The sequence below is a fragment of the Cydia splendana genome, chromosome 5, assembly GCF_910591565.1.
Source record: "Cydia splendana chromosome 5, ilCydSple1.2, whole genome shotgun sequence".
NCBI classification, from domain to species: Eukaryota; Metazoa; Arthropoda; class Insecta; order Lepidoptera; family Tortricidae; genus Cydia; species Cydia splendana.
The window spans coordinates 11,617,239-11,689,327 of NC_085964.1; the positions used below are offsets into that span (position 1 = coordinate 11,617,239).

Genomic DNA, 72,089 nt, shown 5'->3' on the forward strand with positions numbered 1-72,089 from the left:
TAAAGATGACAAAGCAAGGCAAACGGATCCTGAAGCAGTCTCCAAAGGATTGCTGGCATCTTCTATCTCATCTTCATCCTCAATAGTAAAAGCACTCCTACTAGGTTCCTCCTCTGTCTCCTCTGTATCATTAATGTCCATCATCAAGTCTTGAATTCCCGTGAATGGTTTAAGTTTTCGGGTATCTTCCACTACAGGTATTTTTTTGACTACATTTTTAGGGGTCATCCTTCTTCTCTTGTTGTGTGCAGAGTCTTTATCAAAATGACTAACACCATTGTTGTGTTTATTGAAGGATTTTCTTTTGCCGCCAATGCCTACAACATTAATAAACACATCATTTTAAGGATTGAAGCATATTAAAATACTGAATGCTGAACATAGTCAACTTAAAAGTAACATACCTGAATCTGTATTAGGGTTTTTCTCATGCCTTTTATTTTTCAAGCCCATTTTTTCTCCTCTATCTATTTTTTCTTTTATTGCTGCAGCTGCCTTTTCTACATTTTCTTTTGTCGGGTATTTCTTCTTTCTTTCTTCCCTCCATTTTCTAATTTCTTCAGGATCTTGGAGTTTTGCTATTTTCTTATACAGACCAGATGCATGTTGCATCTGAATATGTTTTGTTATTACTTTAGGATGTGCAATAAATTGACAGCCGTCTATGTTGCATTTCTGGAAAGAAGTGCCTATTATTTAATATTAGAATACTTTTCACATACATTTCCCTCAATTTCTGTACATCCAGACCATGTATAGAAATTGAAGGAAAATATTGCAAAAACCTGAAGAAATAATGTGCAAAGTATTGAATCAATAGAATAATTGGGTTTTTAGTATTTGTAGTAGTGGCATTTGTACAGTCAAGTGTCAAAATATAGGTGCATATAACCTACTCAAAAATATGTCTCATAGACCTCTTAATTCACTGACATAGGAGCTATGGGACATATTTTTAAGTATGATGTGTGCACCCATATTTTGTTATCCCTATAAACTTATTATTTGTTTGCTTAAATCGTAAAGCCAGTGATAAATAGATTTGTGTTACCTGATGTTGTTGTTTGTGTTTTTCAAGAATATCTGGTGTGCGAAAGCCTCTATCACATGTTTCACACCAAAATTCATTTGTATACTCCTGCGGTGGTTGCTGTCTCCAATGAAGTCTTTGCGCCCTAAACCCTGGTGGCGGCCCTCGCGGAACAAAGTTTGGTCGCCGTTGGAAATGGTTTGGTGGAGGAAAACGTTGATTGTTATAGTACGCGTTAAGAAATGGTGCTTCCATTGTTATTAATTACTTATGATTCCTTGTATTTAGTATTAATTTACACTTATAGTCATTGACATTCACATTTTATTAATCAAATAAATGTTCAAAAGTAACTTATAAGTAACAAAAGTAACTATCTAAATTAAATTAAATACATATTGAATAAGGTTAGGAGTTGCTTGAAGCCTCGTTGGCGGAGTATATTATTATCAATTATTATACCATGCGTTGAAGTTGAAGCAAAGCAATGCTGTTTTTGTTGACAAGTGACAGTGACACTGGTCGTGTTCCAAAACTAATATATATAAATAAAACTATTAGGCCAAGCGCGCACCACGACTTTTTGTCGCGCGATAATTTAGTCGCAGAAATGTAACGTATGTGTTTATATGGCAGTGCGCGCATATGCGACAAAAAAATAGCAGCGATTTTAAAATTGTGATTTGTCCACGGACGTAGAGAGTAAACTGGATAGTGTACACTGGCTAAAAAGTGTGTCCACATGAGAGGTCAAACCTGAGCCCTCCATCTCTTTCTAATTAGGGTGACCATAAGTCATATGAATGTGGGATATTAGCATAAGATGGAATGTATAGTTTGGCCAGGATCTTTACTCATTCGTGCATAATCAGAGAGAATCATACTGTATTTTCCCTATGCTAGTATAATTGCCCCAGAAAAGAGATGGATATAGTTTTTTTCTATTCTGTAAAACGCTTCACACAACCTTACTTAATTTAGTCGTTATAAAGCTTTTAGTCGTTATAAAAGCTGTTACAGATGGGATGGGCGTATTGGATCGCGATCAATGCGATCATGGTTGATTGTGAGGAAGGTTGTCCGCCGTACGTCCCTCGTACGTATTGGGTGAAAACCAGCGTAGTGTCTTACAGACACTGCTTATGCTGAGCGGCATCCTATTTGGTGTATGTTTACTGAATTGTTAACTTTATGTTGTACTTACCTTAATGTAGGTATGTTTTTGTACGCCAAATAAATATTTTCTATTTCTATTTATTTCTATCAAAGACAGCTATAAGAGAGAGCGAGACAGATATCCAGGGTCGGGTAAAACGTTGTAGTTGTACTTGGTAATTCGCAAATCGTATCGATTAAAAACGCTGCCTTCGGTCGTGTTTTAATTTATCACCACTCGTTGCGAATTTAATTCCTACTTTCAACACTTGCAACGCAAATAAATTTATATTATTACTATGCCCACTGGTTATCGATACTAGTCATTTTGTCAAGCCCTAGCGTAGCGTAACAATTTATGTTTTTACACGAAATTATCTTGATTATTGACTAAAATGATAAAATATTAGCACACGACGAAATAAAAACTTACATTGTAAACCGGCATTCTAGCATTCTACACTATTTATGCTCTTCATAATTCATAATTTAACAAAATACCTATCACTATCAATATCATACTCATGGTGTGTTCATATACGTGATGACTTCCCTTTTGCATACTTTAGCTATTCTTTAAGCGTATAAGCGTCATCGTAGATCTGTAATTGGAACAACATTTTCAAATTTGCCGCTTTTATATACTGACGGAAATGTCGGCCCAACCTATATAGAATCGATTACATATATATAAATAGTTAGAATTAACGTTCCAGTAATTAAATATTATGTATAAATATGAGTCTGTAATGTCCGAGGACTTCGGATTTAATTTTTGGCAATTATGTAGCTCTCATTACGTGAACCGAATAATTAAACATGCCGAAATAAGTATATCTTTATTTATTTATTAGTATACTATTTAGGTAAAGTTATTTTTACATTAAGTAGGAAATAACAATTTTGTAAGACCGATCCAAATCGTACCGACATCATGGTGACCCTAAGGCCAAGCGCGCACCACGACTTTTTGTCGCGCGATAATTTAGTCGCAGAAATGTAACGTATGTGTTTATATGGCAGTGCGCGCATATGCGACAAAAAAATCGCAGCGATTTTAAAATTGTGATTTGTCACATTTTTCCGCGACTGCTCGCGACGCGATTGTCGCAAAGTGAATTGCGGCATACGGAGTTGTATGGCCCCGCGCGCACTGCGATAATAAAATCGCACCCGGACCTCAGTCGGCATATCGCTCTCCAAGCGTCAACATGTCAACCTGCTGCTGAAGACGCTAGATGTTGACCATTTAATTATGGAAATAGAAGGAGATCACCTTTGTGGTGTAAATACTCAAAGTCATACAGCGATCACATATTAAAGACAACGTTTCATGACAAACGACTGGTACGAAATCCATGTTGAGAATGAACAAACCGCGACTTTTTCATCGCAGTGCGCGCAGTGAATTTTCTGCGATATATTACAGCGCGATTCTAAAATCGTGTCGCAAAAACTAAAATCGTGGTGCGCGCTTAGGCTAATCGTCATCAAGTTGGGGATACCAATTAATATTCAAAGTTACTACAATTTCTACCATATTCAATTTACTGTTTTTTTTTGTTGCGCACATGCTTGGCTTAATCAGTTAATAATATTAACATCATAATAATTCATAAATTACTTAAAAGATATCAGAACTGTAATTGGAATATAGCACTAAAATAGTATAAGAAGGTAATGAATTTCAGTAGTATATTGATATAATTTCTACCACAATGGTATCTTTTTAACATTGGCAACATGTGCGAGTGAGACACAGGGCTCGGGTTTTTCTATCTCATGTGGACCGTTTTCTCTAGTCTGGTACGAACAACATTCTGTCTCGGTGATACGGTTCAAATTAGTATGGCAAAAAAACTGACAACTCGCTCCAGTTTAAACAATATAACTTCATGGATTTGTCACATTTTTCCGCGACTGCTCGCGACGCGATTGTCGCAAAGTGAATTGCAGCATACGGAGCTGTATGACCCCGCGCGCACTGCGATAATAAAATCGCACCCCGGACCTCAGTCGGCATTTCGCTCTCCGAGCGTCAACATGTCGGAATGAGAAAATGAGACGCTAGATGTTGACCATTTAATTATGGAAATAGACGGGGATCACCTTTGTGTTATAAATGCTCAAAGTCATACAGCGATCGCATATTAAAGACACGTTTCATGACAAACGACTGGGCTATAACAAGCATTTTTCTCTGTCACTCTTATTACGCCTTCATTGGAGTAAAAGAGAAAGATCCCCGCAATTTGCGAATTTCGGTTTTCGCGGTAGCCCCTCTGGTACGAAATCCATGTTGAGTATGAACAAATCGTCGACTTTTTCATCGCAGTGCGCGCAGTGAATTTTCTGCGATATATTACAGCGCGATTTTAAAATCGTGTCGCTAAAATTAAAATCGTGGTGCACGCTTGGCCTTAGCTGTATTAATTTAAAACTATTGACCACAGATGATACATGAAGTTATATTGTTTAAACTGGAGCGAGTTGTCAGTTTTTTTGCCATACTAATTTGAACCTTATCACCGAGACAGAATGTTGTTCGTACCAGACTAGAGAAAACGGTCCACATGAGATAGAAAAACCTGAGCCCTGTGTCTCACTCGCACATGTTGCCAATGTTAAAAAGATACCATTGTGATAGAAATTATATCAATATACTATGTACTGAAATTCATTACCTTCTTATACTATTTTAGTGCTATATTCTAATTACAGTTCTGATATCTTTTAAGTAATTTGTTAATTATTATGATGTTAATATTATTAACTGATTAAGCCAAGCATGTGCGCAACAAAAAAAAACAGAAAATTGAATATGGTAGAAATTGTAGTAACTTTGAATATTAATTGGTATCCCCAACTTGATGACGATTAGGGTCACCATGATGTCGGTACGATTTGGATCGGTCTTACAAAATTGTTATTTCCTACTTAATGTAAAAATAACTTTACCTAAATAGTATACTAATAAATAAATAAAGATATAGATTATTTCGGCATGTTTAATTATTCGGTTCACGTAATGAGAGCTACATAATGGGGTTGGCAACTGTCAAAGGTTTGCATGGATGGCGCCATCATAGCTTGCCCCTTTTTCTATGAGATTTGGCTTAAAGGGCTGGCATCCAGGGTATTAAAAAAACAAAAATTTGACACAATTCTAGGGATTGACAGGGCAAGCTATGATGGCGCCATCTGCTAAAAACTTCCACCGGCCAACCCCATTGCCAAAAATTAAATCCGAAGTCCTTAAATTGGACATTACAGACTCATATTTTTATACATAGTATTTAATTACTGGAACGTTAATTCTAACTATTTATATATATATAATCGATTCTATATAGGTTGGGCCGACATTTCCGTCAGTATACAAAAGCGGCAAATTTGAAAATGTTGTTTCAATTACAGATCTACGACGACGCTTACGCTTAAAGAATAGCTAAAGTATGCAAAAGGGAAGTCATCACGTATATGAACACACCATGAGTATGATATTGATAGTGATAGGTATTTTGTTAAATTATGAATTATGAAGAGCATAAATAGTGTAGAATGCCGGTTTACACAGTTAAATGTAAGTTTTTATTTCGTCATGTGCTAATATTTTATCATTTTAGTCAATAATCAAGATAATTTCGTGTAAAAACATAAATTGTTACGCTACGCTAGGGCTTGACAAAATGACTAGTATCGATAACCAGTGGGCATAGTAATAATATAAATTTATTTGCGTTGCAAGTGTTGAAAGTAGGAATTAAATTCGCAACGAGTGGTGATAAATTAAAACACGACCGAAGGCAGCGTTTTTAATCGATACGATTTGCGAATTACCAAGTACAACTACAACGTTTTACCCGACCCTGGATATTTGTCTCGCTCTCTCTTATAGCTGTCTTTGATAGAAATAGAAAATATTTATTTGGCGTACCAAAACATACCTACATTACGGTAAGTACACCATAAAGTTAACAATACAGTAAACATACACCAAATAGGATGCCGCTCAGCATAAGCAGTGTCTGTAAGACACTACGCTGGTTTTCACCCAATACGTACGATGGACATACGGCGGACCACCTTCCTCACAATAAACCATGATCGCATTGATCGCGATCCAATACGCCCATCCCATCTGTAACAGCTTTTATAACGACTAAATTAAGTAAGGTTGTGTGAAGCGTTTTACAGAAGAGAAAAAAACTATATCCATCTCTTTTCTGGGGCAATTATACTAGCAGAGGGTAAATACAGTATGATTCTCTCTGATTATGCACGAATGAGTAAAGATCCTGGCCAAACTATACATTCCATCTTATGCTAATATCCCACATTCATATGACTTATGGTCACCCTAATTAGAAAGAGATGGAGGGCTCAGGTTTGACCTCTCATGTGGACACACTTTTTGGCCAGTGTACACTATCCAGTTTACTCTCTACGTCCGTGAGATGATATAAATAAACTGACATCACCTACCTTTTAAATTTTTATCAAAACTACGCTACACCTTTAAATATATACTTGGTCAAGCAGATCTTGTCAGTAGAAAAAGGCGGCAAATTTGAAAAATGTAGGCGCGAAGGGATCTCGTCCCATAGAAAATTTGAATTTCGCGCCTTTTTTTACTGTCAAGATTTGCTTGACCAGCATGTACCATTTTATTATTCAATATTTATCATTTGTTTTAGAACGAGTACCAAACCTGACCAGTGTTGCCAGAGGGCCTAGCGCGAAAAACGAAAATCTATATTTCTTCACAAGACAAAATTTAGTAACTTTAACTTTGATTTCGTTTATATGTTTTCCCCATCGCAAGCCTCGGTCAAGCCACAGGCCCAAGTATTTAACGGTATCTACAACTTCTAGTACTTGGTTGTTAATTTTAATAGAGATGTTATCTTTTTTAAACCCCCTTTTAAACAGACAAACTTTACTTTTACTCTGGGAGATCTCTAAACCTATGTCTAAAAAAAATGCCTGCTGGATTTTTAATTCTCCCTCAGCAGGGCTTTTACAATGGCAATATAGAACGTAATCATCAGCATATTGTGAAATGAATATCTCCTTCAGATGGGGAGTGCACCAAGTTCATTTAAGACGACTGTATATTGCAATGATAAGAAGTAGGCTTGATTATGCAAGCTTTCTATGTGGCAATAGCGCTACAACTAATTTAGCTAGATTAGACACATTGCAAAACACTTGCTTGCGAATAATAGGAGGGTTTATAAAAAGTACGCCTATCCATGTAATGGAATCAGAACTGACCTTACCTCCGCTATCAATTCGGAGACAGTATCTTGCAGGTAAAATGTTGTTAAAATCTAAATCTTTGAGTACAGATGCCCTACCTGGAATTCTGGCGGATTTGAAAAACTCTTTTGATAACCTTTACTGGCGTAACAAAACCAAACCGTTACTTGGACTTGTATTTAACGAGTTTAAGGACACTCCGGTATACTGTAGTAACCAGTTAGAAATGTTTTCACTCGATACCTGGGTTACTAATATAGATTTAAGTAATTGTCTAGTATTAAATGTTGATAAAATTGATAAAGCTAAACGTAAGTACGACGGTTCTCAGTTACGAAGTATATGCAATTCAATGCTTACAGACACCTATCATGACTATTCTAAGATATTTACAGACGGATCTAAAACAGATATTGGTAGTGGAGCAGCATTCTTTGATTGGCAATCTGGAGAAGTAATTAAACTACACATTATGGATAATATTTCTATAATGGCTATTGAAATGAATGCAATCGCAGAGTCACTTTCTTATATTGACAGCATCAATAGTCATAATAAGTTTGTAATTCTAAGTGATTCAAAATGCACACTTCTGATATAAATTACATATTTATTAGATTAATTAATGTTTATTTTATATACGTTGACAATTAAAGTGAATTAAGAGACATGACATGACATATTAGGACCGTCGATAATGTTCTCTATGATAAAAGATATGCGGTATGAAAAGAGGTTGTAACATTCGTCCGCGTTTAAAGATTTACACGTCCATCTCATCAATTAGCCGACGAGGTGGTTTAATGGCACGCTTGCTCCGACGCGGTGCCATCGGTGTACCTGCTGTGGCCTTGCTAGCCTCATTCTGTGGTGAGCCAGCTGGAGTAACTTCTGGAACCTCATTCTGAGGTGAGCCAGCTGGAGTAACTTCTGGGTCAAGTTCCACTCCAGCTCTTGATCGTGGACAAGGCATTGTGGATCTATTGGTTTCCAGTACTGGCGTCGACGATGCAACTGGGACCATAGACAATTGAGAAGTTTGCTGTGCTGGGCTTTCTTCTAGATCAGGCAGACGTGATCGTATATGGTCTGCGTGATACCTCCTCTCCACCCCAACTGGAGTGTTAACAACATAGGAGTATCGATGCGTGCGTCGAGATACTGTGGCAGGCTCCCACCGCGGCTGCTCCCTGCTTCGCACATACACAGCATCACCTGGTCTATAGTTCGGAGTCTGGCCGTCGGAGTTAACATTTGCTTGTATCTGTTTGTATTGTAATGAACGTCTAGCACTTGGTCGGACATTGTCAAGCACACAATGTAGTTGTCTTCCAAACATTAGCTGGCCCGGGGATTTGCCAGTGATGCTATGGGGTGTGATGCGATAAGCGAAAAGGAAATGTTCTAAACGTTTTTTGAGGCATTCTGTGCTTGATGACATTCTGGTCTTGAAAGTCCTCACAAGCCTTTCGGCCAATCCATTCGTCCGCGGATGATAAGGTGACGATTTGATATGTTTTATTCCTTTTTCTTTGCAGTAGTCCTGGAATTCCTTAGATATAAATTGGGGGCCATTGTCAGACACTAAAAATTGGGGTAGGCCAAAGGTAGTAAAAATGGTGTCTAGTTCATCACAGAGTTTGGTTGTCGTAATTTTGGTCATCGGCTTGATCTCGATCCATTTGGAAAAAGCATCTGATAGAACTAACCAATATGTGCCCTCGAATGGTCCGGCAAAGTCAACGTGAATCCTTTCCCAGGCTTGATCTGGCATCGACCATGAGAAGATTGGTAGATCTGAAGTATTAGGTCTATTCTCTTGGCATTTGTGGCAAGCCTTCACATGCGTATACGTGTCTATATCTTCCTCTATAGTTGGCCACCAAACGTAAAAACGTGCCAGTGCTCTCATTGCTGATATGCCTGGGTGTCCACGATGCAGATATTTTAGGGTCGCTTTCCTTAGAGTATCAGGAACAATAATACGGCCCTGCCACATGACTATTTTATCTTCTAGTGACAACTCACCGCGCTTTCGAGCGTACGGTTTCACATCGTTTGAGTATTGATGCTCACGCCAACCAGTTTTTATTAGATGATATATTTGTTTCAGCGTGGTATCTTTGCGTGTTTCTTCTCGTATAACGCTTTCAGATAGTGCGAGATCACCAATGCTGTCAGTCTGTAGTCGCGCTACAATTCTGTGAACCTTAAGCTCAGACTTGGATGGCAGTTCTTCTGGGTTGGGCATTCTTGATAAATAGTCTGCGATCAGGTTGTTACAACCTTTTGTATACTTAATGTCGTAATCATAGCTTCCAATTATTAAAGCCCATCGTACTAGGCGATTATTAGCGAGTTTTGGTAAGTTTCGCTGTGATCCCAAAATGTGTATCAGGGGCTTATGATCCGTGACTAATGTAAATTTTGTACCGCGAAGGTATTGGTCAAACTTTCTAATTCCAAAAAATATTGCGAGAGCTTCGCGGTCTATGACAGAATACTTTGACTCTGCGGGTCGGAGTTTTCGTGATGCGAAGGCGATTGGTTGTTCAATATTATTCCTCATGTGAAAAAGTACTGCTCCGACGCCCTTTTCTGAGGCATCACAGGCTAGATAGAGTGGGCATTTGTCATTGAAAGCTACAAGTGGTTTAGAATGTACAATCATTAACTTAGCACGTTCAAAAGCCTCAGCTTCCTTGTCGGTCCATTGCCATTTCACCCTGTTTCCAGTTAGTGCGTGAAGATCAGCACAAACGCTGTGCAAGTGTGGTATAAACCGCTCGTAGAAGTTGACCAACCCAAGGAATGCTCGTAGCTCCTTGGCGTTAGTTGGTGGGGATGCTTTGGTGATAGCTTCTATCTTTGATTTTGTAGGGCGTACCCCATTTTTGTCAATTGTGTGTCCAAGATATTCGACTTCTGGTTGTAAAAAGGTGCACTTCTTTAAATTGACTTTCAATCCGGCTTGCTCCAGTCTTTCAAATACGGTACGTAATGTTTCAAGGTGGTCTTTGTCATTTTTCCCTGTAACCGCAATGTCATCAAAATAGACTGCTACATTTGGCAATCCCTCTAGAAGCTTGTCAAGGTAATGTTGGAATATTGACGGGGCCGTCGAAATGCCAAACGGCATTCTATTGTAGACGTAGTATCCTTTGTGTGTCGATATTGTCAGGAATTGTTTAGATTCAGGTTCAATTTCAAATTGTAGGTACGCATCTTTTAGGTCAATTTTCGAGAATTTCTCACCGTCCGCTAGACTCTGGCGTAGTTGGTCAAATAAAGGAACAGGGTGTGCGTGTGTTATTAGAACAGGGTTAAGTGTGCTGCGGAAGTCACCACAGATTCTGATCTGGCCATTGGTTTTCACCACGTTGACTGTCGGTGTTGCCCATTGAACCGGTGTTATATTTGGATCTACTTTGGTTATAATTCCTTCTTCTACCAAACGATCTAGTTCAACTTCAATGTTTTTCTTCATTGAGAATTTAATTGATCTGGCTGGGATGTGTTTTGGTTGAGCATGGGGCTTGATATGTATGTTTACTCGATAATCTTTTACTTTTCCAAGTTTGCCGTCGAAGAGAGTTGTATGCTTATCCAAGAGTTGTTTTAGTGTAATGGATTCGTGTCGAGTTTTCTTGATCGAATAGACTGGCTTTGGGAAATCCATCTGGAACATTTCGCTCCACTGTAGGCCGAACAACATAGGATCAGCTGACTTCATTACAACAACAGGAAGTAGTTTTTCCTCATCTTGAATGCGTACGGTAACGTTTGTTAGACCTTTTGGTTTGAGTCTTGTATTCCCATATGCGCGCAAGCTGGGAGCCTTCATGAGGGAAGGAGCTCCGATACGCGCCCACAATTGTGTACTAATAATTGAATAGAGTGAACCGGGGTCCCAGTCCATCGTGCACGGAATGTCGTTAATGAAAACATCAATTTTTTTGCTGTCCTTGCTTTTAGTTTTGCTTATTTGACAGACAACGTCCGTTTCATCTCCGCTGTCGTCTGAGTAGGAAGATTGAGACGAATGGCTGCTGCTCCTGTCATGCTTAAGTTTGTGCAGCTTGTTTCCTTTAGTAAATGTTGTTTGTTTATAGTTCCGATTAGGTAAGCATGCTTTGCCTGATTTGATGCAGCAATCCTCAAAGTGGCCTGGTGTATTACACTGTTTGCATGTATGTGCTTTGGCAGCACACTGGTTTAATGGATGTCTTTCGGGCTCACCGCATCTCAAGCATTGATGGGTCCGTAATTTGCGCGGTGACGTGTTCTGGTAAGATTTGGGGTTTCTTTTAATCTTATTGACTTTGACGTGTGTGTCTGTATCGCCTTCTGCTCGTTCCCGCGATTGAGCAACGCTAAAAATCTGAGAGAAGGTCACTTCTTTCGTCGTACCATCTTGAATTTCTTGTAGATCCGGCCATTTTTGTTTCAGGTCGATCTGTAATTGTTCGTGGTTAAGCCCCGTTGCAAATCGGTCACGTAACTGTCGTTCTAATAAGTTATCGCTATAGCCACAATCTTTACTTATTTCTTTCAGTCTGTTAGCGTAATGTTCCATAGATTCGTTGTCTTTTCGTATGCAGTTCCAAAAGTCCGTTAATGCTCTATATCGTGTGCGTTTAATTCTAAATAGGTCGAGCAGTTTATTTCGAATATCCGCGTATGCACTGTTTTCAAAGTGCGGTGTAAGGGCAACCTTAATTTCGTGAAAGGTCTCCGGTGAGAGGCAGGTAAATAGCAGTTCCTTCTGTATGATACGTGCATCCTCGCCCCAAAGTTTGCATTTGGTTTCGAAATAGTCGATAAAATTTTCAACTGCGGTGTCATCCGGGTTGAATTTGTCGCTCTTAAAGCCGTTGTAAACATTGTTTCTGTTACCGTTAGTGTTCGAAGAGCTGGGCGACTCCGTGCCGTGTGTCGTTGTTGGTGTGGGAGTCGCGGCAGCTGCGTTTTGCTGTTGCGTTAACAGCAATTGTAATATGTCCGCGATTTGTTGTTGTTGTGTAGCTTGCAATGCAATTAGTTTGTCGAATTGTTCGGTGTTCATTTTGTGACGATATTTTTTTATTCTCGTCGCCACTGATATAAATTACATATTTATTAGATTAATTAATGTTTATTTTATATACGTTGACAATTAAAGTGAATTAAGAGACATGACATGACATATTAGGACCGTCGATAATGTTCTCTATGATAAAAGATATGCGGTATGAAAAGAGGTTGTAACAACTTCAACATTTGAACCGTTGTACAGTCAACTGCAATATTATGTTACACAGCGAAAGCCGCAAAAATATCTGACACGATCTTATTTGTAGAGCCATATGAGCGTGTCACATATTTTTGTGGCCTTCGAAGAGTAACATATTTTTGCAGGTGACTGTACTTAGGGGCATTCCAGTGGCTTACACAATAATCCGTCTAGTACTTAAACTCTGCGCTGCCAAAAAAAAAGTTATTTTACAGTGGATTCCATCCCACTGTGGTGTAGTGGGGAACGAGGTGGTGGATCGATTAGCTAGGGAAGCATCCGAAATGGGTGCTAAATACCATAATGTCCCTTGGTTCTCTGACGTTCTGTACAAGGTCAAAAATATGTGCTTTGACATGTGGACTGAATATTTTGATGAAAGATCTCGCTCTAAGGGTATATGGTATAAAACGATCCAACCCACGCTTCCTCGTGCTCCATGGTTCTCTTTCTGTAGGATGAACAGGCAGGATTTAAGGCTTTAGATTGCGATCTGGTCACATTCCTTTAAATAGCTATGCGTATATGATAAGTTGCCTCGCCCAAATGTAATTTATGCGGAGTAGTTGAAGACGTGTTTCATATTTCAATGGAATGTCGCCGAGGTGCTGCACAGCGTCGTTTGCTTAAAACCCCCTCCACACTCGTGCACGAATCGCGGCGCGAAGCCGCGAACGCGAGTGTGGCGTCGATTTTCGCAGACAGCGAAATCGACTCCACACTCGCGTTCGCGGCTTCGCCCGCGATTCACGCGCATAGTCTGGAGGGGGCTTAATGTCAGGTCCTATGATCTCGGCAGAGTCAATAGTATCCTGGCATGTCCAGCCTCTGAAGAGGCTGGGTTTCTTTATAATATGGTTAAAGATATCATACAAATTAGAAGTAGTGAAAGTTAGAATGTTATAGATTAATTAGAGAGCCACTATGAGGGTGGCATTTGTAAAAACCCTCTATAAAAATAAAGAATAAAAAATAAAAAAAGACAAAATTTAGCAAGCATGAGGATAATGACCATGACTACTGAGTTTTTAACTCCATACCACACTTTTGCTTGTTTAGACTCAGAAATTAGCTATGCGATGAGGTTTCATGACTACATTTTTTTAATTTGCCGCGTTTTTCTACTGACTGAAATGGCTTGACAAGCTATAGTAGTTTTGTCGATTTTTGGATATCGAACCTAGCAACATTACATTAAGTTTGACAGGAAGGGACGAGCACGTAGTGATTATATGCTCTTTGGGGACGAGGGTCAAGTCAAGCTTCGAAGCGAAGCGATATTTTTGAGAAAACGAGAAAAATTGTTTGTTTCTTAAATAATTTGAACACAAAAACGTTAAACATGGCTGGCCCGATGGAAAGAATTACGGTTCTCGACGATATTGAAAAAGAAATTATTACATGTTTACAGTGTGCAGGTAATACTTGTTGCTATATTATAAACTAGCAAATCATTAAGATTATCAAGTGAAAATACTAATATATACTGTATTTTTCTTAATTTTACAGCACAAGCTCTTCTCGAACTAGGCAAAGAGAAATCTAGCCAAAAGCAGGCAGAGTCCAACACATCTCAATTTCTGAGGACCCTAAGCCAGGTTGAGAGCAAGTTGAGTGATCAGATCAACTATTTGACGCAAGTGTCCACCGGTCAGCCGCACGAGGGCTCGGGCTACGCGTCACAGAAAGTACTACAGATGGCGTGGCACCGCCTGGAGCATGTGCGCTCCTGGGTCAATGAACTGGACCGCCTGAAGGCTTCACATTTAGCGGCTAGCACTAGGAGTGTAACTAGCAACGTCCCTAATGGAAATATGACTAACTCTGGAACAAGCACATGATTACAGTGTTACAACATTTTTCAGTAAATCATCCATCTGTACCTAGAATCCTGGAGAATAATACATGATACAATGGATTGATACATTGTCAGTGAAAGGACTATGTAGCATAAAATATAGTAAATTGAACATTGACTTGTGTAAACACTAATCATATTTATAGTAGTATAGCAACAGAGGTTGGAAAGCATACTGTGGTATTTAACATGTTCAGTTGAGCAATAATGTTTAAAGATGTCTCATATGTGCTTAACAACAACTTAATTGATTAATAACTTAATTGATGTTACTGGTAAAAACAATAAAATTATATTGCGGTAGACCTGTTTGTGTAAATATGTTACAGTATGCTACATTTTCTATACATACTTTATTTTTTTACACAACTGCCCAAAAAAGGAGTCTATTAGCATTAGAAAAAAGGTAACAAACAATCTTGATGTGTCTTTTATTGGATTTTTGCAAAACAAGTCACTGCAAATATGTAACAATTATAATGCCTATATTATCAATGATCATTTACATTATTTTGGTTTTATAAGCAGCAATCGGACAAATCATCGCAAAACCATCAAAAATCATTTATATCTCAAAATAGGACAAGATTTATTAAACTCATATTATGTACACAGTATCTTTATAAAATTTCCAGATTATACTCAAAAACTGCAGTTCAAAATTGTTAAAAAAATTGTATCATGTTCCATACAATATTTATTCTTGCGATAAATTGTCTGAACTCTATTTATAAGTAATAGTTAAAAAAAAAATAGTTTTTCAATAATAAAAAAACGAAGAATAGTATTCAATGTAATAAGGACCTATTTTGTGTACAGGAAAATCTTTTAATTAATTATCTAAATGGGCCTGTGCCTTTCACACACCAAGTTTTGTCATCATTATAATAAGATCATTATTATTTCACTATAGCGGCTGCATTTCCTCTACCTTGGAATAGCTTCGCAATCCAAGATATAATGCAGTCAGTTCAGCCCAACTATCTCCATTTTCAAGATATCTCACTTGATATGAGAGATCAAGATTTATTTAGGCCTAGTTTTTGTATTGTATGTGTACCATTATGTATGTTACTCTGTAATAAAAGTAATAAATTACGACTAATAATGGTATGAATAGCAAAAATATATAAGACTTAGTAGTGGAGTAGAAATGATTTGTAGCTTCATTTTATAAATGGCTTGCAACCTGTAATTGCTGTAGGTATGTCTCTTTCTAACAAATTTGTTAGATGGAGAGGTAAACAAGAGTATGTTACAGGTGACAGCCAAGGGGCTGTGTGTTTTATAAGGATAAAACGGCACCCTGTTGTTTTTTATGTATTTTGATGTTACTGAGTGTTCCATACTTTTGTTGTTGGTGTTGCATGGACTTGCTGTGTGAGAAACTTGTTAAGCAATTGCACCTATCATCAATATTATAATGTTGTCCCAGTCACACAATGTTATGTAACCGCCATTGTGGAAGCACCAGTTAGACAGAAATAAAACTTATAAATATTGTATAGGGTTAGTATTGTTCAATGCTGTCCTTAGTAACTGTATTGTAAATTTCAATAAAAAATAAAAAACTAAAAGTATCCATGCTACATTTTGATTAATTAGAGCAGCGGTCGGCAACAAGCGGCCCGCGGGCCGCATGCGTCCCGCGAACCTAGCACTTGCGGCCCGCGAGCCCCCCTGGCTATTTTGTATGTAGTATTATCAAACAAAAATGTCTGATAAAGTCACATATTAACAAAAGTGCGGCCCGCGTCAACCTCCTTAACTACTATGTGGCCCTAGGCTGCTAAAAGGTTGCCGACCGCTGAATTAGAGAACAGACAACCGTCACGAAAATCTAAAATTTTATTCTGTAAATCACCCTTAATTCCATCATTAACATATCCATTGCTACCCAGCCAAAGTCTTGTCTTTAGGCCACAACAATTTCGTCATATAAAGCAGTAGTACCATGATCCCGACTATCGGGTTGTCCGGCCTGGGAACGAAAATCATAAAATACCCGATAGTCGGGTTTCCGGCATTGAATGCATGTGTAGTTATTTGTTTTACAAGGAGGCGCAATTGTTGTTTAACCTCGTGCTTAATATTGATAGCCGAGCAAGCGAAAGATCGCAACATTGAACCACGAGCGTAGCAAGCGGTTCGAATAATGGAATCTTGAGCGTTGCGAGGGTTTCAAGGCGCGAGGGTTAAACAAATTTTGCCACCGAGTGAAATACTAACTGTAAAATATCAAACAAAATCAAAGCAAATCAATTCAAATTGAATGTTATTAAATATTTATCATTCGAAATCATCATGTAAAAGTCAATTCTAACAGCCAACATATAAGGAATACAAGTACATCCGTCTCATGGCTCCTCTTCACGTTGAGCCAACGAGGGACGCATTTATGCGTTAGAGGGAGCAAGTGATATTGCTATATCATTCTACCGCATGGCTGCGTCCCTCGTTGGCGTTGGCGTTGGCCCAACGTGAAGGGGAGCCATCACACCAATTTTGCTGGCTAGCCATAAGCTGCGCTTGGCGCTGTCGCCACCTAGCGGTCATATCTGTCCTAATCGTAACAGACGCGTTTTGTTAGAGAGAGTGAATCTTCTGTACCTAGTACATACTAGACTATTATTTATTCTGTGCTTTGATTAAGCGAGAGGGGTTAATTACCGTCAAAAAAACATTGTTTTTATGCCTGGTATAATGGCGTCTAATCAGAGTACCTTGGTACCTATTTTAAATATGTACCTACATAAAGTATTATTTAGTTATTTATTATACTAGAAGTTACAACTTTTTTGTTACATACAATGCTCCACAAAATTATATTATATTATATTCACGCTTAATACGAAGACAATCATAGCTGGGCATTAACTCGTTAATCCGTTAATCGTTAATTAACGAAGTTAAGTTTTCGAGTAACGGATTAACTTTTAAGTTAACTTTAAAAACCTGTAACGGACTTGTTAACCTCCGTTAACTTTTCTTAAGTCCGTTAATCTTTAATACCCAAGTACCTACTCACACCAAGGCCGCGCGCTGCCTCAAATACCTTCGAGTGCTGCTGTGGAACGCCTGTTTTCGGCGGGAAAAGATATTTTTTCTCCAAAATGGGCGTCGCTATCAGACGACAATTTTAATATGCTCATGCATGTTCATGAAGGGGAACATGCACCTTAGGGCTTGTGCACAAATCACGATAGATCACGTTGGGGGAGGGGGGTTATAAGGAAACCTCACGTGTATTTTTCTACAGTGAACGAAACTAAGAAAAAAAACCTACCACATGAATAGATACTTTTCTTCGGTTTCGTTAAACATAAATCTTCACTCAGCACTTTAAAATAGCGAGTCTATCAATGAAAATAGAAAATAAACAAGATTTTCTATATACAATACTACTTATCTTAAAATTAGGTCGAATGAAAAAATTTCAAAAAAATACACGTGAGATTGTGTGGGGGGGAGGGAGGTAGCCAAAAACCTCACCAAATATCACCAAGGGGGAGGGGGTGTCAAAAAGTAGCCAAAACACCTCGCGTGATTTGTGCACAATCCCTTATGGCAGATGCTAGCGAATGATATTTTTATTGGCTATGCTATTATTAATTAGTAATGATTACCATGTTAATTAGTAGATTAGTCTTTAATATAAATCAAAATTTATGATTATTTCTCCTAGTTTTATTTCTTATTGCGTATATTTACGATTTTGAGTTAACGATTAACTTTAACTTTTGAAAAGTAACGTTTTAACGTTTAACGAAGTTAACTTTTTATTTAACGGATTAACGATTAGCGAAGTTAACTTTTTGATTAACGGTGCCCAGCTCTGAAGACAATGGATGGTAGGGTACCTACCTATTTACCATTCTTCTATGTATCTTATCTACTGGTGATCGAAGGGTAGAATAGAACCAATTGATATCATTTAAAGGCCTTTGCAATGTCAATTGCAATAATAATCAGTTCAATGAACGTACGTAACTCGATGCCTATTGCTGCTGAATCTTATCTCGCTCGATAGCGAAGTCTTGATACTATTTACATACATTTATCAATTCGTCACGTGCTTGCTCACGTTTTGCCCGAAATTATGCGAAGTTTTCGAACTTCGGTTAACCGTTAATGCAATATCGGCTTTACGTACACACTCGGCGAGGGGCCTCGGCAAGTGCGGAAGGAGACGAGAAGGGAGCAGTATGTAGGTATACACTCGTTCTCGGCCTGTCTCGGGGTCTCTCGACGAGTGTGTACAGGCCGCATAACACCTTATTCATCAGAACTGGTTCAGTAAGTTTAGTTTTCACTCCTCGCATTATGATGCGATGGCTCTACAAATATTAAGTCTGATATCTTTGCGTGCTTCGTTGTGGAAGATATTACTGCAGGTGACTATATGTTACTCTAGGTGTCATGATTGGCTGTATGATACTGGCCCTGGTTATAGTTTATAGTACTTATTGGCGTAGGTATAATAATTGATACAGATAAAAATATTCATGAAATTTATTATAACCAAAATGTAGGTACCTATAATCATTATCAGCATTAACTTTGCATTGTATCACAATAGTTATAGTCGTAAAAAAACCTTGTGTAAACACTCTTTCAACAAAAACAAAACATCCATTAAATAAATTATTTACAGTTTGCTAACATTTATATTATTTCAAGTGACTATTATCAAGCCCCTTTTATAAGTTTAATGGAATTACCCTTTGTACCTAGTGACATGGAATTAAAGAAATTACTATCTACATTAGAGGTGGCATGTTCATCATATAGCTGGCAGCACCCATTCTTTTTCACACTAGAATATAGTTTAATAAGAAACAGTGCCCTATGCCTTTGTGACAAAACTTAACCCTTTACCAGGCTGATGTTTCAAAAACGACAATCAAATGTCAGTCTTACTCATCAAAAATAGAACACATGTTTGAGGTGCCGTATGTGGGAAATATATATCCCTTAGCCTAGTAAAGGGTTAAACCTACCATACCTCAGGAATAAAAAGCTGAAGCTAACATACAGATAGGTATACTGATACATGTAGAACACACCATTCAGGACACAGATTATAATACAATTTACATATTCTTGTGTAACAATTCCACAACAATAAAATGTAATTGCATCAGGGCAACAGACTTACATTATTTAAATCTTTACTCAAATGGTGTTTTCTCTTACAATCCCTTGGTCAGTTTGTTATCAAATCAAAATTATCTATACCAACATCTTTGATTAGCCTGTTGATAATTCTGCACACCTAGTAGTCACCTACAATGTCAAACTACTGTTTTATTAAATAAATACACTTTACAACACAAATGATAATAATTTAACAAGAGGCATTTTGTAGTGTTTTCAAAATTGAACTAAAGGGGGTCCCTTCACTCCTCTTTTCAGCTGCGTTGGTTAGCATTTGATTTGGTGAATTTTTCGATATCATCTAGAGACCTTTTTGCCTTAGATGAAATATCATCCATAGATCTCCGTGCAGTGGATGTAATGTCATCAAGTGACTTCTTTGTCTGTGACAGTAGCTCATCAGTGCTCTTGCAGGCTGTGCTGGCCAGTTCCTTTATCTCCGAGTCAAATTTGCCTATCACCCATTCAATAGCTTGTCGTCCTTTCCCGGCATTCAGTGATATTTTGTTTGCCAGAAGATCTTCCATGTAGCTACTCAGTGGAACACCCTGAAATAATATTTAAAAAAAACATTAATTTCATAGGTTAAGCTTTATTGATCAGTTGGTCACACTATAAAAAACTACTACTGTAGTTTTGAAAAAAAAAATTGCAGTATATATATGTTCCACTGCTGGGCGCAGGCCTCCTCTCATGCACTAGAGGGATTGGGCTACAGTCCTCAAAAATAAAATAAATAACTAAATAACAATGATGCTCTTTAAGTTTGTGCTACATATATACTTGATATGAATCAGAGAGAGAGATAGGAAGATCTATCCTTGACAGTAAAGGGTTAATGTCACAAACCAAAAAGGTACATAGCTTGGCCTCCATTGCCTAAACTCCGAATAAAAGTAAAACTCGTACAGTATAACATTATCATGATCATATTCAATGTAAACATTTTGACCCCCCAAACACCCACAAAGTTATCATTTAAAATGTAACAATTTATTAAAATATAAATATAACATATGGTACCTGCAACCTGCAAGATGGCCACATGGGCAAAAAAAGGCTATAACCTTTTGGACACCAATATCCGATATATCCGCACCGCAGGTTCAACGCCAAAGACTGATTAATCGGTCACAGAGCAACATAGATCTACGTGCATATGCATAAAGTTCAATTTCAGTTTTGACACCTGGGTGATGTGGCATCTGAGTGATAGCTTTTGTGTTTGACACGGCGTCAAAAAGGTTAAAGGATAATTTTTTATTAAAAGAAAAGTGATAAAACAGACTGAGAAAATAGCAGGAAAGTGGCTATGGAGAAGAAGCAATAAATTGGTTATGTATTTAAACAAACTGTATACTTTATATAATTTGAGAAACTGAAGATACCATACATAGATGTATCTATTTTTATAATCATCACATGCTTGGCACAATATGAGAAATTCTATAACTGTACCCACCATTTCCTGGCTATCTATAAGAACTTATTTCTGGCACTAATAAGCATGCACCAAGTGCATGATTTCCAAAATCAAAATGACACTATACTTTTAAATCTACCCTCTGAATTTTAAGAAATACCTACTTGGACTGTGACCACTGCCTCCTGTGTGAGGAGCGTTTTGGAGGCGTCGGAGGGATGTGGCGTGTATCTCACTGTTTCATCCACAGCTATGTAATGGCAGAATGTTAGATTTCTTGTTTTGAGTGTCATTTGCCTCTGATTGGGATTGACTTCAGATTGTTCCCTGGCATAGCATATTTTAGCCGTTCCTATGATCTAAAACGAAAAATCAATCTAGAATACTTTCACATACCTTCAACAGTTATAAGGATAAGGTGTTTTTGATAAATTGTATTTACATAAAATACACATGCTGTGTATATGTTAATAGGATTTTCCTTATATGTATATACAGAACGATTGCAGTTAAAAGCAGGTTTTTACTACTTGTTGGTATAAATAAATAGGTATCCAAAGAGAATTGCATTAGATTAAAACTGAATACAATAATTATTCTCCATTGAATGTGAACAAAAAGGCAACTAATCACTATCACTTAATCTTGAAAAAGGATAGTAAAAATAGATTACCGCTTGCGCCCATCGGGGAAAAAACCACTTGGAGCTGACAAGTCTGTGAGTGTGCAGTACTCCATCAACCACTCGCCTCTCGACCACATCCGTTCCTATGACGGCTGGATTCATAGGATTGGGATATTTGCGCCATGCTGCTTGAGCAACAGTCTCCCATGGATGGCTAAAATAAAACATTTTACAATACATAAATAATAAAGAAACAAGATAATGGAAAAATGACAGATTGCGTCATAGTTACTTGAAAGTGTGTTCTGATGTCCAAATCTTCATTGTTATATTAGATTTATTCGATCCTTTGTATAATAATTCCGAGTTGATGACCTTCTCATTTGATTTTAGTTATTTTCCATTTCTTATCTTCTCTTACTATACTACCACACACACTGACTTGAAAGCTCTTGCGAGCGTATCGTCAGTCGTCAGTCAAAATGGCATTTTACAAGGCAAAGCAAAGGCAAAACGGTATCCTAGTCTAAATTTTTTTTTTGGCCGTAGAAGTTAGGATTCATGTTTTTGGCACATGAACTTCTGACGCAGCCATTATAAAGCGATATCCGGACGGGATGATCAAATCAACCGATTTGATCAGAAATGAAATTGGCGTCAATCTCCAATTGAATCACCAATTTTAGATTTATGGTGATATTAGCCTTCTAAACTGAAAAAATGGGCCAGAACTTTTATCGGTAATATCAGTCATTATCGGCTGTAGAATTCGGCGAGCCAAATAATTGGCGTTTGCGTCCGCACGTCCTGATTCGATCGGGCAATTTAATCAGATTGGCGAAAAATTTACTAGTCTGGATATGCCTTAAAATATGATATATGGTTTGTCAAAGGACTGTCTTATTTCAATAATAGACAGAGATGAGTATAGCTTTCCTGGTTCTTACTGACTGGCAAATTGGTTTGACCAACAAGATATTGCACGAATGCCTTAACATGCGCAAGCTATTATGCTCCGTGTGCAAAGCACCGTCTAGGCTTTTTTAATGTGGTAACAGAGCAATCGTAATGTCATTCTATTTATGTCAAAAACATCAAAAATGTCAAAATTATCAACCAGGGCCTACCGCGAACCAAGTTCGACTTGTTGCCTCCCTGTCACACTTACATACAAATTTACAAATGCAACAGAAAGGCAACACGTCGAACGTGGTTCGCGGTAGGCCCTCAGGCAAGGCACCAATCATAGAATTATAATGGAATCATAGGAATAAGGAATTATCTTGCAGTACTTGCATCAGGGGTCTGACAACTTTAGTTCCATCACTATAGTATTAGCGCTAGTATCGCACCCTGTTTTACGTAATCTGTGGTCTTTAGCTGTCAACATCTGTCAACAGTGTGATAGCCCACCCTGTGAGCCTCGTTCTGGGGATTCATATACTGCTTTCAAATATAAAGACGATGTTCTTCTTGACAGGTTTATAATTAATATTAGTTTTACAAAGCTGGTTTCTCATTTTAGCGGTAATCCTTCACAAGTTGACAGGCAAAGTTAAAAGTCACAGATAACATATATTAGCCCTACACGCTCAAAAAGTATACTTTTGGCGGGCTGTCAATAACTGTCATTAGAACTAATATTACAATCATCTTATGTTGGTACACTGTATTAGCCATATTGTTTTATTAAGCCGTTACGTTGTTAAGCTTGGAATAATACTATATAATATAAAACTAGTACAGAATATAAAATGCTAATATTCGGCCAATCCTGGAGTACAACGCGTCTCTGCGTTTTAAAGAGTTAAACATAAATAATCCACATTATACACAACAGAACAATAGAATCAATATTACTCAACTTATGAACTACATCATTACAGGCATTCTCCAATGCCTGCAACGACTCACTCTTATAAACTACATCAATACATGCCTTCACATGTTATTGACTCACTGTTTCTTACAAACTACATCAATGCATGCATTCACATGTCACTGACTCACTGTTACATCAATACACGCATTCACATGTTATTGACTCACTGTTACATCAATACACGCATTCACATGTTATTGACTCACTGTTACTTATAAATGACATCAATGCATGGACTCAAATTCACATGTCATTGACTCACTGTTACTCATTTAATACATCAATACATGGATTCACATGTCATTGACTCACTGATACTTAATACATGAATTCACATGTCATTGACTCACTTTTACTCATTTAATACATCAATACATGGGTTCACATGTCATTGACTCACTGATACTTATACATCAATACATGGATTCACATGTCATTCACTCACTGTTAATCACTAAATGCATCATTACATGGACTCACTGTTAAACATTTAATACATCAATACATGTACTAACATGTCATTGACTCACTGTTACTCACTTAATACATCAATACATGGACTTACATGTCTTTGACTCACTGTTACTCATTTCACACTAAAATACATGGATTCACATATATCATTGGCTCACTATTACTTGTTACATCAATACATGGACAAACATGTCATTGACTCACTATTCCTGACTTAATACATCAATACTTGGACTCGCATGTCATTGGTTTCACTGTTACTCATTTACTATATCAATAGGTACATAATACATGCCATTGCCTCACTGTTACTCATTTAATACAAAAATACATGGATTTACATATCATTGACTCACTGTTATTCATTTACTACCTCAATGCAACTCTTTACCTGCAATGCCTCACTGTTAATGTATGTACCATTTATAGCTCACTCAATTTCAATAGTTGCATGTCTTTTATACTAAATCACTCTTTATTGTTTGAAATATTACCAAATTGCTACATTATTCTTCATAAATTCGCTCTTATAACTCCTGTGTTACAAATTATGATACAATACCTTTTTCTCTTTAAGGTCACAAAACTTATTATTCTTTATAAATTCGCTCTGATAATTACTCCTGTGTTACAAATTATGATACAATACCTTTTTCTCTTTAAGGTCACAAAACTTATTATTCTTTATAAATTCGCTCTGATAATTACTCCTGTGTTACAAATTATTATACAATACCTTTTTCTCTTTAAGGTCACAAAACTTATTATTCTTTATAAATTCGCTCTGATAATTACTCGTGTTACAAATTATTATACAATACCTTTTTCTCTTTAAGGTCACAAAACTTATTATTCTTTATAAATCCGCTTTTATAATTACTCCTGTGTTGCAAATTATTATTATACAATACCTTTTCTCTTTAAGGTCACAAAATACTCTGACTCACTTTTAAAAAAATGATCATGGATAAGTACCTATATATAAAATAAATAAATATTAGGGAACATCTTACACAGATCAGGTAATTATCTCTTTCAATAATATAGGTTTCTCTGTTTCACTTCTTAACAAGATGTATTGAATATATCTTTCACAATTTCATTATATTCATATTACTGTTACTCTAGTAGTAATCTCATCACAATTTCAACACAGATAAATAGTTAATATCTTCAACAGTCACATGCAACATTTAAGTTTTTTAATCTCTTGACTCTCTTGAATTCCAAATACCAAGTTATTATCACAAATATTAGTTTGCTAAGCATTAATATTTTGCAACAGCTATGAATACTACTTTATTTTAAATTATCATTAATAAACCTCAAATTGATCATGATCACACATTTTCCCTAGGCTTGCGCCTGCTCGTTCACTACAGAGACCGCTCTGCTCTCGGTCAAAATAACTATTTCGGTCTTTTAGTTCCTATAGTTAATGACTGACTCAAGCTTACTTTTCACATATATCATCATTATTTCTTTTTATTTAATAACATCTTTAACATTATTAACATATATCAATTGCTTTCATAGTAAACATATTTACCCTTTTGCCTTCACTCTGAATCACTATGTATGTATACTAGTACACTTATCTCCCACATAAATTTTCTTGTAAGCCTTAACACCTTGTTTATTAGTTTAGTACCCTTTCTATTAAATTCTACATCAGCTTGTACCGGACATAAAATTATATCATTGCGCAACTCTAGGTATGAAATCATATTTACTAACTGTGCTGCAAATGGCAATTCAACCATTTATTACCTTAAGGGTCTAGCAAGGTTTATATATTCCTAAATCATCCTAAAGGACACATACACATACAAGTACACAATGGTCAGTGTTTTAATAATTTGTAAAGTATAATTTACTTTCATAAGGCGCTAACTGACTGCAACTAAAGTGCCTGCAATAGCTTGTGAGCCCAATGAATTGTACATAATCCATCAGAAGTAACCGTGTACAATGCTGCAGTCCATACATAAACATTACAGGACTTGAACAGGAAAACATTTTTACTAATTTCATACAAACATAAGTCATCAATCATTTTAACAACATTCTATAACATACTACAGTAATAAATAAAAAAAATTAATTATCATTCTGACATTGTCTACTTCTATGGTCACTACTTTCCTACCTACATGTTTAACTAACAAATTGCAAAAGCCCCACAATAAAATTATTAAGGTGACATGGACTGACTGGGTCCATGAGTAAATTTCAAGCATCAGTTCTCTCTCTCTCTCTCAGGATGCTTGGATGCTCAAGCTATCAAAATCAACATATGCCTAGTATTGTACCCTGCTGATATAAATTAACTTGAAATTATTACCTATTTTTTTAACTACCCGTTACCTGAACCAGCCTTTTTACTGGATATCTCACTTATTAACTAATGCCATTTTATCATGATAATAATTTTCTATGCCATGTGAAAATAACTGATGGCAGGCCTCGGTACCATCTATGTGAATGGCATGAATGACCATTACAACAATCCATATCAAGAGACCTACTCACTTGGCTATATTATGGTGTATACTGATATTTGATATAATACTGCCTTGCACTTGACTTTTCCTTACTTCTTCTGTCACACTTTCTACTACAACCATGGAATCTTCTCATTTTTCACTTTTACTGTTAAAACTGACAATATGAAAACAAATCCACATACTTACACATAACATAACATAATAGTTACAACCAGTAATTCAGAGTGAAATTCAAAAGTAACAATTATGAACTAGAATTTCCTTAAAATTGATTTCCATTCACAATCAATACGCTCACGAGAAGCCTAACACATACTATTAATCACTTGGTACTATTACAGCTATTGGAGTTACTGTAAGCATTTCAATCACCAAAAAAAAAGAAATTACGCACACGAACAAACGCTAAACACATGAAACATGCTCTTGTTAGTAGATTTACGACACAAAACGCGCTATGTTATTTTATTCTTTTATTACGTAGTTTGTTCAGATAGGTTAGTTTTCCTTAAACGGATATCACTTTCTCCAACTCCCAGATTTGTTAGTGAGCAATCACTTCTCCGACTGCCAAATTACGGTGAAAACAGATGAAAATAACTGGAATTATCAGACCTCTGGCTCCCAATTTATAAAAATAGCGTCTTTTCCAACTGGCGGGCGTCGGTTTCAAAGCAAGCTTCTCCAACTTATCCCGGCTTCTGAATTGATAGCCCACCCTGTGAGCCTCGTTCTGGGGATTCATATACTGCTTTCAAATATAAAGACGATGTTCTTCTTGACAGGTTTATAATTAATATTAGTTTTACAAAGCTGGTTTCTCATTTTAGCGGTAATCCTTCACAAGTTGACAGGCAAAGTTAAAAGTCACAGATAACATATATTAGCCCTACACGCTCAAAAAGTATACTTTTGGCGGGCTGTCAATAACTGTCATTAGAACTAATATTACAATCATCTTATGTTGGTACACTGTATTAGCCATATTGTTTTATTAAGCCGTTACGTTGTTAAGCTTGGAATAATACTATATAATATAAAACTAGTACAGAATATAAAATGCTAATAAGTGTCAATTGAAAAAAATTGAATTTGACAATTCTCACTTTCAGTTGTTTTGTAAACTTTGAGTCGAGCACTGCTAATCTTGTGTCCTCCTCCCGTCTTGGTTGAGTTGAGTACCCTGAGAAGCCACCCTCCTCTGGTTTGCAATACAATTGTCCTCCTCCCGTCTTGGTTGAGTTGAGTTCCTTGCGGCTGCCGAATATGGCACCGTTAAAGTGTTGTGTTCTCGGTTGTGAATCAACAAGTGCCACACACAGACTATTTTGCATGCCCATGAACGACAATTTGCGAAATTTGTGGATGTCGTTTCTGGTTCCAGTTAATCCACATTTACTTGGACTGTCAAAGGGTCAGCTAATGACTAAACGTGTTTGTCAGAAACATTTCGACGAAACTCAGTTTAGCCAAGGGTCAAGAATTCGTTATTCTTACCCCTGCCTTTTCACAGAAAAGGAATTTATTCACGGCGTCCCACTCTCTTCTGAAGGTAAGTTTGTATTAAAATTATTAGTATGTAACACTATTTTTATTTATGTCATGGTATTTTTGCTAAATATATTATTATGTTATTATCTAGCAATATGATTTTATCAGCGTGGTATTTTAATTTACGCTTAAAATAATAAATAACCTCTGCATATTACACTCGTGGTATTTTTGTCGCACAACAAATAAGAAATATTTCATTAACTTATTTTTGTGTATATTTCAGAATACAATGTTCTCAATGAACATAACTACTGCACAAATCAAGAAGGAGATGATACTGCAGTGCATCAAGTATCAGCAACACTCATGGGCATGCCAGGTACTTATGTGGACAATTATTTAGCTTGCTAATTTGTCTGTATTTTGGCTAGCTTGAGAACTATAATTTAATGTCCTGTTACACACTGGGAGGAGACTGTGCTCAGCAGTTGGACATATTTAGTTTTCAATGATATTGGGCTCCCATACTTGTACGGCGAGAACCGGGACTTACCGGTTCCGGTACTGTATTTGTATAGAAAACCAGTACCGGGAACACTCCAACCCAACAGAAAAACATCATATGAAAATGTTGCTCGATGGTACCATCATAATGCATTGTCACCCAAATTACATATAGATATGAAGTTTCAACTCAATTGTATAATAGGGAGTGGGTCTAATTTAGCTTGCAAGGTTTGACCTAAACATACATTCATACACATGCATTGCGAGTGGGATGAACACACACTGATATTGACTCTTGTACATATCTGACAGTTCTGACACTAGCTTCTGTCCGTGACTTTGTCTATGATGATGCTGATTGAAAAAACTATTCTACGTCCTGTCTCTTTATATAAAATTTTGCCCAAATCGGTTCAGCGGTTTAAGCTAGAAGAGGTAACAGAGAGACACACTTTTGCATTTATAATATTAGTATGGACGTATGGATAATCAGCTTATACCAAGCTTGGTGGGCGCGCATACATCCGTCTTATTGGTAGACTGATGTTTGCATGCAGCCCACCCAGCTTGACCCATCACCCGAACACACCAATTACATCAATCACACAAAAATTACTAGATGGCCTATATTATCATCATATATTTTGCAGGTGATGTTCATTTACATGAACATCTTTATGCACTTCCTTCTACGAGTCAAGAGGCTGCCGCACCTAAACCTAATGAAGGTGAGAATACATTTTCTTTTGCACATAAACTTTTGTCTACAAAAAGAGAGTTTAGTCATAACAATTACTGAAACTCATATGGCTATGATCAGTGTGGTCTTTCAGTTTATATAATATGTTTCATATTAATAGTCCACCACATTGGTTTTGATAATGACAACTTTAAGATTTATTGCAATTTTTTTTATGTAGGCCGGAGCCAGGACTTTTTTAGTTTTGTTTTCTGTTTATATATGTGATGTGTATTATGCAATGTAGCTGGCACTGGTGACAAAACTGGTACAATACACTTATCTACACCTAATTCATCAATCATATAATATGATGTTGTGATTCCAGTTACATGTAAGATACTCCATGCAATTTTATGTGTTGAATTATAAGCAGTATGCGACAGATTTCATACACAAATAACTAAAAAATTTAATAATAATATATGTCATCTACAAAAAATTACGATTCTCGCGGCTTTGTATTAAGGTTGTCGGTCTTATTTATTTATTAGACTGTACATAGTACAGTACAATATCGTGAATTTGTACATTATTTAGTTATATTATGGACATCATCATAAATATTATTAATATTATGTTAAATTTCTCTTGCAGCTGATGTCTCTTTACAAGAGGTTCAACACTCAGTTTCTCCAGTAATAATACAGTCAACAACAGTACCTGCTAGGCTTGAAATTGAAGGTCAGTATATTATTATCAGCCGTTTAAGTTTTGGATTGAAATAAGTATTCTGTCAAAAATTTCATTTTTGATACATTTCATTTGTGCTTTTACAGCTGACTGTACTTTTTTAGGGTTCCGTACCTCAAAAGGAAAAAACGGAACCCTTATAGGATCACTTATGCGTCTGTCTGTCTGTCTGTCTGTCCGACCATTCCCCCTTTTATTTCCGAAACTACAAGTTATAACATTAAAAAAACCGGACAAGTGCGAGTCGGACTCGCCCACCGAGGGTTCCGTACTTTTTAGTATTTGTTGTTATAGCGGCAACAGAAATACATCATCTGTGAAAATTTCAACTGCCTAGCTATCACGGTTCATGAGATACAGCCTGGTGACAGACGGACGGACGGACGGACGGACGGACGGACAGCGGAGTCTTAGTAATAGGGTCCCGTTTTTACCCTTTGGGTACGGAACCCTAAAAATACACAAAATAGTTCTTTACCTTTCTATAGATGACAGGAAAACCTATTAGAAATGTGCAGTCAAGGGTGAGTCGGATTTAATTACTTAGTTTTTGATCCGACCCCTAAGGGTTTTTAAAGACATTTCATTCACGTTCCACATAAAAAAAAATACATTATTAAAAATTGGGTAATGTACGGAATCCTTGGAACGCGAGTCCGACTCGCACTTGACAGGTTTTTTCCAACAAGTAATTAGTACATATCCCGTGGAGCGCCCTAAAAAGACACGTGTGCTGGTAACTAGTATAGGAGTTCCATACTACGGTAAATCTGGGGCGCTCCAGGGGATATATATCGAGACAATTCTAACAAATTCAAACATGATTAGGTTGCGATGTTTTATTACAGTGTTCCTATGGCCACCTCCTGTGTCCATCATCAGATCAGCTCGATGATACCATAATGTTGCATTGTCAAATTGTTATCCAATTTACTACGGTACTATGGTATTGAAAAACCGGGAAGTGGGTCAAATTTAACTTGCAAGATTTGACCTGTACAAGCATAGTCTCATATATTGCAGGTTAATTAAAGCTTGTAAAAAGATTGATAATTGTCCTTAGTACTCTAATCGCAACAATTGGTGAAGGCACTAATTTTGACGAAAGCGACTGCCATCTGACCTTCCAACCCAGAGGGTAAACTAGGCCTTATTGGAATTAGTCTGGTTTCCTTACGATGCTTTCCTTCACCGAAAAGCGACTGGTAAATATCAAATGATATTTCGTACAAAAGTTTCGACAAACTCATTGGTACGAGCCGTGGTTTGGACCCGTGGCCTCCGAATTGCAAGTCGCACGCTCTTACCGCTACGCTAGGCCACCAGCGGTTCCGCGCTTATTTTTCGGAAATACAAGTATAATTTTTTATTTCTGTAACCCGTATGGCAGTGATAGTGTAACTGTGATAGTAATATAATAATTTCTTACACTCTCATTCATTGAAAATTTGGATATAAGTATTTACCTTATTTTTCAGCTGATGTTTCTTTACAAGAACATCAACACCCAGTTTCTCCTTCGACAGTGCAGTCAACAACAGTCACTACTGTACATAGCGTTGAAGGTCAGTATTTTCAGTTTTGGGTTTGAAAAAAATACTGAGAATTTACCTCATTATTCTATTTACCTAACCGTGGGGACCTGGCGCCCACAGCATTTTCAAATAGCTGGCGATGCGCCTCGTGGAGGCGACGGGTGACAGAAGAGCTGGCTCTTACCTCGCGCAAAGCATTGGCATTGCCGTCCAGCGCGGCAGTGCTGCCAGCCTTCTTGGCACCTTGCCACAAGGCACCGAGCTGGAGCCAGATTTTAGGCTTCCGTACCCTGTTACTAAGATCCCTCTGTCCGTCTGTCTGTCACCAGGCTGTATCTTATGAACCGTGATAGCTAGCCAGTTGAAATTTTCACAGAGGATGTATTGCGGTTGCCACTATAATAACAAATGCTTTACACTATGATTCAATGATGAACATTTTATATAAACGTGAAACTACTTTTGCAGCTGACGTCTCTTTACAAGAACACCACCCAGTTTCTCCGTCTACAGTACAGTCAACAACACTCACTGCTAAATATAGCATTGAAGGTTAGTATTGACATAAATTTTAGGTAATGTGTGAACGAAAATTTAAATAAATTAACAGAGAAGTATTATACTTTTCATATCCCCTAAGGTATTTTAATTTGACACTTAGTTAAACAATACTCTGTTGAGGCCTCTTTTATTGTTTACTTTTTTCTTAATGATGGATTAGCAACAAATTATATATTTTACGATATTTATTCAATTCGACTTTTCATATTTTTGTCTTTGCGCCACCTACCGTATATTCTAATTCTATTGTCTCCGATACCCAAAGGTTGTCTGGAAGAGATCGCTCTTAAGCGATAAGACCGCCTGTTGTTGCCTCTATTGTCTTTGTTTATATTACTGTACATTCATTGTAAACTACGAGTTTGGTGAGGTGTGCAATAAAGAGTATTGTTATTGTATGTTTCTTGCCGAGAACTTTGTAGGTACTGGTACTTAATACATCTTTCATCTTTTTCAGGACTCTCTTGCTCCAGAAAGCCATTGATGGACATCACCCATCAGTACAATGTCACTGGTACAACTCAATTCTCCGAGGAACATATTTCCGCAGGTGTGTTTTCAAACTATATTTGAAGTCAAATTAGGGAAGCTGAGCGGTGCGTGAATTCGTAGCGCGGGTGTGTAGCGAGATCTTTTCAAATAACCAAGCAGGGTGCGGGGAGGCCTCTCTTGTTTTGTTGTATGTACAAAAATCTCTCTCCGCTGCACGCTGGGCTGTATCCATTAGTGCTGTGCTGAGCGAGGATAGGTAAATGAAGTGTTCCTATTGGTACATGACAAGTACATCTCTGTTGGAAGCGCAGCCTAAGACGTTGGCAATACTATGATATCAAATACTTTACACAAATGTGCATTTGCCTATACAATTTACCAAAAACTACCGTGCGCTAGTTAGCGCTAGCAACAAGGATATCTAAATTTTAATAGGTACCGAACAAAAAAATAATTAAATATTCTGCCTTTTTCAGAACAACATGTCGCTGACAAATTGTCAGACACTGTCACCAGCAAAGAGTCCACGAATGCCCCGTTGGCCCACACGTCAAAGCAACTTACCACGAAAGGTGTGTGTTTCAATCCATTTCCATATAAGTATTTAATAACAATATGACAATTGATAATAATTGGACGACCGGTGTGGCCTAGTGGGTAGTGACCCTGCCTGTGAAGCCGATGGTCATGGGTTCGAATCCCGGTATCCCGGTAAGGGCAATAAAAAAAATATGAACATCAATCTTACACAAATCTATCAAGAGTATGCTCAATAAGGATTGTAATGTGTTGTGGATACTAGACGACAATTATATGTATAATAATAGTTAGATATAGATAAATACTTAAATACATAGAAAACATCCGTAACTCAGCAGCGAATATTTGTGATGAACTCACAAATCAAATGTCCTTACCAGGATTTGAACCCGGAACCGAAAAATGGAAACATATATTTGACGTCAACTGAACCATTAAGCTGGCCCGATGATGGTGACTGAAGGTGGACATATGATCTCTGTAATAAAACAACGCAACTTTATTGAGTTTTTTAAATGGTGTCGATAGTATAGGTAGTATGACGTCATTGACGTATGTCAGATAACTATTGCAAGAATAGTCGAAATTTAAAGCTAGTATCAATAATAAAAAGTTGGACATATCAAATTTCTAGTTAAAATTATTGTTCATCATTCGAGCTATCAATAATATTTTTGAATATACCTAAGTAACACCTTTCTATAGATATGGAAATAATTAATTGATTAAATTTATTTCAGATACTTCGTCAGTACGAGAGTTTAACTCAAAAACTCGACGCTACATAAAAAAGACGAAACAAATCGCTGCAGAGAGTCTCGGTCAACCAGCAGCGGAAAGGCTCCAAAGTGCACATGAATATGCAAGCCTAGATATTCTTCAGGATTTTGAAAAACTTAACAAAAAGGCTAAGGCCTTTTTGTTAATGCAACTGAGACTTGCAAGAAAAAACAAGATGGCAAGAAGATTTACTTTTCAAGACAAATTATTCGCGCTCGCGTTGATGAAGCAAAGTCCCAAGGGATATAAATTATTAGAAAATATTTTTGCTTTACCGACGAAAAGAACATTAGCACGTCTGTCGCAAAAAATTGTATTCGAATGTGGAATAAATGAAAAAGTCTTTGATCACATTAAACAGAGCACGAAAAACTGGGAGACGTCAAAGAGATTGTGTTCATTGGTGTTTGATGAAGTAGCATTGACGCCACATCTGATATACAATGAGAATAAAGATGTTATAAACGGCTTCGAAGAAATAGCGGGAGAACGCAAGCAAAAATTTGCCGACCACGCTCTTGTCTTTATGGTTAGAGGCATTTGCTCATCGTGGAGACAAAGCATAGTCTATTATTTTTGTGCCGGAACTGTCTCTGCACCAGATTTGGAAAGGATATTAAAAGAAATCATTCCAAGGCTTTCTGAGGCTGGCCTGATACCTCTTGCCCTAGTGTGTGATCAGGGTTCAACATTCCGGTCATGTTTTAAAAATCTTCAAGCTACAACCGCTCGACTACAAACACCCGAAGAAAGACCATGTGGTGGGTTTTATCTAAATTTTAGTCTTACAATAGGCTGTTTGTTTTCTTTGGCAATGAATATCGTCAAAAACCTATTGCATTAAGAGGAAAGGGGACGGTTGTTTCTTCATACAAACATAGTCCCCATTTTCCTCTCTAGATATTGACATTGTGGAAAATATTTTTACATAATTTGGTATATATTAAGGAAAGCTATGGCCTCCTACGTTTGACTTTTTCGATGATTTGATTGTTATAAAAAGTAGGAGCGAAAAACAGATTTCATAATTTTTTTTAAATACCTATCTAACAGTCCTATACCAATAATAAAAAAATCAAACATAGGGGCATGGGTGTGGTTGATACTTAATATGTACAACAAATTATATCAGAATATTTTCAATAATGTTAATATTCAGAGAGGAAGATGAGTTCTACGTTTGTATGAAAATGCAATTTCGAAAGGGTCTTCCACTTTCGTCTTAAGAGCAAGTTAGTTTTACCGTTATAATAACTTCGTAAAATGGATTCTAAATTCACAGTGAGATTAAAAACCCACAGATTATGGTTCTCACTCTAACCTTATTTTCACTCTTTTCAGATACAGTACATGTAGCTGGACATGATTTATTTATATTTCATGACCCACCACATTTATTAAAATCAATCCGGAACAATTTCCTGGACAAGGATATTATCTTCAATGGGAAAACGGCGTCGTGGAAGGACATTTTATATGTGTACGACACGGATATGCAAGGCGGCCACACTAGAGCGCTACCGAGACTGACGGCAGATCACGTAGACCCAAAGAAGATAAAAAAGATGAAAGTGAAAATGGCGGCACAAGTTTTAAGCGCCCGAACTGCTGCAATGCTGAAATTTACCGACAGTGTTCGTAAGTCTACCAACTATTTACCAAGTTATATTTAAGTATTTGAACAACTTTTTTTTATTATATCGACAAAAAGTTTTTATAAGAATTAGGGATAAATTGTGCCTATTAAAAGTTATCTTCTCTTAAAGTCGACTATGTGACATATTTTGCTAGAAAACGACGCATTTGAAAACATCATGCACAGACGGAACTATGTGCCTACCACCAGTTTGGTACTGACATAAACGTTAACTTACTTTCTATGCATCTCGCTCGTACTCGCGTGTTAGTGCGAGCGAGATGTATAGAAAGTAAATTACATTGACATTAGCATATATGTCTGTTTAGACACTGTCCGTGACTCATGGTGTGGGTTTTAGTCCTAATCCTAACTTTTGAATGCTTGAGTATGGTGATAGCTGTCATCTTGTAAAATTGTATTAAGTTGACATCTGTAGGTATCCTATTTGAAAAATCAGTAACAAAACAAAGTCCCCCGCCGCGTCTGTCAGTATGTATGTTCGGTTTTCATGCGGTTTTCACCTATCAATAATCTGTTGATAATCTTATCTAAGAATCACTGATTGACGATTTGATTGAAGAATGACTTTTGACGAAGGTTAAAAATGTTTAGGTTTTGTATGTATAACCCGTCCGAAGCCGGGGCTGCTCGCTAGTACTATAGTAATGCTATGTCCTATGCATACTTGTGACTGTGTGACATGTTTCCACTTACATACACAACTAGCTTCATTATTTATTTCACATATTTATAGTATAGTTAAGAAGCCGTCTTTATGTTAATTTGCGGGCTCAGCACGGTTCCATTTTTATCGACTATCACTATGCGCGTCCCTTTCGCACTTACATACTTGTTAGAACGTGACAGGCATGGTGACAAGGGATAAAAACGCGACCGTGCTAAGCCGCCTGGTTACTTAGTAACAGGGCAGGGCATAGGTGTTCTGCCTTTTCGCAGAACTATTTTTGGCGGAATTTCATTTGCCAACCAACATTTCGCCGACGTTTCACTTTGACAACTAACGATTAGCAAATTTTTGTATGACAACGTTTCAATTGGTAGAATTATTGTAAAGCAGATTATTATAACGCCTCTAAACTTTTGGGAGACTTATCATTTGTCAAATCTTTCACTTGGTCGAACAACTCTTGGACGAATAACGTTTCGTTGAAGCTACAGTTCGCTTTTACATTAGGCAAGTTACAAATAAGAAAAAGATACATCCCAAAAAATCAAAAATGGCCGAGTTGTTCGACTTTTTATAATGTATATTTTAATATTTGAAGCCAGTGGCAGCGAGCTAGCGAAGCGAGCGAGCAAGACCTTCCTGGGCAGAGCCGACTTGGATATGGTTAGGTTAGAAGACTAAGGCGGGAGCTTTGCTCCCGCCTTAGTCTTCGAGGTTATTTTTTTTTCAACAACCTAAAAAACGTAATTACACAGCAACTTTCGGGTCGAATATCCCATCTTTCGTGTCAAATATCTCGGCCATTTTTGATTTTAGAGAAAAGTTATTCCTACAAAACGGCCCCCCTTTGGCACAGTCTGACCAAATGAAACAATTGGTAGACAAGAAACAACTAAGTGTATATTATGCCAACTAAAACATTCTACGACATGAACGTTGGCATTTTGAAAATTGACATTATAAAACACAGACCAAACATTTAGTTGGTAACTGTGCGGTTGGCAAATAAAAAAAAACATTTGATAAGTTTGGAAATGAAAATTCGCCGAAATAAAATTCCGCCAAACGTGAGTTGGGAAGTGATAATCGGCCATACCATTTTCGGCGATAAATAAGAGAACCCAGGGCATATAATATAACGCAAAAATCTTCGTAGGGGGCGTCATTAGCACAAACAGTAAACAAACCTCCTTGATGCATCATGCCATATTTATTCGTAACAAATATGTAATCTGTGAAAACTTGTCAAATAAGTGTTTACGGTATAGTACAGTCAGCAGCAGAAGTTGCTAAGCGGGCGAGGTGTTCAAAATTACCTTGACGCGCTCTTATTCTCTTAACAATAAAGTCGCGTCAAGATCATTTTGTAAAGTGTCATTCAATGCAACTTGCTAACTATGTAAACAAACCGCCATACTGAAATTGTCTCTGTATGTCAATTTACTAGTGACTTTTGTTTACATAGTTAGCAAGTTCCATAGAACTACACTTTACACCTCACCCGCTTAGCAACTATTGCTGCTGACTGTACGACTATAATATAAAATACTCTATGGTTTACAGTTTGTGCTAGTGCTGCTGGCGGCAGGACATTGCAGATATTAATAATAATGCCATGCCATGCATTATTTGCATAGCATGTTTATAAAATCTAAGTAAGGTAAACATACTAGTGCTCGACATGCGAATGCCCAATAGATGACACCCTGCTGTCACCTCTATTGACAATAACTTAAGTTTCAAGATGACATGTACTGGGACCGCGTCGAGCACCAGTACATTTACCTTATAACTAATGGGCGGACGGATGCAATATACGTCAAAATCATGTCAAACGATATACGTAATTAAAATTGGTTTAAATAAGACAACATGATTTTGATGTATATTGCAACCGTCGTCCGCCCATTACTTATAACATAGTTGTATTTTACATAATATGTTTTATTAGCATCATTGTAGATACCAATTTATTCTTTCAGACAAACGAGTGAATAGTCCACAAGAGACGATGGAGACGACAGCTGCGGTCGTCTTGTTTTTTGACGAGCTTTTTGACAGCGTCAATGGATCGCCAGGCCAAGGCAAAGGCAAACTCAGATGTGCCGTCAAAGAAACTTCAAGCCATAAGGATTTTTGGCTAAATGCTATAAGAACATTGCAAAGTATGTCATTTTTAGACCGTCACAGCAAACTGGCGATACGTAATGGCCAGCCAAGGCATGTACGCGTTCCGTGCTTGGAAGGGTGGATAACCACATTAAAAAGTTTCCTTGGATTGTCAAAAATATTATTTTCTACATACAAAGTAAAATACTTTTACCCTCGTTTTGTCAATCAGGATCCGATCGAAAACTTCTTTGGTCGTATAAGAGCAATTAATTACAGAAATGTAAATCCCGACGCAAACACTTTTATATATTCTTTTAAATCTATAGTCCTCTCAAATATCTTGGCTCCACAGTCCACATCAATGAACTGTGAAGACGATGACGGCGAAACCCTAATTAATTTAGGTAATCTGTTCTTGACAACATCACCTCAGGATGAGAAAGAAAACTGGCCCAGAAATTTAAATACGCCGTCATCGTCTTCAGTCCCCTTGTCCCATTAGGACAAAATTAATTATAGAGAAATTGTAACTGAAAGAATGAACGTCCAAACGTCCGCGTATACGGCGGGATACATATGCCGAAAAATAACAAAAAAAGCAAACTGAATGTGCAAAAAGTTATACAACAGAAGAAAAGCAAGGGATCCATGAATACATTAAACATAGGGAGTACAAGAGATTGAAAAATGCCAATTTGAATTACCCAAATTCGAGAATAGTATGTTTGTATAGGGAATGTGCCCAAATAATACACAATTATTTAAACGCGGCATGCCATTCAAATAATATTAAAAAGAATATTATTGCTTTAATAAAATCACGCTGCGACTTGTCTTGGCTGGGGTGCAAAAGTCATAAAATATTAATAAAAAAATATTTTATGACTTTAATAATACGATTGCAGGTACACAACTGGTGTAATATCATCAACAGAATTTTAAACGGCAAAATTGAAGAAAAATATATTTTAAAAATGCATACTTTGCATGTTACTGCTTATAAAAAGTACAAAGCGCATCGTTTGCGACAAAAAGCAACAAAAGATTGAAAATAAATATTGTATAAACACATTCCTTCTCTAGTTTTATTTTTATTCTCCTTTTTGAAAGTATTTTTTAAAGACCCTCCTGTCATTCATCGTATTTTTTATCGTAGTCACAACACTAAAGAATATCGATATCGATAAGTTCCATTCTTGAAATCCCTAGTCTAGACTGTCAAATAAGTGCCACAGATTAGAAAAGTTAACAGCGCCACAACTGCAGTAAAGGGAACTAACACAAGGGCACTGTCCCATCTGTAGCTAGCTACATATTATTAATCTGTGACTTGCATACCGATTGACCCATTTGTGTGACCTTTGATAAGGCTAATGTCCATGGTATTCATATTCAGTAAATGCCCGGCCATTCTTAATTTATTTAACATTAAAGTAACAGGAAAACCAAGGTATTACAGATTAGCATTCCGTTGTCAGGCGGATGGAAACTTGCAGTGATCTTTATCTAAATACCCGCCGTATCATTTAAACCGGATCTTCATTACATTACAGTGAGTTTAGTGATAATAATAAATCGTGTATTAGGCCCTGGGCTTGGAAACCGTTTTAACCTATTTGTAAAGTTTTAAGAACATAATGGCTGCAGAATCGGAGGAGAAAGCTTTGCGTTATAGAAGAGCTCAAAGTGTAACGCGAGCCGAAGAAATTACAGAACAAGAAACCAAAGCAAGGAAGTCACAGCAAGATAAACCGTAAGATTATTTATCATTATTGTAATATAATACAAAGTTCTCTTCAGTTTGTTATTTATGTTTACCTATGGTCTTGTATATCTTCTATAAAATTACTTTTAAGTTTTGTTTGTTTATAACAACACTTTTTTTTTGCTGACCCAATATTAAGTCAGTGGGATTAAAGGGGTTAAAAAAATCATTTGTGGTACAGTCACCGTCAGATATATCAGAGTGGCCAAGATGCTCACAAATATCTGAACATGCCTCTATTGACAGTGCATGTGTGCACATGATATTTTTGCTAGACTTATATCGACCGGGATATGAACCGTGATTACCTTTTGTATTGTTTTCGAGCTCCCGTTATTTCCACGCAGCTACATGCATCTTACTCACAGTTAACTGATGATAGCGGGTGGGTGGGTGGTGGGATTTTTGCACCGGAAGCACCTCGGCTGCTTCAATATATCTGATGGCAACAGTACTACATACCTATAGCAAAAGTATAGTAAAACTTAAAATATAAATTTCCAGAATCCATAAGCCAAGAGACTCCTTGTTCTCATGGAGCTCCGGGTTCAAGAACTTCACCGGCCTGGTGAACTGGGGGTTCCTCATGCTGTCCATCGGAGGCCTGCGCTTGTGCCTTGAAAATTTTCTCAAGTAAGTCCCATTGAACTCTATACTCTGCACCATGTGTTTCAAAACATAGAATCTTTTTACTTTTTAACACATTCACTTCAGTTGGTGGTAGAAAGACCCCATGCAAAGTATGGTTAATTACGAGTTACATTAATTGCCGCAGCAAAGGTGAAAGCTTGTTATGTTATTATGATTTAAAAAACCAATAAAAAACACATATTTTTTTAATGTGTAATTTATTGATTTTTTTATGTTCTAATGGGTAGATTTAGTTGTAACTAGCGAACCCGCACGGCTTCGCACGGGTTACACAAAGCCTTAACAAATTATACACTTAAACCTTCCTCATGAATCACTTTATTGATAGGTGAAAACCGCATGAAAATCCATTCAGTGGTTTTCGAGTTTATCGCGAACATACATACACACAAACAGACAGACGCGGTGGGGGAGTTTGTTTTATAATAATATATAGCCTTTATTTCTGACATTTAAACTTAATCTATGTACATATTTTAAATTGTGTTTTTAACTGGATGTTTCCTTTGCAGCTATTCATAAACAATATTTATTTATTTAATTTGGCATTGAGTGTGTTCATACCTCATAATAGTTCTTTTTAATTTCAGGTATGGATTTCGTGTGAACCCCATAGAATGGTTCGTAATTCTCACAGGCCGGGATGAGGGTGCCCAAAATGAATTCCCATCAGTAGTATTAATAATTTGTAAGTATCAGATAATAAAATTACAGTATTTTAATTAAGTGATAAATTCTCACATGACTAAATACAGCACCGTATTAAAATGTAAAGTAAAGAGTAAGTAAGTAATAGGAATTAGAGAATACCACTAATAGTGGATATGACGTCCGACTTTCAACCTGGAGGTCGCGGGTTCAAATCCTGGCTCGTACCAATGAGTTTTTCGGAACTTATGTACGAAATATCATTTGATATTTACCACTAGCTTTTAGATGAAGGAAAACATCGTGAGGAAACCTGCATAAATCTGTGAAGAAATTCAAAGGTGTATGTGAAGTCCCCAATCCGCATTGGGCTAGTGTGGGGACTATAGCCCAAGCCCTCTCGCGCAAGAGAGGAGGCCTGTGCCCAGCAGTGTGGGACGTATATAGGCTGAATTATTATTATTATTATCTTACAATGGTTAATTTGAATTCCCATAAAATCTAGTCTAGTTAAGTAAAATCACTAATAATCATTGTTTTTTTTTTCAGTCTCTGTTGTACTTGTTGTTGCAAGTCTTCTGATAGAGAAAGCCTTGGCAGTGGTATGTATATTTATTTATTTAACATTGGTAGTTATTACACATTTAAATCTTATCTTACTCATGTCTTGAAACTCTAGGTCCATGGGGTCCCAGCACGCGCAAGTTGTTTGCAAAAATCGCGAAGCGTCTGGTTGACGTAACTTGTAACCGAAGAGCTGGCGGCTACCTCGCACAACGTATCAGCATTGCGATACAGCGAGGAAATGCCGCCAGCCTCCTTCGTACAATGCCTCAATTCGTTTAGTAGTACCACTGTATATATCTTGTATGTAAATAAATGATTTTTTCATCTTCAAATAATAATATAAAATTGTTGCAGGATATGATATCCGGAAAATTTGGAAGTATCCTACAAGTATGCTACCTTATTATACTGGTCACTTTACCTGTGGCTGTCTTACAATACAGAGGTCAAGAATTTAGTGTTGGTAAATATCTCCCATTGTTACCTGATTTACAAATTGCACACATTATTAAGCTTTTGAACGCCAAAGACGTCAAGTGACGCTCGCGGATACAGCCCAATATCAACCATCGTCCATACGACAAGGCATGGTCTAATAAAACATGGTCTTCCATTCCCAGAGTGACACGGGCCTACGTCACAATAACATTGCCACTTTATTTCAACATAACATGTTACATGGGTACATTATACCTATGGTTAATAAGTTAAAATATTTCTTTATAATTTTATAATTTTCATTTATATGTATTTTAGCTTAAATTTTACAATAACACGTCATTTTTAATTACTCGTTAGCAATATCTTCCGATTCACGAAAGAAATTTCAGACTTTCGGGTAATTCTGTTTATACTACTGGCAACACAGGATAGCGCTGTGCACATTTGACAATTCGGATCTAGATAACTTCATGCCCTGACCGTCATCCTTGTCGAACGCGTGTTAATTGTTATTTCCTTCTCGCTCAGTGTCAGCAGTCGCAGTGTTTTCCAAACTTTTCACGTCGTAAGCTTGGTAATTAATGTGTAACTGTGAATTAGTTTTTTAAACGTTTGTCTTGTATAGATAAATAAAGTTTAATTTAATACATTAGATTTGTTTTATTTTACTATGTTTCTACATGAATAACTTAAAATTAATGCCGTTAAAATAATTTTCACCGTTGGTTAAAATTCTCCCACATTTCAAAGTTTGAGAACCTGTAAACAGCATGATGACGTAGGCGCGTGTCAGTTAGGTCATACGCGAATCTCGGAATGGAGTACCAGGCGGAGTATATTATTATACCATGCGACAAGGTACACGATGACGCGTCGCGCATGATAGGCGTGGACAGGCGTGGCTCATTCCGCGATTTCGTCGCGTCGCTACAAGTACGTGCGGCCCACACAAATTTTGGTGTCTAGCAGTAGTAGTTGCCGCGCGCCGCTACGGATGCCTGCTCGCGCTTGCGCCACCTAGCGGTCATATCTGTCGTAATTGACGCGTTTTGTTAGAGAGTGAATCTTTTGTACCTAGTACTATTATTTATTCTGTGGCGTGGCGTTCAAAGGGTTAAACATTTTTAATCCAATGTAATGAATTTAATGTTTCAGTGGGGAGGACAACAGTGTGTTTTATTTATTTAATATTATTCTTGAAATTATGGAGCTATGCCCAAACTAATCACTGGGTCCGTAAAGGAGTGAAGGGAAAATTCTCCAAGAACACTTTGCGGAGACAGAGTCTATCTGCACCCAATTACAGTAAGTTTAAGATAATAACATGTTTCCTTACTTTTAGAGCAGTATCAATATTTTGAGGGGGCTGGGGAGGTGCCCAAATTTTTCACATGCCTACTACGCATAAATAATGCTATAATATCATTGTGACAATGATATTATATATAATCAGTCATACAGTTTGGCATGGAAACTGAATAATACTTTTTATAGATTCTTACAGCCTCTGCTTACTCTCTGGCAAACAATACGCTCGTTTGCCACCATTGAAATAAATAATATCAGAATAAGCAAATGATACTGCATAGTTTTTTTTTTGACTTGTTGATTACATTTCCAGATGAGCTCATTAACGCGGAACAAGATCGTAAGTCGATTGTTGGGATCGGATTGTTTGCACTGTATATTTTTGCACATTCTTTTGTTTCTGTTCTGTATGCTTCTTGCACTTCCGCTTGAGAACTGTTCTTGTCAATAATAAACTGACGTATTCGTGTCACACTTAGTAACGGATGATATATTCTGATTATTTCTGATATTTATGTCAGTTAGGTAAACAGCAGAAGCCGCTAAGCGGGAGAAGAGTTAAAATCGATTTGCACGCTATTTCATTGTTATGATATGAGAGTCTCGCCTCACCCACCCGCTTAGCAATTGCTATTTTGTAATTGTACTAAATTTCCCAATAAATTTTCATTGAAGACTTAAAAATATAGTCTAATATAAAGTTGATCTATTACTAATATTTTCGCAATTTAACTAGATTTTAGGTTTAAAAAGATGTCCGAATTTATTATAATTTATAAGTCAAACATGCTTACAAATAATTACATATAGTAACTAGTCACTAGTCAAACCCGTTCCTTGTCGCTTCCGGTGCAAAAGTGCCCATAATGCTCGCGGCATTACCACGCTATGGACAGCCTTTGCACCAGTAACGACACGGAGTGGGGGAATCCCCTTTACATTTTTTTTTGGCATTTTAATTGTGTGTAGTGCATTTAACTTCGCAGAGCAGACTAGTAGCTAGTGGCAATGATCGCTTGGTGTGGAGTTCCGTTTTATATTTTGGTTTGCGGTGGCTTTGGCTTGCCACATTAATACTTGTTTTAATAGCATGCTGACGTGATGTTCAACAGAAACCATCGAGGAGGAGAAAGGCGACGCGTTCGCGGTTGCCGGGCTCGTGAGGTACCCCGACAACCTCAACCTCAAAGACCTGTTTTACTTCCTGCTCGCGCCTACCCTGTGTTATGAGTTAAATTTCCCCCGCACTACACGGTTAGTTATTCATCCATATGGGCGTAGTTCAGCGAAAAGGATCCTCAAAACATTATTTCTCTCATTTAAATAAACTTTTCTTTTCGAGATAAAGTTAAAGATTTCTATGGGTATAATTAAGTGAAAGAATCCATCCTTTTCCCTAAATGACGTCCAATGATAAAATTTATTGAAATTTATTTATGCATGCTTTTATGCTGAAAATCCTTGCATGGTTACAAATTCAAATACCTACAAATTCTTTATTCTTCGATCATAGGTGTACACAACAACAGGTACACAGGTGTGTAGGTATGTACAGGTGTGGTGTTTATCAGGTCTTCTTCAAGTCCTTTCTAATGAGCCAAGCTCAATTTCGTTGCGTTTCTCACGCGAAGTTTCTTTAACTATTAGTCTACTTCTGACTGAATCAGAACTAATTTAATCCAATGGCTCTCCCTTTGAGTTTTCCTTCTAGAGCGGTCTTGATATATTTTATTGATTTTTTTTGTCACGGGTTAAGAAGGTGCGTTTTAGAATCCGTTAACACATTTACTGCCAAGAACAAATATGTGTGTTCATTTTGAACTGGAAACGGGGCGCCCGGCACCTAAAGTGTGAGAAGAAGCATAATCATAATACCTAAAAGGATAGGTACATGCTTGGACACCTGATCAGTACCTACGGTTGGACACGGTCAGTCGCGCTTGCCATAAAAGGTGCTCAGCATTTAAGGTACCACTGTACTGGAGCCATTTGGGGCAAGTTCAATGTCGATCTAATTGATACTGATATCCTTAAGTAGCTCGAGCTTGTAATTATACCTACCCTTGTTTAGTTTGAAATAGGAATAGGTATCGCGTCACACAAGTCAAACAAATATAAGTAGGTAAGTACCTACGATATGCGTTTTGCGTTGACCGCTCCGTTTCTAGGGCTCTTGGAAAAATGGAACCCTAATGCGTCACGTCGTATTCTGCCTGTTACAGGCATTTCGCTCAGAAATAATGCGGTGTACCCACTTTATATTATTAGTGAAAGTGTAACAGGTTATTTATAGTTAAACTCTGTGAACCATGTACGCAAATGTTCGATATAGTGTATGATGAATTATGACCATGAACGGCATCTTTTATTCATTATTTCAACAAGTCGTGTTTGTTACCATAGCATTCAACTGAGGTGTATTTTGTTATTTCTTTCATTTCCGATTTCCGCAGTCTCTTATTCATTCTTCAGTCTTATTAATTCTTCATAAACGAAAATGTCACTCATTCTTGCAATAGAATTCATAAAAAACATGAAGATCGTTTTTACTATGATACATATTGGGCACAACTTAACTTTACGCACTTAGCCACGAAAACGTTAAATAATGAGAATTTCTAGAAATGATGATGATGAATATATTACGATAATAATTTTCTTAAAACCAAAAATGTATGTTCCAGAATTCGCAAGCGCTTCCTAATCAAACGTCTACTCGAGGTGGTGTTCGGCGTGAACCTGGTGCTGGCGCTGTTCCAGCAGTGGATGATCCCGTCCGTCACCAACTCCATCGTCACCTTCTCCAGGATGGACTACCTGAAGATGTTGGAGAGACTGCTGAAGCTTGCTGTAAGTAAACTGTTGAGAGGCACGAGCTGAAGTGTTCGGCTTGAACCTGGCGCTGGTGCTGGTCCAGCAGTGGATGCTCCCGTCCATCTCCATCCTCAACTCCATCGACACTTTCTCCATAATAATGCGAAGTATTTAATTACAACGAACTTTGGATTACTATTTATTTTTAGTTCAGTTACACATATACACATTAGTATGTAGATACAGTCAGTGCCCTAACATTAGTACATAATGTACATATCAACTTTTCAACACAGCTAGTATGGCGATGTGGGTGCTTAAGTCGGGGCACTTACAGTACGAACGACGATAGTTTCGCTCTTTTTCTATTCAATATTAAAAGCTCTTTATGACTGGGGGCTAGGCTTAATACAATTCTGCGACCCAAAATATCGTCACGAGAAAGTGCACGAATACGAAGATTGCTAACATAGAAAACTAATCGCAACTTTTAATTACAGGTACCAAACCATCTCATGTGGCTGTGCTTCTTCTACCTGACCTTCCACTCGTTTCTGAACCTAATGGGCGAGTTGATGCACTTTGCCGACCGGCACTTCTACGGCGACTGGTGGAACGCGAACAACATCGGCACGTTCTGGCGCACGTGGAACCTGCCCGTGCACAAGTGGGCCGTGCGACACGTGTACATTCCTATAACCGAGATGGGGTACAGCAAAACTACCGCCAGCGCCGCTGTGTTCCTTATCTCAGCGTTGTTCCATGAGTATTTGGTTAGTTTGATATCATTATAGCTTGCTAAGAAACTGTTATAAGATTACGAAAATAATCAGCGTTTTTAGACTGAATATTGACGGCTAGTGCGGTTCTGCTTTTAAATCGGACTTTCTTCACGAGGATTTGCTTAGAACGTGCCGTTCTGGCGCACGTGGAACCTGCCCGTGCACAAGTGGGCCGTGCGACACGTGTACATTCCTATAACTGAAATAGGGTACAGCAAAACTACCGCCAGCGCCACTGTGTTCCTCATCTCAGCATTGTTCCACGAGTATTTGGTTAGTTTGATATCACTATAGCTTGCTAAGAAACTTACAAGATTACGAAAATAATCGGCGTTTTTAGACTGAAGATTTCAAGACGGCTAGTACGGTTCTATTTTTAAATCGGACTTCCTTCACGAGGATTTGGTTAGAACGTGCCGTTCTGGCGCACGTGGAACCTGCCCGTGCACAAGTGAGCCGTGCGTCACGTGTACATTCCTATAACAGATGGGGTACAGCAAAACTACCGCCAGCGCCGCCTGAAGATTTCAAGACTGCTAGTGCGGTTATTTTTAAATCGGACTTCCTTCACGAGAATTTGGTTACAACGAATGCAGACTAACTTACTGACACCGCAATACGGGATCGGACTGTAATAAAAATAAGTTAGTTAACAAAAATAATTTTTAACAAACATACGATAACACAAAATAAAACAAATTATACTTATTTTTGCTTTAACGGGCATAAGGGTGTCAAATTGAACCCTATCACTTTGACATAAAGTTCAAAATAATTCTAGAGAAATATGTCTGACAAAGTTACAGGCTTGAATTATTTTAAACCATAAAATATACCAAGCAGAGGAGGCAGTTTAACTACTTGGACATATGACGTCATACGTTTGTCACTCATACAAACTTCATACTGCCGAATTGCAGTTTAATAGTAGCGGGACTGCATACAAATGGTCCCTTACGTTTGTGACTTTGCAATCACTCTGATAGAAGATCAAATAGAACATATAGAAGGACCAGACATTAGAACGTGACTAAGCAAACCTCTGAATGGTTTCGTACCTCTCATGCATTATAATATGATGGCATAACCCACTTTCCTATTCGCAGGTGAGCGTCCCCCTGCAGATGTACCGCGTGTGGGCGTTCCTAGGCATGATGGCGCAGCCGCCGCTGTCGGTGATCTCTCGCTTCGCGGAGGTGCGACTCGGGCCGCGCTACGGCAACCTCATCGTGTGGAGCTCCATCATCCTCGGCCAGCCGCTCGCCATCATGATGTACTATCACGACTTTGCGCTCCAGCACTTTAAAGCACAGGAACAGTGAATACTGAATACAAAATGTGTCATTTTCAATCGAAAAGTATCATTTAGGACGCTTTGAACTTATTCGTAAGGTACAAGCAAATTTCGTCTTTATGATAAGCGACAAAGTGGTACCTTTTTCTTGAAAAGGACACAAATATTATCTTCGAGAGTCATTAGTTCATTAAAATGAATAGTTCAAATATTTCTGGTATTTTAGAGTTAGATATTCGTAAGGACTGAGCGATTTTGACTTACGGCCCGTTAATGAGTGTAGTTAGCGTACAATTTTTAAATACAATACAAAATGGTTCAAATATTTGTCCTAAGAATAAACTGTTAGGTCTTACGAGGATGTGGGTAATTATAGAGAAAACATCGATCAAATTGATATCTTAAAATACATTTACAAAACGTGAATAAATAAGCATTTATGTAACAACTGTTCTAAGCAATACATACGGACCAAATATGGTGCCAAATATTTTTATTATTAGCCTAATTATTAAAAAAATTACATATATTATGAGAAGCACGATTGAAGTGCCATTCCTCGATAAATTATATTATAATCTTATGAGGGTTTTTGGGGTTAGGTGGAGGGTACTGGGTACTTGATTTATAATGTGCTGTTATTATATTATACTTGTTAACTATATTGAGGCACGTAGGTGCAAATGTATAAGACTGAGTCTTCACGCCGCGCTTTGTGCCTTATTATGCGCTTGTGATAAACCATATGCTATATTTTAATAGAAGTTCATGACAATATTTTATATATTAATAGTTCAAAGAGGTATTTATGAATAAGTACAATATTTGTGATAAACCATATGCTATATTTTAATAGAAGTTCATGACAATATTTAATATATTAATAGTTCAAAGAGGTATTTATGAATAAGTATAATATTTTTGTAAATGTGATTTTTTATTATGGCAATAATAATTCACACGAGATTATTATTAAATATAGATTAAGAGTTAATTGTAATTTTCTGGATCAAATTATTTTTTATAAAAGATGTCCGTTGTTTTGTATTGCATTTATTTATATTATTATTTATTGAATTCCATTCATTTTTACATATAGAAACATATTTTCTTAATTAGGTTTAATATTCGTTATAATCTATTTTTATCTTTTGATAATAACAATTAAATTCTAAATGTTCAATAATGTTTTAATGTTTTAATATTTTCTAGAATGCTTGAATATAATTTGCATGCAAGTTACTAATCAGTGCATATAAAATGAAGTTTGTTATGTGATTGAAGTTAAATATTGGTGTATGTATTTTTACTACTGAAAGTTTATTAATATATTGTTTTAAATTAAAAAGTGTTTTAATTAAAAAGCCTATTCTCTTTATTATAGGTACATCATCAAGCATCAGGATGCTTATTGTGCATAGGACCCTTCTCTGATGAAAAGCCACATTTTACAAAGCATTTACCACTTACTGTACCATCGTTCACTAAATTTTCGACTACCTACGGCAAGGGTAGGCCTTGTTTTAGGGCTCTTTTTTACGTAAAAGATTGTTTTCCAAAAAATCTAAAAGGGTCATTAAACTTTTGCACAACCATTCGCGAAAGTACATTATCACATTTGGGTTCATGTATAAGGATGCCAATTAAAACTTACATTTTGATATCAAAATGATGTCCTTTTGTTATCATTCACACTTGAATTTCGTTCGAACTTGTTCTTATTGACGCGAGAGAAACGCCCGGGCGAATGGTAATAAAATGACATCAAAATGAGGACCTTTTAGCACAAATATTTATATTCTGATGGTCTAAACAATTCTTATTCTAAAATATAAGTTCGATTGGCTCGAGAGCTACTACCTACTAGGCTGCACCAACCACAACGGACAGACTGATTAACGCCACTGCCCAGTAAGATGAAATTTCATATACATATTATAAAAAATAAATTTTAGCCAACATTTTAACGGTGACACATGGTTTGGTGCAGCCGATGCTAAGTTTACGATACAGAACATTGTTTTACTAACTGCATAGCACTACCCTCGCACGCTCAACCTCTGACTCGACTATACGGCATGCGTTAGATTAGAGATCGACGACCGACTATCTGATCTAATACCTACAGTGAAGGTCGTAGTGGGTTGTTACTCAAAGTTGATCATAAAGTATAATTAAACTATCATCATAATACCTAAGTATATAATGACCCGTCACACTCCCGCCGCCAGTTAGTAGGGGTATTAGGTAAGCACTTAAATCAAGCAAATCGAAAGGAATAAGATGAAAAGCTTACCACTACAGGGAATTTCTTTTCACTATAGTCGGCATCAATAATTGCGTAGGTATGTAAGAAGTGACAAATGTAACTTCTTTCTTTCTTTCTTTTTAGCCCTTTTCAATTTTTGAGATGTAGGCCAGACAAATGTAACAACGCACCTAGTATACATATGTACACCTACTCTTGGTTTTTCTTTTCATGTTGTCTGTGATGGGGTTTGCCTAGGTATTTTTCATATAAAACTGTTGTGAGACATACTAACATTGAATAATTTTATGGTACGCGATACACGGCCGTCGTGAACGCTGCTCGCACTGTTAGTGCTTGAGAAAGGAGACCTAGTCTCTTCGAAACACGCGAGTTACTTAAAACAAGTGAGTCTAAACCGTAAAATTATCCAATAAGTAGTAGATAGGTATATCTACCTTTTCTTCATTGTTCGTTTGGAAGCGAGGGCGCAGAGCATCGTCCGCGCGAGCGTTTTGAGCGCAGAATCAATTGATGAAGAGCCGTCGATAGCGCGCGAACGTGTCTCGCCTTTGGGAACCGGTGAATTTTCACAACCCCGTTTCTTATTGTTTACCTGTGGAGCTACTGCAATGTTGACGATTTTAATACGAAGAATGCGGTTTGCGATGATATAAATCTGGGGCCAAGATGACCAAGCAATTATGCGTTAAAAAAAATACCTACTTTTACCTACTATTAGCTTTGGCCACGACTTAGTCTGCGTGGAATTAGTAATTTAGGTAGGTTATTTTTTCCAATCTGCTTTTTATTATTTCTCCATACACAATTACACACCCCCCATTTCACCCCCTTAAAGGATGATCTCTGGGATAAAAACTATCCTAAATCCTTTTAACTAAATCGGTTCTGCGATTTATGCGTGAAGGTAACAGACAGACACACTTTCGCATTTATAATATTAGTATCCCAAGTAACAATTTGTGGTTCTATAGTAGTCGATAGAACGTTTCCCAAATACCACCTAAGGTCCTATAAAAGACCAAAGAACATTGTATAAAGCCGAAATGGCGCATCTTATGTGCCATTCAGTGATATAGTAGACCTGTAGTAGTGTCAGTCGTGACGTTTTAGGTCTATAAAAGTGATGTGATGATCACTTTTGTGCTAATTTATTGTCAGTAACGCCATTATAGTGTTAATTTATACTATAGTGGCATTTGAGATTCCATTATAGTGCTTGTTTTATACTATAGTAGTATTTGAAATTGTATTATAGTGCTTTTTTATACTATTGTAGAATTCATAGTTCCTTTACTACGAAATTTGCTATCAAGTTTTCCATCAACTGTTGTGAGTGGTTTTGTTGTGTGTTTACTTCACAAAAACGGTACTAAGTAAAATGGTGATAAGTAAAGACTTTATATTAATATGCGCCATTTAGATGTCGAATAATTCGGTCCTTAGTGCAAAAAGTATATGGGACGGAAGTTTTACCGTTAGAATAGTATTAGTTTAATGAGGAATTTTAAATGCCCTCTCGATTTATTTATGTTTTTAATAAAATAATTTAATAAAATATTATGATATTCACCATAGTTACTACTATACAGCCAAGAAGTAAATCCGACGCTTTTATAGGCTAACTATAGAACTTACGACGAAATATTCACCGCCATCATGATTAAAATTAGGGTTCCAAAAGAATTTTGCTGTGACCCAGTTACACCTACAAACTCTTTAGAAAGATATAGGATTTTTTTTTTTAATTTAGATGTAGTCATTACGTTTGTTTCCTTTTTCAGTGTGATTGGTAAAAAAAATGTGCTAATAATGGATGTCGATAAATATCTAAACCGTCACGATTTTATGCTTGTATTAAATCATTGATGATAAATCTCACCTACAGTCACTAATATTACTGGGGTCTTTTTTATCAATTCATTAAATTATAAAAATATTTTGTACGGAACCACATTATGTGGCTTAGGCCTGAACTTATATAAGCAAGATATAAGTAGCCATTACAGATCAAATTTATCATTTACAAGTAGTCGTTTTCTACCTTTATGTATATACTCGGTTTATAAAAGACATAAAACTCAACTATAACGCTGTTGTCTTTTAAAAGAAAAAACAAAACCACTATACAACAGTTTTGTGATATAAAAGAGTCATTGTGACGTTTACAGCGATGAGATATAATAGGGATTTAAAAACTACTAAAGCGCTTTTTAACGCTATAAATATGTCCCAAAAACGCTACTATAGAGCAAAACAGTTCTATAATAGTATTCATATGACTACTAAAGTATTATGTACTATAGCAGTGATCTCTAAAGCCACTATATCCTGAAATCGTTGTATAGCTGGGTTTTTGTCACTGTTAGAACACAAAACTACAGCGGCTTGGCAGGGAACCTTAATAGCGCAAATTAGTTGCATAAAAGTGATTCCAAATACTATTATACAGTAATATTGCTCTATAGTGGTTATATTTGAACCTCTTATAGTACACGCCTATAACGGCTCTATAAAATGATGAAATAAACCTTTACATCAATTGCTTATAGAATATATTAGCTGTATAAGCCTATAGAGCAAAAAGGTGTTGCCAAGCGCTTTTATACGACAGGTGGTCACCTCTGAAACCTTAATATGACGTCTATACAAGCTTTTAGCGATAAAAACTAAAATTATAGGACTAAAATGTTACTTGGGATGGATTGATATGGTTTCAAAATAGGCAAGTAGGTGAAAATCGAGTTCTGTAGAGACCCTCTGGTATGTACTGACTAAAATAACCGACCTGGTTTTACATTACATCTCATAACTTTTTTCTAGTAGGGTATTAGGTACCTACTGCGTTGAACAAGAACTGCGTTGCGAGACTGGCATCTTTTTACATCATGTAATGTTTTTGATGGGATTATTTGTGGCTTTCCGCAGAGAAGGATCCTTATTCCTTAACCTTATGCTTCATCTGCAATAAGGACCTTAGGTACTATCAAAATTTCTGTTGGAATTTCATATGGAATCCTCGTATTGCACTTGAAGACCATTATGTGATTGAAAGCCACATTAAATTTGTTCGTATTGATTTAAAAAGAAAACTTAATATATACTTAGTCAAGCAGATCTTGTCAGTAGAAAAAGGCGGCAAATTTGAAAAATGTAGGCGCGAAGGGATATCGTCTCATAGAAAATTTGAATTTCGCGTTATCATTTTATAAAGTCGATTTTTTATTTTATTTTCAATAGCTGTTTGCACTTTCCTTGGCCATCAATTGAATTATCTAAAATAAATAAAAAAATGTTTTTTAAATGGCATCCACTCTCGCTTTTGATCTTTTTAGGCCAGCATAGTGTAGGGAGTTCTATAAAACTAAAAAAGGTTTGATACGTAATTAAAAATAATATATTATAGTTTGGCAAGCATTAACGTAAAGCCTGACAACAGTTTATTTGACCCTCGCCATTTTGCGGATTTTCAATGGTACTAATTTCTTTTACTGGCAACAAGTACTCTTTGACAACGAACGTTGGATGTCATCGAATGCAAAGAGTATAATAATATATGTATAGTAAAAGAGAGCCAACGAGCCAACTCGCGAGTAAATGTCAAAAAACGTCGACACTAACGCTCCTAGCGGATTTTTGTCACAAACCTTTACGTATGTGTGCGTGGCACACATGCATAGTAGTAATAAAGACTATGGCGCCTTTTTCCTTGACCGTAAACAGTGAACTACAATGAGGGTTCCATTCTTTCACCTTCTTGCAAAGCAATCACGTGAAAAATGAATACACCTCATTGTAGTGCACTGTACACGGTCAAGGAAAAAGGCGCCAATATATTATGTACTATAATACATATTCATTCAGTGACGATTTACTACCTAGACCAGTATTTTATAAATGTTCTTACCAAAGAATATTTTAATCGCAAAAGTAAAAACACGATGTGTAAAAATACCATTTATTTTTCATTACTTACATGCGTAACAAACCAAAAAAATATTTTCTAAGGGTTCCACTTATTATAATAAATTAGTTCGAAATAATACAAATCCACTATTAAAACTTGGACTTAAATTTGACTAGCTAGCACGAGCCACGAAGCATTGATGCGTTTTGGAGTCATGTTGTTTTAATTCGCACAGCCGAAAAGGCAATAACGTTTCTTTCTCCCAGGCGCACTCATTTTCATCAATTTATAGTGATTATACTATAAATTATTAATTAAAATTACAAAAAATTAGAATCTTCTGTTTGACTTTTATAGTTTGACGGTTACTATGTTCTTTGTTTTAACGTTTCCTTTCACGTAAGGCACTTGGCGAAACTATTTAGTTAAATGTTCTTAATAAAAACGATTATATGATGAGTCCTAATAGTATGTATAATTCATTCTTTCACACTTTTATGGATCATTATAATGCGATATTCACCTCAAAATCGGTCGTAGTTAGTGGTGCATCAGTTTTTAGTGAGTGGGCTACTGCGGACTTACATCAAAGAAGACGTGAACTGTATGCCTTATATGAGGAACGGCGGTTTAATCAGAGTGATGAATTTAAAGAACATGTGAAGGAGTATTCGAAGAAGTTTAAAGTAGATTGTCATATAGCTAAGCGAAATTATCTAAGTCAGAAAATAAAAAGTAGTTCCGACATTGTTAAAGCAACCTGGAAAGTTATAAATGTGGAGACTGGTCGCTCGAAACATACAATTAAAGAACTTAAACTAAACATTGATAACAAAATTATAGATTCCAATTTAGAAGTAGCTACAGAATTTGAAAAATTTTTCACCGAGGTACCAGTATCCACAACTAAGGATTTAAATTCATCAACCTCATCTGCTGTTACATTATTAAAACATAACGCTCCAGAGTGTTGTGGAGACCTTCATTTTGAACATGTTTGTACCTCAGATGTAATAAAGGCGTTTAAATCAATTAATGTCAAAAAAACTAATGACCTCTGGGGAGTCTCTGTCCATGCTGTCAAATCCTTAGTAGAAATTGTAGCGCCTGACTTGGTAGTTATATTTAACAACAGTGTTGATTGCGGCGAGTTTCCTGATCTAATGAAACATAGTAAAGTAATTCCTTTATTTAAATCTGGTAGCAGCTCTGACCCCACTAACTTTAGACCGATATCTGTGCTACCAACATTTAGCAAGATTTTTGAAAAATTAGTTCTTTCTCAATTAATACGACATTTTAACGTTAATAATTTGATGCATAATAAGCAGTTTGGTTTTACACGGGGTCGCTCAACAACCGATGCTGGTGTTGAGCTAATTAAGCATATTTTCGATGCCTGGGAGGAGTCACGAGATGCTTTAGGTGTCTTCTGTGATTTATCTAAGGCCTTCGACTGTGTTTGTCATGAAACATTAATCAGGAAACTTCATTATTACGGAGTTAGAGGATCGGCACTGAATTTACTTAAGTCCTACTTAAATGGTAGAATACAAAGGGTCGATGTGAGTGGACAGCGATCACCTGGGTCATTGGTCTCTATGGGTGTACCACAGGGGTCAATATTGGGGCCTTTCCTGTTCCTTATCTACATAAATGACTTGCCATTCCTTGTTAAGACCCACCATGATATAGTATTGTTTGCAGACGACACCTCACTTATTTTCAAAGTCAAACGTCAGCAACAAGCTTACAATGATGTAAACAATGCTATTTCAAAAGTAGTAAATTGGTTCAATGTTAATAATTTACTGTTAAATGAGAAAAAGACCAAATGTATTAAGTTTGTCACTAGTAGTAACGTAAGGCATGTACAAACAAGTGTCATTGTGAAGGATGAGGAATTGGAATTAGTTGATAGTACAGTTTTTCTTGGAATAACTTTAGATTCTAAACTCCAGTGGGGTCCCCATATTGCTACTCTTTCGAATAGACTGAGCTCTGCAGCTTTTGCAGTGAGCAAAATCCGTCAGTTAACTGATGTGAAAACAGCTCGATTAGTATATTTTAGTTACTTCCATAGCATTATGGCATATGGTATTTTACTGTGGGGCGGTGCTTCAGAGATAAATACCATTTTTGTTCTGCAGAAGAGGGCTATTCGAGCAATATACAAAATGAACCATAGAGACTCACTTAGAGATAAATTTAAGGAAATTGACATAATGACAGTGCACTGTCAATACATTTATGAGAATATTCTGTATGTACATAAAAATATTGTAAATTTTAGGAAAAATTGTGAAATTCATAATATTAATACTAGAAATAAACATAAGCTCGCAGTGCCCTTCACTCGGCTCCATAAAATTAAAAAATCGTTCATGGGTAATTGTGTAAGATTTTATAATAAACTTCCAAACCATATTACTGAATTATCTATTAATAAATTTAAGAATTATGTAAAGCGTAAACTTATTTCTAAAGCTTATTATACCACACAAGACTACATGAATGATATTACAACGTGGGATTAATTGTTATTCGAAATGATTATTTATTTATTAGGTATATTTGATTATTGATGAGGAAATGGATATTCCGATGTAATACTATCTACTTCTTTTGTTACTTATGCTTTTTTTTGACATTTAGATTTTATTCTAGAAATTCTAGACTAGTATTTTTTTATACAATCTTTTTAATGTTTGACGATCCTTTTGTGAAATTTTTAGTGTTAAATTTGATATGTATAATAATCCAATTTTATTATGGCATAATACTAACATCAATAAATTGCTCTGATAATTAGATTAAGATTAATTACGATTCATAAGAGCTTGTTGCTAGGCCTACATGAATAAAGTAAATTTTGTTTGTTTGTTTGTTGTTTGTTATATTATTTTAATATAAATACAATTATATTAAGACGATTAAAAAATGTGAGGTACCTAAATTACTGAAAATATTAAACGTTTCATACTTGAAACGGAATTTGTGATAAAAATGCAAAGACAAAGTTTTTTTCTTTTTAACAATTATGGCCTGGATGCGTGTTTTTTAAGACATCACAGACAAAGCGGTGACACCATCTAGTTGATTTACATGGAAGCATGAGGTGAGGAAATGTTGCTGTAAACCCGAGCTGTAAACATAATGCTGTCTGCGCTAGTTTCCATATATAAGGTACCCCTCTTTGAAGTTTCGCCCCCCTGATCGAATGTCACCGATGTAAACAAACGGAAAATATCTACGAATATATTCAAATATACTTAAACGGTTTTATTACAAAAATGCCAAAAAAAAATACCAAAGATGCGAAAAAAATTGTAGTGAATGCAATCAAATACTTACAGCTTAAAAAAGACGAAGGATTACATAGCATTCCAATAATCAATGTTTTAAAGTTGGTTGTTGACATGACCGGTATTGACATTTTATAGTGGGTGGGGTGGGTTTTATTGAACTGGTAAGTTGTTAGGTTTAAACTTTAATATTTCATTTAAGGTTTGTTTGTTATGTAGATCGACGATAAAAATCCTATAATCGAATTGGAGACTGAACGTTTTATAATCGAGGTTGGTGGTCCTGAAAGCGACACAACATCTGATGAAAATCAGACTTCGTCAGAGTAAGAAAACGAAGAATATAATAATATTGAATATTTAGAATTAGATTTTGACCAAAGAATATAATACTCACTAGGAGAAGAACGGTAACTCCATACAAAAAAATGTCCCCAACCGTTTATACGTTTATACTAGTGGCGCCGTCTTTGTGTACCAATGGAACTAAAGTTGACAACCGGTTTAGCCTGGCGGGTATTGGTAGGTAGTAATTCTGTTGATAAACATATTTGTTATCTTCATATCACGAAATATATGCAAGATGCAAATATTACCCCTTGTTTGTGGTATTATCAATTGATTTAAATAAAAGGCATGTTTATGTTTATAACATTATATATATTATTTATTAAAAAATGTTTTACATATAAAAATATACACTGAAAACTGGCAACTGGCAACTTAATAAAAAAATAGACATTAATAAAGCGCATTCACAAAGTTTTCAGTACCTTTTATACAAATAACATTAGGCATGCCTACCTATTACACTTTACACACAGATACACTACACTTTACATACGGCATTTTACACAGATTTCCAACTTGTATTCATACATTTCTTCACGGTTAATTAATACGCTTTCCAGATGCGTTATAACTCGGTTCCTTCTGAACCCACTAAAGTTGTAAATTTCACTCTGGCTGCTTCAACAGCCGTTGCTCCGCATTTAGCACATTTTCTATGTGCATTGCTGTAATCCATGTAGGTACAGACTTACAGTCTTAAGTGGTACGTAGCGGTACACGTTGTATGTATTATTTAAAGAGTTAATAAATAAAATTTTCGTTATGAACTTTAACCACAGCAGTTGGACAGAGTCATTGACAAATATATTTTTTATTATGGTGGGTAGACGTACCTACCCTCCATATATTTTATGAACATTGATAAAGACAGTTGGAAGCAAATATTCATTATAAAACTTAATCGCATGTAATTAAGTTTTAAGCGTTTTAAGTCCCGTTTTATGATTAATATTGTATAAAATTCGTGATAATTTAAATCAGAGTTGGGAGAAATGTTGCTGTAGAAAAATGTTTTTATTTTTATTACTCGCAACTTTTTCCCGGAGGCCAACGCACACATAGAAGATTAAGGCGCACACATGCGCAATTATTTGGGGACATAACTTTCTTAGGAAGTGAACAGGCCTTGATTTTGACGAATACGAGTATCAACCACGTATCAACATGAAGCCAATGCCCACTACCCCCACTATACATGACGTACGCACATTATTGCCATACGTAAGCTGTTTGCTGCGACACTATCTCAGGGTTAAATAAACTGTTGTCAGGCTTTATATATCTATGGACTGGCCTTACGGGCACTAAAAATGGTAGTAGTTCAGCGGTGTTACTTACGAATTCTAGCCAATTGTGCATTCTAAGGCAATTCGTTGCGACCAATAGCGCGCCTGATGCGAACTCATCAACCAATCGCGTTGTAGCGGTGTCACACCGCTGTACTGGCCCCTGTCAAGCCAGTCCCTAGATATCTATGTCAATGTTGGCAAGCCATTTCCATCAGTAGAAAAGGCAACAAAATTAAATAAAAAATGTAGACGCGAAGGGTTGTCTGCCCATAGAAAATTTTAATATTACGGCCTTTTTTGACAAAGTTGTTTGACAGACTATAAATTTATGCATGCTTTCCAAACTACATTATAACAAAAAGGTTTGCTGCATAAAGTATTTAAAAAATAAAATGTTTATGATATTTTTGGTAACAGAGCATGGAGGTTATGAGGTATCTGTACCAACCTACGTTTTTCAGAGGCTCGCGGTCTCGGTTATTTTTGTTCACCGAAGTTTTGAACATCTTCGCTTCTAGCTAGTTTGTTAGTGCGCGACACCTTGCACTTTGTGACTATGCGCTGAAACTTGGCACAGTTGATTCTTAGCTGGTCATGAGCAGATACAGACCGGGAGACCTCGAGAGCCACGTCTCATTTAGTGGGGGGAGGGGGGGAAGTTCGACGCCGCCGCGCTTCACTTGGAGCAACATTTCTCTAAAACTGTACCTATTAGGGCATGTGATATATCATTTTCGGATAAATTAAGGATGAGGAATTTTTTTTGAACCAAAACAATGCACTTTCTAACAAAAAAAAACATAAAGTAGAAAAGACAAAAAAACGTATCTTGGATTTTTTCATAATTACCAATTTTTTTTTAAAGTGTAGTAGGAATCTGAAAACAAAAAATATAGTTGTAAAGCTACACTTATTACGTTTAAGAAAATATATAGTTTATTATACAAAACTGTTGTTACATGGGAGATAAAAAATAATATTAAGCGTGGGCCAGAGTGATCTCAATACAAAATATTATTAATGTGGGAAAGTTAAGGTTTACTCGGGTAATTCCGAATGTCGAAAACTGTCGGATAATTCCGAAAGAGACTTTTATTATGATGGAATTAAGGGTGATTTTCATCTGAATTTCGGAATTATCCGACATTCGGTAATACCCGAATACACCTTACTTATAATTTGTTCTACAATCGTTTATTTTTTTAGTTTTTCGTAAATAGCTCGTAAACGGTAGCCCACAGCAAAAAAATATCTTGTACGTAAATAATCTGTTTCAGATTTCTTATAAAATAAGTGCTACTTTTTTTCGCTAAGATCAATATTAAAAAAAATATTGAAGGGAGAAAATAAATACTAAGGTCCCCTTTTTTAGTCATTCGTAAATAACTCGTAAAGGATGGCCAATACCAAAAAATATTTTAACACATGAATAATTATATAGCATAAAATTTCCTACAAAAAAGGTTATTCAAACTTTTTCGCTAGGATCAATATTTAAAAAGGGGACCTTAGAATTTATTTTCTCTCTTTAATATCGTTTTTAATATTGATCCTAGCGAAAAAGTTTGAATGACCTTTTTTGTAGGAAATTTTATGTAAATTATTCACGTTCTAAAAATTTTTTTGCTATTGGCCATCGTTTACGAGTTATTTACGAATGATTAAAAAAGGGGACCTAAGTATTTATTTTCTCCCTTCAATATTTTTTTTAATATTGATGGTAGCGAAAAACAGTAGTACTTATTTTATAAGAAATCTGAAACAGATTATTTACGTAAAAGATAATTTTTTGCTGTGGGCTACCGTTTACGAGTAATTTACGAAAAACAAGAAAAATAAACGATTGTAGAACAAATTATAAGTAACTTTCCCACATTCATAATATTTTGTATTGAGATCACTCTGACCCACGCTTAATATTATTTTTTATCTCCCATTTATCAACAGTTTTGTATATTAAACTATATATTTTCTTAAACGTAATAAGTGTAGCTTTACGACTGTATTTTTTGTTATCAGATTCCTGCTACACTTTAAAAAAAAATTGGTAATTATGAATAAATCAAAAATACGTTTTTTAGTCTTTTCTACTTTATGATTTTTTTTTTGTTAGAAAGTGCATTGTTTTTGTTCCAAAACTAGATTCCTCATCCTTAATATATCCGAAAATGATATATTACATGCCCTAATAGGTATAGTTTTAGAGAAATGTTGCTCCAAGTGAAGCGCGGCAGCGTCGAACTTTCCCCCTCCCCCCCCCACTAAATGAGAGGTGGCTCTCGACGGCTCCCGGTCTGTATCTGCTCAAGACCAGCTAACAATCAACTGTGCCAAGTTTCAGCGCATAGTCTCAAAGTGCAAGGTCCCCATACAACGGTGTGCAGTAACAAACCAGCTATTCGTCAGAATACCTATATTATTTGAAAAAAAAAAATGCTATGTTTGTAACTTTTGTAAGTACTTACCTGCCTATGTTTGACAACAAATTTTAAATACTTACCTAATAGGTACCTACACGCTGGTACCAACCTAGGGGTCCATATTGGGTTGCATACAAGTTTAGGTCATATCTTTGATGCGCATAACAACTTCCCATACAACCATTTCCAGTCGCCGTTACGACGCGGTGTTGACACATCTTGTGTCGACACCGTCTGTTTCGGTCACAATTTCAGTCGCAGAGTCGTCGCCGTGTCGACACAGTTACCAGAAATGGGGAAGGGTCGACACATGACACAAAGTGACATAAAGTGTGGTCGCCGTGTGCACACATTGTTTCGGGTTTGCGACTACTTTATGCCAAAATCATTCGTTCATTCGTTCATTTTGTTCCTGTCAAATGGAAACTGTCAGATGGAAAAATACTTAAATAAAAATAAGTGACATTAATACGCCATCTCTAAAACGGATTACAAGACGTAATTATATATTGTTTGCATTTATATTACAATATGACTTAAATTATTATGGGGAATTAAACTGCTCGAGTGATTTGATAAACTAAGTGTAATATAATCAACGCGCCACCACATTGTTTTAGTTTAGCCGGAAATGAAATTGTTTACTTCTCAGTGCCTGTGTTCATAACTATATTATTTGAAGCATTTTTAGTACTTCGATGCGTATACTATACTTAAATAACAGAAATAACGCTTTACATACTACGAAACTTGTTAATTATGATGTATAAATATGGTTTAAGGCTGAGAAATATTGCAGTCACAAAGTAGTTGCAATGTTTCGACTTTGTGTCGACTCTGTTTTGACACATGACACGCGCTGTCAAAAGTAATAACAAAGTTACTGGTATGTTACTGGATTTGCAAAATGGCTCCTTGTGTTGATTTGTTTTCAGATATTCTCAAAGTGTAAAAATGCCGTGGTCAGAGATGGGCATTAATCGATTAACTGTTTATTCGACTAATTAATGGAATAAAAAAAGTTAATTCTCAAATTTTAATCGCGATTAGTTTTAGTCGACCTAACATAGATTGAAATTGAATTAATCTGAATATTAATCGAATAAATTATCGATTAAATCTCGATTGAAAGTTGACAGGGGGCCATTTTTGTACGTAAAAATAATAGAAATGTCTTGCATGCAGATGGTAGCAAAACACTTTGTCATAAAAGTCGAGATGGGTGTATAGGTGATATAGGTTTTAGGGAGTGCCGATTTCGAAAATAATGACCATTTTGGAATCCGAAATGGCGGCCATGCACTGTGTCATAAAAGTCGTCATGGATGTCGTTTTATACGTTTTAGGGGGCCCCAAATTTGAAAATGATGACCATTTTGGAATCCAAAATGGCGGCCATGCACTATGCCATAAAAGTCGTCATGGGTGTCGTTTTATAGGTTTTAGGGGGCGCAGATTTCGAAAATGATAACCATTTTGGATTCCAAGATGGCGGCCATGCACTATGTCATAAAAGTCGTCATGTATGTCGTTTTATAGGTTTTAGGGGGCCCCGCTTTCGAAAATGATGACCATTTTGGAATCCAAAATGGCGGCCATGCACTATGTCATAAAAGTCGTCATGGGTGTCGTTTTATAGGTTTTGGGGGGCGCAGATTTCGAAAATAATAACATTTTCAATTTAAAAATGGCGGCAATGTACTATGTCATAAAAGTCGTCATGGATATCGTTTTATAGGTTTTAGCGGGCGCAGATTTCGAAAATGATGACTATTTTGGATTCCAAGATGGCGGCCATGCACTATGTCATAAAAGTCGTCATGGATGTCGTTTTATAGGTTATAGGGGGCGCAGATTTCGAAAATGATGACTATTTTGGATTCCACTTTTATGACAAAATACGTAGCCGCCATCTTGGATTATAAAATGATCATCGTTTTCGAATTCTGCACTCCCTAAAACCTATAAATCGACATCCGTGACGACGCAAGTTATCTTTATTTTCAGATCTAACAAATTGCTACAGAATACAAAGGACAAAAAAGAAGCGAGGAGGTAATGAAACAAGCAAAAATACAGATGATTCCTCGACGCAATTGGGTGATTCTTAAATTGTGTCCAGATTTTTTTTGTCATAAAAGTTTATATTTTTCACATATTACTCTCACAAGTTCCGTGACATTTCGACCTTGTTATTTTTTAAGTAGGTAAATGTTTTTGTTTATCTATGAGGATCTCACTAGAATAGTATAATCAAGGTATGTTTATATTTGATGAATGAAATAGTAACGCAAAAAAAATATATATTTGTGTCTTATATTCCTGCCGAAGACTTTTATTTTACCTTTTCCTTCTACACAAGTTTGGCCAAGTAATAAGAATTTAGGGCTCTCAATTTTATTTTGACTTCTACAACAGTAAAGCTACGAGGCCATGTTTGGTATCGTTTTCGTATAAATTCGCAGTACCAAATTTAGTTAAGGTATCACATTGACACCATTCCGAAGTAAAAACATATAAACTTATTAAAATACTTTCTTTTAAACTCCTCTTCACGCTTAAACTGCTGAACAGTTTTAATTTAAATTTGGTACACATATATTTTGAGTCCCGAGACAGGATATAATAAGTTATCTCAAAAATCATCCTTTAAAGGTGTGAAATGAGGTGTAGGGGGGAATTCAGAATTGACTTCTTGAAGTTAATACTGTTTAAGTTTAGGTTTGAAGTCATGTTTTTTCATCAGTTTTTAACTAAATCAAAGATGTAGACCATCCCAAATTTCATATAAATCAGTTCAGCGGTTATTGATTTCCCGTACAAATTTCCACGCCACTTTTCACACCTTCAAAAGATGATTTTGGTTATAAGATCTATCCTATGTCCTGTTCCGGGACGCAAACTATTTCTATACCAAATTTCAACGAAATCGGTTCAGCGGTTAAGCGTCAAGAAGAGTTTCAAAAAAACCGGCCAAGTGCGAGTCGGACTCGCGTATTAAGGGTTCCGTACATTAAGTCCGACTCGCGCTTGACTGCACATTTCTAATAGGTTTTCCTGTCATCTATAGGTAAAGAACTATTTTGTGTATTCAGACGGACATACATACAGACGCACGAGTGATCCTATAAGGGTTCCGTTTTTTCCTTTTGAGGTACGGAACCCTAAAAAGATTTATTTTTATTTTGTGGAATGGTGTCAATGTGATATCTTAAATGGATTCAGCACCCCAGATTTATACGAAAACGATACCAAACACGGCCTAGCACCTTCACTGATATAGATATATCAAGATAAAATTGAGAGCCCTAAATAAACTTTCAAGAGCGGATATCTCAAAAACTATTCAACATATCGAAAAAATTGACTGAATAAACTTGTAACAAATTAAATTAACTTTCATTTTGTATAAGTGGCCATGTCGCTGAGATGCATAGTTTCCGAGATATAATCGAAAAACGGGAAAATGGGACCTTCAGAGCCCCCTCTCTCCCCCCCGCTCAAGGGCTACGGCCGGGGACTTTTGATATGTTCACCTCCTAACTTGTCAAACCGAGTTACGGAGTCAAAAATTGTGTTCCGAGCATTTCCCTCTACAACTTTTGGAGCATTCGTTGCCTGACCTAAGTAGCTTATTGAATTTCTTTAAAAACTTTTCTGTAAAAGGTTGACGGGTGTTGGGTGTTTATATGGTTTCGGTCGATTATTATCATTTGCATTGCCCATGATGACTTACTAGAATTACGAGCACACGAGACACTAATAGTAGTTTGACAAACCTTGGTTTTCAAGAGGTATTTTATATTGACATTTGCTGTCACAAATTTGCTGTCAGATTTAGTCGCAAACCGCACGCAAAGTGCACACAAATGTGTCGACACCTTGTTACGGAAAAGTGTGGACACGGCGACGACACTTTGTTTCGAAACAATTCTAGACACATTGTGTGGACTCTGTTACGACACATCCTCGGGGTAATTAACAATGGAGCCGCCATTAACAGGCGTTCCCCTCTGTCGAAAAAAGGCGGCCAATGGTCAACCACATGTCAACCATATGTATGGACTGACGTTTATCTGACATGACGTACCTATACATTTGATGTGCCCCTCCCCCGCAAAAAACGGCAGACTATTTTGTACCGAAAATTTTAGACATGGCGTCTCCGTTGGTTATATCCTCTAAGGACACATCTGACATTTAGTTACCACTTTGTGATTCTGCGACTGGAATGGTTATATGGGTTGTGTCATAATCATCATTGCGCATACAAATGAAAAGTCATATTATATTGTGTCATACATTTTTAGCCATAATATTTGATGACATACTCAGCAGTTGTCATATATTTTTTGTGCATATAGGTTTTGATTATATCTAATGAATCAAATGTCATACCAGCTAAAAGCATATTTATCGATACTTATAATGTTTTTACGTATAACGTTTTGTAGCATAATAATTTTCAACCATAATGGTTTACATAAATAATTTAAGAAACTAATGTTAGCCTCTCAACAACTCCTCGAAAAAAAACCTTTTCCCTAATCTCCGTCCAAACACTCCGTCCTATTTCTGCGTAGTTTGCCCTTCGGGCATCTGAAGAAACCTAACGAACCTAACCTACCTACGAGTATTATAATTAGTTTCTTTTATAAAACCGTTACTCCTACTGGAGGGGGCTCCTCTCCTTCGATCTCCTCTTTTATACGGTCTTTGTGTGGTTATGATTATGGCATTTATGACTAAAGTAATATAAATTTGCTTCATAGGTTGCTCACAACCATACATATTTATTATTCATGATTTGTAACATTTATGAAAAAAACATACTTATTATGACCACTAAATATATGACTTAATTTTTTATGTCTATATTAATACTATGCACTGCAATACTTCGAACGAAAAACAATTATGGATATCAAGCAGATGACTTAAAATTTTATGCGAATTAAATTAATGACTATAAAAATTATGACATAACTCATTTATGACAAAAACCCAGTTATGCTCAGGAATAATTCTGACTAAAGACTTTTATGACTTACAATTTTATGCATAGAGTGTTATGCACTTATGACAATTAAAAATATGACAAAAGTTGTTATGCGACCAGAGGGTGTCCCCCAACCTACCTGTCTTTATATGTAGCTACTTATAGTCAAAGTTAACTGAGAATTTAAAACAAATCTAAACTCTTTATTTGAAGTCGGTTAAAAATATAAATGAATTACCACTAAGTAATTAAAATAATTGACGTTCACGGAATTTGCACAACCCGTTCCCTGCAAAGTGGGCAATTAACAAAGCTCGGTCAAACAGAAGTTACGTGTCGGGAGAGGGTTAATCATGTAATAACATTTGCGGTGCTCGCTAACAATGTTGACTATGGTGCGCAAACAGTGCCCGGCTGCGTCAGCCACCGGCCCTATCTATCTATCTATACGTGCACCGAGCGCCACTCAACTGATTGAATCATTTGCATATGCTGATCTTCAAACAGAACTGTTTCATAATGATACTGTTAGTCATTTATAGCACACACGGATGCTGGGTTTACAGTTGTAAATTCGCGCAGTGCACCGCAGGCGTGGCAGTCCCTTAGGTTGGTATTCCACTTGTCAAATTTCTTTGTCCAATGTCAGTGCGTCTCACTCTCTCATTAAGCAAAATGTGCGACAACACATTGGACAGCTGGAATACCACCCTTATGGACAACGGTGTTGTCAGAAGTCAGAATGCGTCGAGGCGTTGGAGGCAACATAAGCATAAGTAGGTACGATTAGATTAGCTAGCACGGATCGTAGCCTGAGAGCCTACCGTGAAACATGAATATCGACATTTTTTTAATAATATGTCTCTCACTTGCATATTCGAACGATAGAGAGGCATCAGATAACGAAATTTCAATTTCCGTATTTCGCGGTAGGCCCACTGAACGTTTGTAATTTAAGTGTGTTTACCGTGCGCATAGGCTATGCGAAATGCATATCCGTGGGCCTTAATTTTAGGACTCTGATGTTTTTACACAATTTTTTGTTTTCTTTTATGATCGGTTGCACCGTTATTGAGTTTTTTCTGAAAAAATACCCTCCATTTCGCTCGATAGAAAATAAATCACGAACATAATTTTATAGTCTAGCAAACACAACTTGTCAGTCAGTAAGAACCAGGAAAATTATGCTCAATGAACTCCTTTCTTTTAAAAGGATTTATTTAGTCCTATTAAGCATAAGACTTGATTTTGCATACCTATATACTCGTACGTATCTTTAGGTACTTAAATAAAAGTAAACAAATAATTTGTACATTTTCGGGTAGTTATTACATTTATTGATTAACCCAAATACAAAAACCACCTGTATCTGTCACTAAACGACCTGAGTTTAACCTAAATTATTTGATCATGTAATGTTTTCATCTACCCTCAACTGGCTTAAGAAGTTATTTGAGGGTAGATTTTGTTTACTCTTTTTTAAATACCTAAAGATACAGACATGATGGATATTTCCATCATATTAAAAATAGATATAGGTACATATTCGGTTTATCTTATCATATTTGTTTTTTAATATTTGTAGCTTATTCTAGCGGTCAACTAACATTATCCTGATTTATTTCACAAATAAAGGTATTTAATGCTTTAGATATTAATACATACCTACGTCTATAATTTTATAAGTGTCACTATGGTTATACTTACTACTGTTATGGTATGGTGGTGTACTATAGTTATGGTTAAGGATAGGTACCAAGCATACATAAAATTAGCATCGTGTCAGCAAACTTGCTTTAGGTGCCTATACCTAATACTTTCTTGAAATAAAAGATATCATAAACACTGTTCTAACAATAACATTCCCTTATTTGCAAACAAGGAAGGGTTAACGGGGTCGGTGATTAAATGTAATTCTGGATTAATCTGAATGTTAACCCCTCGGCGGTCGGCGGCGCGTGAAATCATTTTGTTCCGAAGTTGGCCTCTTTGCCGTACCAACCGCTATTTATCATTATGAGAAAATTAAATGAACGCTTTTGCAGGTTATGCAAAAGGAAGTCGAGAGTAAGAACATATTGATTAAATTAATTAATTTTGAATGTGAATGAAAGTTATGTTACATTTGACACATATAGGGTAAGTACAATTTTTTATTTTTTATTATATGTATTTCATTGGCAGGTACGTATATGCGTTTAATGACTTATTTATTTAAACATATGTATAATATATACTGGATTTGCAAGCATGTGTGCGAGTGACGCGTACAAAAAAAATATTACAAAGAACCATCAGAATTTACTGAATATTGAAATGTTTGGATCTTTGTAGCAGTTACCCTTATTATAACAATTGAAAAAAATTCAAGTTGAATAAAAAAAGCAAAATTGTATATTTTCTCATTTTTGGTATTGTTACCGAGAACTCAATCAAAAACCGCGATGTAGGTTACATTTCTCATGCAATATGTTACTACAGATGCACTGATACCTACCGGGAGTCCGGACATACTCGTACTAGCTTATTGTATTAGACTATATAAAACATTAACAATACCTGTCTTCGTACAGTTGTATAGATGTCGCAGTCGGATCGTATAATCCGCCTTATTACATTACGGCTAGCCGTTTTCAAAAACAGGGGCGTTTTGAAATGCGGCGGTTTAACGATTAGCCGGATTGAATGCGGCTGAATGAGAATCCGCCGGAATGTATTCGGCGCCATACGTTCTTCAACACGGCTAGCCGTAATGTAATACAGCGAGTCATTAGCCGCCGCTTTGACAGTTTTTAGTTCCCATTTTTAACACCCGTGGCGCTGCCTGACAAACGCTGGGGTGTCCATCAAATCTGGAGTTCGTCGGACTGTTTCTTTTCAAAAAACATTTCTTTCGCAACTTAACTAGACGGAGCCCCGCTTCGCGGGGCTCCTATTTCTGAGCGGTTTGCCCTTCGGGCATCTGAAGCTACCTAACGAACCTAACCTACCTACCTATTGATTTAGTGAGACGTCCGTGAAAACATTACACTTTGGGGAAAAAAGCGTAGGTAGGTAAGTAGGTTAGGTTCGTTAGGTAGCTTCAGATGCCCGAAGGGCAAACCGCCCAGAAATAGGAGCCCCGCTTGCGGGGCTCCGTCTATTTAAGTTGTGAAGGAAATGTTTTGGAAAAGAAACACATGTAGTGCGGTGGGACCATGGTAAAAATAAATTAAATTGCAAACATTGTCAAACTCCGGTTACGTAGGCGACCGAAAGAACTGGTCACTCTACAATCTAAAATAGTAGTACGATGCGGCTAAACGTTGGCCGCCTTATTGAAGAACGTATCGCAATGACAATCCGGCTAATCGTCGAACCGCCGCATTTCAAAACGCCCCTGTTTTTGATAACGGCTAGCCGTAATGTAATACGGCGGATTATACGATCTGACTACGACATAGACATCAATCATACATTTATCAATCAATCATTCATTTATTGCACTTTATGTACAGCTACATAAGGTGGAAAATGGAATCATATCTACTTGCAGCGATTTCGTAGCAGTGCTACGACGTTCTACGACCGTAGATAACAATATTTTTATGATTATTTTTTAAACTAATGTCCGAATAGTTAAACAAAATCGTTGCTTTTCTATGCCACCTGATAGTGTTATTGTTTTTTTTTTCAAATTATAATAATAAATTCCGTTAATGTCAGTTAAACTCCCCACGACTGAACAAAATTAAATTTAATTCTTTAGTTTAGATTATGTATGTAGGTACGACAACTTTATTGCGTTTCATTAAATGTGTGTCATGTTGTGTTTATATTATGTTGCTGTGGCGTTCGAGAACTTATGTTCGCGTATAAAAGGCTGCCAGTTTATGCGCGCGTCGCTAAACGTCATTGGGTGGGAGGGCGGAGTCTCGCGCCGCCCTGAGCCGCGCGGCAGTTGGATCCCGGCCGGCGCGGACCTCGCACTGCCCCATGGTGGAGCACGCGCTCGTCGACTGCTCTCAGGCGAGCGCCATGCAGACCTTACCGCCGCAACCGCACCGCGAGCCCGATGACGAGCACCTCGCCGACGAATATGTTCAGAACTTCGAGCTGGATCATCTCGAGGATCATCAGCTTGTGAAACGTGAACCCCTCCGCACCGGTTGGCACGAGCTGGTCGAGACGCCACCGGCATGTGCTCGCGCTTGCCGACCCTGGCCCGACGCGGGTCCTTACCCTCAGCCGCATGTGGCTATTGCCGTCGACCCCAGCACGCCGCCCGAAACCCCCCCGGCTCCCGTCGGGCGCAGCCCGTGCCGCGCCGCGCTCGTCGACGACGTGCTGTGGCTCCCACACATGCGGGAGCCGTTGGACATGCGTACAGTCCCGTGTGGCAGTTTCGAAGAATGGGATAGACGCGAGTGGCGCGAGGACCACCACATGCAACAGGTCGCACTGCGTCCGGCGAGCTCGTGCTCGGCGATGTCGCCGCGAGCCAGTCAGCACACATCTTATCAGCCCTCGTCTTGCGGCGACGATTTACTAAGTGACGACATGCTTATGAGTCTGAGTGTGCGGGAGCTAAACAAGAGGTTACACGGTTACCCGCGTGAAGATGTGACACGTTTGAAACAGAAACGGCGCACTCTGAAGAACCGCGGCTACGCGCAGAATTGCCGCAGCAAGAGGTTGCAGCAGCGGCAGGAGTTGGAGTTGACGAACAGGTCGCTGCAAGATGAGCTGCACGTGCTGCAACTGCAGGTGGCGCGCGTGACGCACGAGCGGGACGTGCTGAAGCAGCGGCTGGCGATGGTGGGGCGCGAGCACGCGGTGCCGCACCACGCGCCGCCCACGCCGCACTCCTCGCCC

The 72,089-nt window shown here is 37.0% G+C and overlaps 5 protein-coding genes across 8 annotated transcripts in view; 3 read left to right on the forward strand and 2 right to left on the reverse strand.

Annotated features, from left to right (window-relative positions):
- The window catches only part of LOC134790686 (FMR1-interacting protein NUFIP1), a 1,788-nt gene extending 446 nt beyond the window's left edge, over window positions 1-1,342 (reverse strand). Inside the window, exons 1-3 of the mRNA XM_063761585.1 lie at window positions 1,052-1,342; window positions 405-675; window positions 1-317 (exon numbers count right to left, since the gene is read on the reverse strand). The exon at window positions 1-317 is cut by the window's left edge and continues 446 nt beyond it. Of these exons, the coding sequence (XP_063617655.1) occupies window positions 1-317; window positions 405-675; window positions 1,052-1,285 (822 nt within the window). The 5' untranslated portion in view covers window positions 1,286-1,342. The remainder of the gene's footprint in view (window positions 318-404; window positions 676-1,051) is intronic.
- Window positions 1,343-13,970: 12,628 nt separating this feature from the next.
- On the forward strand, window positions 13,971-16,061 carry LOC134790635 (mediator of RNA polymerase II transcription subunit 11). The gene is made up of 2 exons (XM_063761494.1): window positions 13,971-14,137; window positions 14,229-16,061. The coding sequence occupies exons 1-2, from the start codon at window positions 14,062-14,064 to the stop codon at window positions 14,558-14,560; spliced, it is 408 nt and encodes a 135-aa protein (XP_063617564.1). The 5' UTR covers window positions 13,971-14,061; the 3' UTR covers window positions 14,561-16,061.
- Window positions 16,062-19,074: 3,013 nt separating this feature from the next.
- LOC134790636 (protein slowmo) lies at window positions 19,075-22,269 on the reverse strand. Of its 2 annotated transcripts, XR_010144202.1 has the most exons (5): window positions 22,075-22,269; window positions 21,831-21,996; window positions 21,322-21,516; window positions 19,574-20,282; window positions 19,075-19,449 (listed from the first exon to the last, which is right to left on the reverse strand). XR_010144202.1 is itself a non-coding variant. In XM_063761495.1 (4 exons), exons 1-4 carry the CDS (start codon window positions 22,104-22,106, stop codon window positions 19,989-19,991), a joined length of 687 nt encoding a protein of 228 aa, XP_063617565.1. In that variant the 5' UTR covers window positions 22,107-22,269; the 3' UTR covers window positions 19,075-19,988. The 2 variants fall into 2 exon arrangements, 1 of the variants encoding a protein (XP_063617565.1); XM_063761495.1 differs by having other exon boundaries at window positions 19,075-20,282.
- Window positions 22,270-39,759: 17,490 nt separating this feature from the next.
- On the forward strand, window positions 39,760-49,197 carry LOC134790669 (diacylglycerol O-acyltransferase 1). 3 transcript variants are annotated; one of them, XM_063761560.1, is made up of 12 exons: window positions 39,760-39,875; window positions 40,050-40,178; window positions 40,695-40,823; window positions 41,432-41,529; window positions 42,039-42,091; window positions 42,411-42,519; window positions 43,653-43,802; window positions 44,119-44,145; window positions 44,918-45,059; window positions 46,490-46,655; window positions 47,120-47,392; window positions 48,508-48,746. In XM_063761560.1, exons 1-12 carry the CDS (start codon window positions 39,799-39,801, stop codon window positions 48,721-48,723), a joined length of 1,569 nt encoding a protein of 522 aa, XP_063617630.1. In that variant the 5' UTR covers window positions 39,760-39,798; the 3' UTR covers window positions 48,724-48,746. The 3 variants fall into 3 exon arrangements, with proteins under 3 accessions (XP_063617630.1, XP_063617631.1, XP_063617632.1); XM_063761561.1 differs by lacking the exon at window positions 44,119-44,145; XM_063761562.1 differs by lacking the exon at window positions 39,760-39,875 and having other exon boundaries at window positions 39,984-40,178; window positions 48,508-49,197.
- Window positions 49,198-71,042: 21,845 nt separating this feature from the next.
- Window positions 71,043-72,089, forward strand: part of LOC134790638 (neural retina-specific leucine zipper protein-like) — a 1,522-nt gene continuing 475 nt past the window's right edge. Inside the window, exon 1 of the mRNA XM_063761496.1 lies at window positions 71,043-72,089. This exon is cut by the window's right edge and continues 475 nt beyond it. Coding sequence (XP_063617566.1) covers window positions 71,211-72,089 — 879 coding nt within the window. The 5' untranslated portion in view covers window positions 71,043-71,210.

Bases quoted from the DNA above. Each gene is read 5' to 3' on its own strand.
- LOC134790669 (XM_063761560.1), top strand. From the start codon at position 39,799: ATGTCCATGGTATTCATATTCAGTAAATGCCCGGCCATTCTTAATTTA. The intron at 40,824-41,431 runs GTAAGTCCCATT...TTTTAATTTCAG, and splicing joins TGCCTTGAAAATTTTCTCAA to GTATGGATTTCGTGTGAACC. The intron at 42,520-43,652 runs GTAAATATCTCC...TTAATGTTTCAG, and splicing joins AGGTCAAGAATTTAGTGTTG to TGGGGAGGACAACAGTGTGT.
- LOC134790635 (XM_063761494.1), top strand. From the start codon at position 14,062: ATGGCTGGCCCGATGGAAAGAATTACGGTTCTCGACGATATTGAAAAA. The intron at 14,138-14,228 runs GTAATACTTGTT...TTAATTTTACAG, and splicing joins TACATGTTTACAGTGTGCAG to CACAAGCTCTTCTCGAACTA.
- LOC134790636 (XM_063761495.1), bottom strand. From the start codon at position 22,106: ATGAAGATTTGGACATCAGAACACACTTTCAA. The intron at 21,997-22,074 runs GTAACTATGACG...GTTTTATTTTAG, and splicing joins ACATCAGAACACACTTTCAA to CCATCCATGGGAGACTGTTG. The intron at 21,517-21,830 runs GTAATCTATTTT...TTTTCGTTTTAG, and splicing joins TTCCCCGATGGGCGCAAGCG to ATCATAGGAACGGCTAAAAT.